This window comes from Sciurus carolinensis, chromosome 10, assembly GCF_902686445.1.
Source record: "Sciurus carolinensis chromosome 10, mSciCar1.2, whole genome shotgun sequence".
Taxonomy (NCBI): Eukaryota; Metazoa; Chordata; class Mammalia; order Rodentia; family Sciuridae; genus Sciurus; species Sciurus carolinensis.
The window spans coordinates 96534123-96606211 of record NC_062222.1 but is presented as its reverse complement, the minus strand read 5'-3'; the positions used below and the strand labels follow the sequence as shown (position 1 = coordinate 96606211).

General features: G+C 42.8%; 1 protein-coding gene and 1 non-coding gene across 4 annotated transcripts; one reads left to right on the top strand and one right to left on the bottom strand.

Moving 5' to 3' along the window:
- Nucleotides 1–19387: 19387 nt before the first annotated feature.
- Hopx (HOP homeobox) lies at nt 19388–50820 on the bottom strand. Of its 3 annotated transcripts, none has more exons than XM_047566374.1 (3): nt 50648–50820; nt 27377–27533; nt 19388–20166 (listed from the first exon to the last, which is right to left on the bottom strand). In XM_047566374.1, exons 2-3 carry the CDS (start codon nt 27518–27520, stop codon nt 20089–20091), a joined length of 222 nt encoding a protein of 73 aa, XP_047422330.1. In that variant the 5' UTR covers nt 27521–27533; nt 50648–50820; the 3' UTR covers nt 19388–20088. The 3 variants fall into 3 exon arrangements, with proteins under 3 accessions (XP_047422330.1, XP_047422328.1, XP_047422329.1); XM_047566372.1 differs by lacking the exon at nt 50648–50820 and adding an exon at nt 28055–28079; XM_047566373.1 differs by lacking the exon at nt 50648–50820 and adding an exon at nt 27745–27904.
- LOC124995175 (small nucleolar RNA U13) lies at nt 24207–24314 on the top strand. Its single transcript, XR_007110650.1, has one exon. It is a non-coding gene; the product is annotated as a small nucleolar RNA U13 (small nucleolar RNA).
- Nucleotides 50821–72089: the final 21269 nt, after the last annotated feature.

The window sequence follows — 72089 nt, the reverse complement described above, 5'->3', positions numbered from 1 at the left end:
CTCAGCTAAAATGCTGAATTCGGATGCTGAGGGAACCACTCTACCAAGAGCTTTGTTCCTCCCTGTACCCAGTGTCCAGTCCCTTGTCTGCCACCTTGGCAGTCACTCTGTCATGTTTACTGTTTGGAAAAGAAGTTGCATTCAGTCTTCATTTGTATAATTTTGGTCTATCTTACTAAACTGTAATATTCCCAAATAAGTCTTAGGCTCTGAAAAAGTCTAATTTTACTAAATGACTAATTTTACTAAATGACTAATTTTATTAAATGACTGAATGACCTTGAAGTTCCTAATGCTTTGCTGTGGCTTTCTTCTTGCTCCCCACTCCCTCAGGCGTGTAGGAGTGCATAGTGCAAAGGAATAAAGTGGAGAGAACCCTTCTATGCTTATTACCAGAGCAGATGCTCATGTGCTTTTATGGAAGAAGTATTTCCTGTCAGAACTGGACGACATAGTGGATTCCTTATGAGAGAAGATGAAAGGAATGATGGTGTTGGCTGAAGCAGGAATACCAAAGCTTTTTTCTTCCCTCTGGCCAGCTGTGTGGCTCCTTGGAGCAAAGCAACCTTTCTGCCTGCGATATGTAGACCTGCCCCTGCTGTGACTTTCCCCTAGGACAATGCAAGGCAAGTTTCCTGATTATTATCCTGGTTTAGACTCCTGGTTGAGTCCATTCACAAGGTGTCTTAGGTTACTACAGCTGTTTTGGCTTTAGACAGAGTCTATGACTTATGTAGCTAATTGCAGAGTCTCCAACTACTAATGGGGTTTTCACTCATTAACCCCACACAGCTCCCATTTGTTATTGTAAGTGCAATAAACTATGTCAAAAGACAAAATTACAAATTACGAATTTAGTTTAAGGATCTAATTGGCTGGCATTTGTTATTCAAGAAATTGGGTGATACTGAAATAGATCCCCTTTGAAATTAAAACTTCCAAATTGCTTTTTCTGGTTGTGTGTGTGTGTTTGCTTCGTTTTTGTGTTTGTGGTACGAGGGATGGAACCCAGGTCTTGCATATACTCAGCAAGTGTTCTACCATAGCTATATCCCTGATCCTTTTTCATTTTTTATTTTGAGACAGGGCTTCACTAAGCTGCTGAGACTGACCTTGAACTTGTGATCCTCCTGTCTCAGCCTCCCCAGTCGCTGTGAATACAGGTGTGTACCACCATTCAATTTGTTTTAAGTTTCCAACTTCCTCATACTGAGAATGTAGGCAGAGGAGCTGTGACTTGTTCCCAATCAATACAGCCTACCTAAGTCTACATATGTATATTTCCTGTTTTTTATCACACTCTGTCTTCTCTCTTTTAATAGAAACTTTCCTTGCCCCTGAGTCCTTGAAAATGGAAATGTGAGAAAGAAAAAGAGCTCCTCTATCTTCCTTCCTTGAATAAAATGTTTTCCCTCGCCAGTCTGACTCCTGAGTTTGAATGGAGCATAACAAGTAGTAAAGTCTTTCCTTCCTGGTTACAACATCTCATTCTGTTTGATGCCGGGCATGACAGAATGGTTGGTTTTTGTAAGATGGGAACAAGGAAATAGAACCATTAAAAAGTCAAGAAAACCCTGGCTTTCTCACAAGGATTGAGGCAGAGGGAATTTCCTTATTGTGCTGACTCAGGTAGATGGGACTCCTTCTGGCTGGTTGCTGTTCTCAGAAAAAGCCTCCTGTTTTCAGGAGGATCTGGTCTATTTGGAGATTTATCTGCTTCTCTTAGCATGAGTGCCTCCATTTTGGCTTGGTCTGGTCTCTGCAGCTAGCCTAAGAGGCTAGTCCAAAACAGTGGCATTCCATAAACTCTGCTTAACACCTAATTGAAAAGGATTTGAATTCTCTAAACCTGAAAAAGATGGCAGATGGTTTCTGTCTGACCTTGTGGTGTACACATGGCAAGTTTTTTTTTGAATCCCAAACAGGATACATTTGGGATTAGAAATCTGGGGCGTCCTGGGAATTGATCATGTGGTCACTTTATGTGTATTACATAGTATTTGGATAAATACATTGATTTCCTAATCTTATTTGGCTTGGACAGATGATTGCTTGTGTTCTTTAATTCTTACTGGTTTGAAAGTGGTGCCATCCGGTGAAGGTAAAGGGGGGAAAGCAGGAAAAAACGGGTTCTTATATTCTACCTATGTGTTTCAGAGATACGGGTGCTACTGATCTAAAATTAGTTGTATTGATGTGTTTTATTGTCCATGGAAATTCATTCGGTGAATAAAACAGGCTGTGCTGAGATGGTTCGTCACGTGGTGAAACGGCTGCATCCTGGTCACTTCAGTTTTAGAGGCAGAGAGCTTTGCTGGTGGGGGCTTTAGTTTACCTTGCTATTGCCCCTCATTTTGCCTTTGTGAGAGGTCATATGAGTTACCTATTACCATATAATAAACTAACCTAAAACAGAGTGGCTTAAAATGGAAAGTATTTATGATCTCAGTTTCTGTGGGCTGGGCATCTGGGTGCAGCTTCTGTGGTGCATGACTTCTGGCTGGCTATAAGCCAGAGACTTCCTTGGGTTCTTTGGCATGTGGGCCAGGCCACAGGGCAGCTCACACACAGCAACAGGCTCCCTCCAGTGGGTCTGAGACTGAGCAAGAGAGAGCAAGAGAGAAGTCAAAGTCTTTTTGTAACCTAATCTTGGAAGCAACGTTCCATCACTTTGACATAATGTATATGTTAGAAGTGAGTCATTGGGTCTAGCCCACAACCAAAGGGAGGAGAAGACATAGGAGCATGAGTCTGGAGATAGAGAACATTGGCGCCATCTTAGATGCTACCTACCACAGTTAAAGAGAGATAAGTAACCATCCTATTTATTATCAAAATTACTATGACCTAGCTATGACCCCAAATACGTAAGCAAGGAAGGAAAAAAGACAAATTGGACTTCTTTAATACTAAAGACTTTTATGCTTCAAAGGACAGTATCAAGAGAATGACAACCCATAGAATGAAAGGAAATATTTGAAAATCATACAAGTGATAAGGGTTACTATCCTGAATATATAAAGAACACTTACAACTCAATAAAAAGACAAATAACCCCATTTAATAATGAACAAAAGATTTAAAGAGGTATTTCTCTGAAGAAGATATAGGAATTGCCAATAAACACACAAAAATGTATTCAACATCATTAGTCATTAGAGAAATGCAAACCAAAACCACAATGAATACCACTTCAGATTCATTGGGATGATTTTAATTAAAAAAAAAAAATGGAAAATAACAAGTGTTTGCAAAGATGTGTGAAAACTGGAATTCTCATGAAATGGGGCCTGCCAAAGTTTTGGCAGACTCGAGAAGCTGCAAAGATGGTGGAGCGAGACAGGTCCTGACCATCTGGCCATCTGGTCTCTGGGCCCAGGGCAGGCAAGCCCCGGGAGATCAAGTACATCTGCAGGACCATGGAAGGATCTTTATCACACAGGAAAAACTTTTTTTTTGACTTTTAGTTGCTTTTATATTCATGTCAAAACAAAATTTAAATTTAGGATATGGCAGGTATTTTTTGGTTCTGGAGATTGAGCCCTGGGCCTTAGTACATGTGAGGCAAGCACTCTACCAACTGAGCTATATCCCAAATGTCTGGTCCTGCTTCTTTTATCCAGTCACTTTCCTTATTGAAAAGTGTATCTCTTTCTACCCATACCGCCATGGTTTGGAATGGAAAAGACTGCTTTTATTTTTGTTCCAACTTGCCTACTTGTCCAGAAAGAAAAAAGCAACTGACATGGGTCTTCTGCTGCAGTTTTCTTGATTATCAAGAAATATTTTGCAAGCTGAAGGCTGATGTTTAATTTGAAACCGGTGCTTAGGTTGTGGTATTTATGAATTCTTTGCCTTTTGTTATAAGAAGACTAAATAAATGGCAAGCATGGATGAGTTCAGGGTTTTTAAAAATGTCTTCCAGTTTCAGGCACTATATAATAAGCACAATTGAGACGGTAGCAGTAAATTCCAAATATTTGTAATTTAAAAAGACAGAAATGTTAAAGAGTTAAATATGTCTCTAAATTCTGGTTCATCTTGTGATGGATTTACTGGACAAAAGCAAAGGTCCAGTTTTGCAGTTAATCCTGTGATGTGATAAACAAGTGTATTGACAAGATGTCAAGACTAATTTCACATCTGAACAAATAATCACAATTTATGTACAAACACACATTTTTACATGTGTAAATGCACGTTTTGGGATGAAAGGAGGAATTTTTATCCTGTAGGAGGAAGTTGTTGTTGACCTTTCAAAAGCCTTGGGACATTTGCTATTTTTAAATTTTTTCATTCTTCCACGGAAGGACCAGATTGTGCAGCAGCTAACCCTGTGTATGCATGCTTACATTTAGTGGAGAGAATGGTAAAAGCAAACAGCACAGTATGCGTCCAGCGATGGAACCTTCTTCACCTCCCTAAGATAAGAGGCTGTTACTGTTGTTTTCATCTCTTTTTTGTGGAGTCATAGAGCACATAAGACTGTTTTCCATGTGGCCATGGCCGAAAGAAAAGTAACATCTTTTAGTTAAGAAGATGTAATGAAGTCTAAAATATAATCTGCCTTCAACTTTAGACATAGAGGAATGGAAGAAAAAATTGAGAAGTTTCCGTAAAACTCCTTTCTCCTAACAAAAAGCAACAAAAATATCTTACGCAGTATCATCTGATTTTTTTTGGAATTTATTATGTAATTCCATTTTTTATAAGAAACATAAATAACTCTTTTCCTTAAAAAAAAAAGTATAGACACTGTGGAAAATAGCTTGATGATTCCTCAGAAAGTTAAAAATAGAATTACTACATGACCCAGCAATCTTAATCTTAGATTATATGCCCAAGAGTTGAAGTATGCATTAAAAAAATTGTATGAAATGTTCACAGACAACACAAATCCATCAACTGATGAACAGACAAAATGTGACAAGTCATACATCAGAATACTTCTCAGCCACACAAAGAAAAGAAGTATTGATACCTGCTGCAACAAGGATGAACCTTGAAAATATTATACTTAGCTCATGGGAGATCATATAACATACTATGCTGTTTATATGAAATACCAAGAAAAGGCCAATTCACAAAGATGGAAAGTAAGATTGGTGGTGGCCAGAGGCCAAGGGGAAGAGAGAATGGAGACTGATTACCAGTAAGTACAGGCTTGCTTTGGGGGTTGTTTTAATCTAGGTCGTAACAAATTTCCACAGATTGGTGTTTAAACAAATGAACGCTGTTTCTCTGTTCTGGAAAGCCCAGGACGAAGGTGCTGACAGCTTCTGTGTCTGGTGAGGGCCCAATTCCTGGTTTGCAAATGGCTGTCTTCATTATTACTTCATATGGCGTAGAGCAGAGAATTCCTGTGTCTCTTCTTATAAGAGCACTAATCCCATGTATGAGGCTCTATCCTCATGACCTACTCACCTCCCAAAAGCACCACCTCCATACTACCACGCTAGGGGTTAGGATTTTAACATATAAATATTGGAGGAGGACAGTCTGTAACAGGGTGATGAAAATGTTCTTGAGGTCGAGAGTAGTGATGATTATGCAATATAAGAAACAGATGAGAAACCACTAAATCATACTTTTAAATGGTGAATTTATGATGTGTGAAATATATCTCAATTTAAAAATTTAAAAATTGCTATTGCCAGTACGACAAATATTTCTTGAGTGTTTAGGGTACCCTGCAGAGTCTAGAACAAGTGGTTCTCAATTTTGCACCTTAAAATCACAGATGCACACCCTAGAGCAGCAAAATCAGCTCCTGGGGGAGCTCCAGGCCGCAGTGGTTTTTAAAGCTCCCCATGTAATTCCAATGTGCAGTCATGGCGGGGAACCACTGGCTTTGAGTGTGACTTTCAGCAGGTTGGGACCACTTGGGGAGCGATGCCTCTGTGCTCCCTATTCTTTCCGTGCACAGCAGTCCAACAAAGATAGCTGCGTGTCCTCAGGGACAGACACCTCCTGGAGTCAGGATGCCGCCTTAATGCCTCCCAATTCACCCATACTTTCACTTTTATGGGTGACTCAGTAGTTCAGAAGGGCTGTATTTTATGCTTTCCTTTTTCTTTCTCATTTTGGATTAGATTGCTGTGATTCAAATGTAGGCAGAGATGTATTTGTTCCATTTTGGAACAAAAATCAGATTCCGTCCAAATGTGTTGGCACCTTGCTCTGAAAAATCTAGAGTTTATAGTTTGTGAAGTTCTGAGCAGAAAATTAAGTTACAAGGAGCTAAACATGTGAGAATTTTGACCCATGCCTGTGCTAATTATCATCCGACTGTAATACTCCAGTCTAGTTAAACATCTGAAATCCTGGCCTTGGGGAGCCTTAGCCTGTGGTGTTCCGCACCCTCTTTGCCAGAGGCTCACCAAGTTGCTTGGCCACCACAGCCACTCCATTTGGCAAACCTATCTGTGGTGGTGTCCAAAACCACAGTGGTCCTAACTGAATCCAGTAACCAAAATTTATTACCTTTTTAAAAAATTCATTCCCAGAAGATGGAGCTAACTGGTGAAAAAGATGGAAATGAAGAAAGCAATAGAACTTGAAAGATTTTAAAAAGTCATAAAGAAAGAAGTGACAATAGTAACTCTGGTGTCTAGAAGGGCCAAGCTTGTGAGGATCTAGGTAGTGACGCACCCTGGGCTCCCCTGGTCACTTGCCTTGGATGGTTAAGGGTTAGGCACAGAGCATCAGTATTGGTGCCACTCACAGCCACAGCAGTGGAAGAACACTCTAGAAGGGAGACTGAGCAGAGACTGGTGGCTGCAGGAAATGTCTGGCAAATAAGAAGACAAAAATTGTTGGGGCCTGTGGAGTGCAGGAAACCCAGACAAGGAAGGGAGGGAAGCACTGGCATGTGGAGCTGTCTTTTGATATTGGTGAGTCCAGTCACCTGCCTGGAATTAAAGTAAAATAAACAAATCTTATTGTGCACACAGCTCAATAATTGTTACACATACGCACTTGTGAAAGGTTTAGGACATTTCCATCTTCCCAGAAAATCCTCTCGTTATCCAGGTTTCTGGACCTCTCCCCCTTTCTAGAAGTATCTTCCATTCTTATGTCACTACAGATTTGTCTTGCCTTTTCTTAAACTTCTTATGAATGGAGTATAAAGCATTTATTCACTTGTGGATGGCATGTTTTTGAGGTCTCTCCATATTGTTATGACTTTTTCTTCTTATTGCTACGTGGTATTTCATGATATAAATGTCATGTTTATCCATTCTCCTGCTAATGGACAAAACCCAAATATTGGAGATTTTGTTTGTTTGTTTTGTTTTTTTTGCAGTACTGGAATTGAACCCAGAGGTGCTCTACCACTGAGATACATCCTCAGCCCTTTTTCGTATTTTATTTACACACAGCGTCTTGCTGGGTTGTTTAGGGCCTTGCTAAGTTGCTGAAGCTGGATTTGAACTTGTGATCCTCCTACCTCAGCCTCCTGAGCTGCTGGGATTTCAGGCGTGCACTCTGCCATTGACCATCCCCAGTCCTTCTTATGTCTTATTTTGAGACAGGGTCTTGCCAAGTTCCTGAAACTTGCCTTGAACTTGTTATCCTCCTGCTTTAGCTTCCTGAATCACTGGTATTACAGGTGTGCACCACCATGCCTGTATCCCAAAATATTGAGTTTGTGGCTACTACGAATGAAGCTGCTATGAGCATGGGTGTCCATGCCTTTTTGTGGATATTCACATTCATTCTCCTTGGGTATATACCTAGGAGCTGAATCACTGGGTCAAAGTAGTATATATTTAACTTCAGTAGCTACTGTCAAATAGTTTTTCAAAGTGGTTGTATAATTTCACACTTTCACCAATAATATGAATTCTAGTGGTCATTTTTGAGATGAAAAGGAAGTCAGCAACTACTTTAACCTTGACCAAGCTCCTGTCAGCATAAAATTTGCAAGTATTTGGGAGATATGGCCCAGCAGTTTATACATGACTGATGAAAGACAAACTCTAAAACAGGTCAGAGGGCTAGCATATTACTGTCCTGTGCCCATTAGTGACTGGAGGAAGGAAATCAAGAGCTATTTTTAGGTTGGTTCCTAGCATGGACATTAGGGAATGGAAAGAAAAAGGAACCTAGTAGAATAAAAGATGCCAAAATTATTTCTGATTAATGTGTTGATAAATATTAATACAAAAAATAGGCAGGGTAGGTGGTTATATGTTTCAGACTTTATCAATCAGAAGAATGTTTTGGGCAACTGGCTATAAACACAGATTCCCAAGTCCCATCTGTAGAGATTCTATTTCAACAGAATTAATTCTAATCAATAGAATGAGGATTAGTGGGATGTAGTAATATGCTTTTTTTTTTTTCTTTTTTGTACCGGGGATTGAACCCAGAGGTGCTTAACCACCGAGCCACATTTCCCAGTCCTTTTTTATTTTTTTAAATTTTGAGATAGGGTCTTGTTAAGTTGCTTAGAGCTTTGCTAAATTGCTGAGTCTGGCCTTGAACTTACAATCCTCCTGCCTCAGCCTCCTGAGCTCCCTGGGATTATAGACATGTGCCACCATGCCTGGAACAGGACTCTGCATTTTTTAAAGACAGACGCCAGGTGATTATTATGTGATATCTTGGCAAACATCTATTAAGAAACCCTGTGTAGAGATGTAGCAGTTCTTGCTGCTGGAGATAATGGCAAAGACAGTTCTATCTTAACTGATTTTACATTTTAGCACCTTGTTGACTGACGTTACTTTTTTTTTTTAAGTTTTAAACATTTTGTTGAGTGCCCAATCACAGCTGTGGATCTAACCCAGGGCTTTGAGCATACTGGGCAATACTTTTACCACTAAGCTACATCTCCAGTCCTTTTAAACTCACAAAAATTGAGGGAAAGTCTCTGCCCTTCACTTTTGTCCTCTGCAATTCTCCTTCGCGCGTATACAGGTTAAAAAGTGGGATGCAGCTCTCCTCCTCCCTTCCTTGATGACAAGGAGGACAGTCACCAGAGGCAACCCTCGTCTCCGGATTTGAAGGGATTTTCTGTTAGGCGACTGGGTAGTTTCTATGGTTAGACCTGGAAGTGATCCACATCACTTAATCCAAGTTCCATGACCACCCTCACTCAAAGTTCACCCACCTGCAAAGTGGGGCAGGAAACGTACCTATGGGCACAGAAAGAAAAGGAACAGGATTTGGTTAAACACATGAATGCCTCTACTACAAGGGTGAAGAAGAGACAGGGAGATATAAGCCAGCATGCTAAGTAACTCAGGGAGGGAAAGAGGACAAGAAAGACACTAACCAAGTTTGGGCTTGGGCAGACAGAACATCTGAAGAAACGGAGGTCTAAACTGGTGGGGTGGGGGTGGAGTTTATTTCTCCTTAGAATACAGCAACTTGTTCACTAGTGAGATTCTTTCTCCTCTGAACAATTTTTTAAACACTGAAACTTCTTCTTCTTCTTCTTTTTTTTTTAATAATATAGCCATTGGGAGACAATTATCCCTTTACTAAGCCACTGCTGTTCCCTGCTTTAAGAATAAATAGCATAATTTGGCATATACCTACTATTGGGTGACTGCCCCAAAGCCATTCCTTTCTTCTCTCTTGATAAGAAAATGCCAATTTTCTTTAGAAACAATGTTTTCTAGGAAAATGGGCACAAGGAATGGGCTGCAGTTGGTCTGAGCCAACCATGGTGATTCAATTCACCCTTTGTTCATTCAACAAGTATTTAGTAAGCTCCTGCTATGTGCCAGTCGTTTTAAGTGCTGGCTGTATTTTTTTTTGGCAGCGGGAGGGTAGCAGGGATTGAGCCCAGGGACACTTAACCACTGAGCCACATCCCCAGTCTTTTTTATTTTTTATTTTGAGATAGGGTCTTGCTAAGTTGCTTAAGGCCTTGCTAAATTGCTGAGTTTGAACTTGCCATCCTCCTGCCTCAGTCTCCTGAGCTGCTGGGATTACAGGTGAGTCCCCACACCACGGTGTGCTGGCTGTCCTTACCAGTTATCAACATGGAGTTGGGTCACAAGCCCACTCCAGACAAGTGAGAAGGAAGGGAAGACTGCTAGGAGCTTCTGGGAAGAAGCCTTTCCTCCTGATAAAATATGATGAGAAATTCCCTGAGAGAAAGCTGGGCTTTTTCTTCCTGTGGTTGGATTGTGTCATTTGGGATGTGATGCCTGAGAATGGCACAGTTATCTAGGAGGAAGAGGAAACTCACAGAAAAGATGACTGGGAACTCTGGCCTACTTAACTAACCAAACCTGGAATCACACCTTTGTCATACAGGAAAATAGAAACCTGATCATCCATTTTCAATAGAATGTTCAGTAACTTGCAACCAAAAGCTCCCTAACAAATGTATGTTATTTGGTTTTTCTTTTCTTTTTTTTTTTTTTTGGTTAAGAATGGGTAAATATTTTAATAAATGGATAAAGAATCTGACTTTTCCCATTTTCTTCCTAGCTCTGTTGTTTAATCTTGGAGGGATTTCCATCCCAGATATATGTGGACAAAAATCATGTTCTACGAACTGTGTGTACTCCTTGTGGCCTGTGAGATTTTTTGAGGCCTTCCTGAAGCTTGTTCAAACAAAAACCTGGCAAACTCCGTATTCTAATTCAGAGCTTCCTGACTTCTGATTCAGTGAAACCCCAGTTAATGAATTAAGTTGGAAAGTCAATGATATTTGAAAGAAAAACAGAAATATTTGGGAATAAGCATTAATTTTGGAATAAGTAGTTCAGATCATTTTTTACTGGAATGATTTGGCCTGAGGTCACAAATATTTCATATATCACTTGACTTTTCACTAACATAATGGTGACAAAGAAGCAAAGATCTCTCTCATGCACTCTGCAATTTTGGTGCTAAAACATGTTGTCTCTGATTATTACACAGTTGATCCAAAAGACATTCATTTCTGCCCAGTTCTCAAGTTGTTCATTGTTTTGACTAATCGCTATCATTTGAGTGAGAAGTATTGCACTGGTCTGGGTACCAACGGGAAATACATGGCAGAGGTAACCAAAGATAACTTTAATAAAGTACTTTACAAAGGTGTGGCGAACATTAAGGGAAACCAACAAGGGACAGTGAGGCACTGGGGCTAAGGACAGTTACCACTCCTAGACTTAGGATGGGTCATGGAGGGAGACATTTCTGGAAGCTGGAGAGGCCTGTGGCTGTGGACAGGGCCTCCTGCTTGCACTGTGGCCTTGGGCAGAACATAGCCACTGTTAAGCCACAACTCTGGAGGCACAAAACCAGGGGGAAAATACTTGACATTTCTCTATGCTTATCCTATGATCTGCTAGTGCCTCTCACTGGCTAAATCCAACCAGAAGTGAGAGGGCCCGGGATCCTGGCTGACACCATCTATAATGGCATCCTCCTTGGTCATAGGGTAGGAGGAAAAAGAATGGAGAGTGGACCTGAAAGGACAAATGGAGACTGTTTATGTGCCTCTGTTTTTCCTTGTCAATAATTTAGGGCCACTAAGCAAGTAGGCTGGGCCTAGACCCATTCTTTGATAGATAGATGCCTTTATTACTTAGGGTCTATAACAAGAAGCCCCTAAACACTGCAACTTAACTAAGATAAAATTTATTTCTGTATCCAGGTATTTCCTAGAGTAGAGTCCAGGACTGGTGTATTGACCTGATAATGCTGAATTCCTGGGTAGATTTTAGTTCTGCTGAAAAAGTATTTCCAGTTCTTCATTCTCCAGAAATAAGGGAGGATTGTACTTCTCTGCCCCCTTGGGGTTAGATATGGTCATGCAACTTGCTGTGGCCAATGAAATGTGTGCGCGACGTGGGTCACAGAAGTAGTTAGTTGTCAGTGCAAGACTCTCACTCTCTTTTCCCCTTGACTGAAATTTATGGGAGCACTATCAATATACAGGACGGTTGTCCTAAAACTTTCCCAGAGCTTCAGCAAATTGGTGGGAGTGAGAAATAACACCATTGCTTTTAAACCACTGAGAATGGAGGTTGTTGGTCTGTGTGAATAAACCTAGTATTTCCTGACTAATACAGAGACCCAGGCTCTTTCTCTATGATTATCCTACAGTCCTAAGGCATTGCTGTCATCCACATGATCTAAGATGACTCATCACCACCTAGAATGGTTGCATGCTAGCTCAGGATGTGGGAAGGAAGAGAAGAGAGCACACTTACTCTTTTTAGGGACATGATACACAAATGCCACCGATTACTTCCTCAGTTACATTTAGTTTTGACTTTCTATTGCTGCATAACACATTGCCCCAGAGCTTAGCAGTTTAAAACAGCAAACGTTTATTACATCAATTTCAGGAGCAGCATAGGGGCGTGGATGTGGGTAAGGGGCTGTGGTTATCTGACACAGGCCGGAGGCTGTGCTTCCAATCGCACTCGCATGGTTGTTGGCAGACAGTTCCTCACTGGCTGTCATCAGGAGGCTTCCGTTCTTTGCTATGTGGGCCTCTCTGTAGGTTGCTCGGCATGGCTTCCACCAGAGCAAAACATCTCAGAGGGAGGGAGGGTGGGGTGGGCCCAGAAGAGGCCAGAGTGTTTTTTGGGAACTAATCTCAGAAATGATGCCCATAATTTCTGCTGTATTTTATTAGTCACACAGACTGTTGTGGTCTGAATATTATTTGTCCTCTCTGAAACTCACATTGAAATATGACTGCTATTGGAGGTGGGGGTCTTTAAGAGGTGATTAGGTGATTGTTAAGAGGGCTTAATAACTTTCTTGTGGGACTGAGTTAATTCTGGTGGGATTGGATGGATTGCTATGCGAGCAGGCAGTTATAAAGTAAGGCCGCCCTCATGTTTCACTTCTGCACACGCTGGCTTGCCCCTCTGACTTCTGTCATGTTATAAAGCAGCCTTCACTAGATGTGGCTGCCCAATCTTGGACTTTCCAGTCTCCAGAATCAAGAGCCTAAATAAACTACTTTTTTTTTTTTTTTTTTTAAATAAATCACTCTAAGGCATTCTGTATAGCAACACAAAATGGATCAAGACACAGACCAAGCCTGGTGTGGTGTGGGAGGAGACTATGCAAAGTAGTGAATACTCGGAGGCAGAGATCCTTGGGGGCATCTTGGAGGCTGGCTGAAAAACCTAACCACAAGAAAAGTGAGAAAACTTAGTCTTCAGCTGGATCACCATCTCTCAGATGAAACTCAAGAAGAGAAGAAAGGATAAGGGAACAACCAGGACTCTGCCTCAGCTGTCCCTTCTGACCATTCAAATACATATACACACTCCCTTTCTCGGAAATCAATCCACGTTCTGTATCCTGAACACACTCTCTGCTTTGGGTTGGTAGTTCTTCTGCTCCTGAGGATTCTTGTTCCTAGGGTTACTATCTCCAGAAATTTACATTCGTCACTCCCAGAAGATGCCAAATTCCCATTTAGAAAGCTTTTTAAAACAGGAGTGGGAAGAAGAAGAAAGAAAATCCTTCAGCATTGCTAATCTGGAATCCTTAGGATGATTCATACGAACTGAGTCAGTTCATTATTGTATTTAAGTAGTTGGATGAGTTACCTAAGTTGAGATTCAAATCAATGTCTCTCATGTTTTTCTAAGTTTAGGGGGAAAACTCTTATAAGAAGCCACATCGATATTTGTTTACAGGAGCACATTCCTCATCCAGCAGCACTTGCGAGTCTGTGATAGTGAGCTGGGATCCTGAGGGTGAAGGTGAGGGTGAAGGTGTAGGAAGAGGTCTCTAGGAAGCTTGGCTTCATCAGTCCGATGCTTGTATAAAGAGCACAAAGGCACAGCACCAGCCTTCATAAAAAAACACAAAAAATCTCATTATCTCATTCTCCTGCTTTGCCAACATAAGCAGTGGCAGGTGTCCTACGTCCTTGCCTGACTAGTGAGTAGACACGTGACTCCCTTTCAGCGCTTCCATCATGGGAAAAGAATGCAGCTTCAAGTTATTTTTATTATGATCATTATTGTTAGTCACTTTGGTATGGAGTATAGGCAGGGATGCATCTCAACAGTTGGTATGAGGTTTTGAAATGACAGTAATATATGTGGGACAAGATTTATACGTGGAAGGCAAAGGTTGAAAAAAAGTAGCAAAATACACCCAAGAAGGTGACAGAATCACGTCTACCACACTTTTGTATTTACTTCAAAACAGAACACAACTTGGATTCTGTAAATGTTCTATTTGTTGATGATCACCTTTTACTTTAATATGGAAAAATATTGTTTTTCTCAATTTCCCATTGACTAAGAACAGTCTGGTGCTCAGCCCAATTGTTTCCAAGGTTTGTTGACCACTTCTCCTGGGTTCTGAGTTATCCTCGTGGCTGATACTCCTCCTTCCATGACTTCTCTCTCTCTCCCTTCCTTCATTCTTCCATTAGTCAGGACTCATTTTATTGTGAATGACAAATATACACCATGAAGGGAATTCACTTGTTCATGGAGATAAGAAGGCTTGGGTAGACCAAGGGAAGAATGAGAACCAGAGCCATAGGTCTCTCTCTCTCTCTCTCTCTCTCTCTCTCTCTCTCTCTCCCTCTCCCTCTCCCTCTCCCTCTTTCTCTGTCTCTCTAACTCCCGTCTCTGGCTACCTCTATCCTTTCCCATTACAGAGTGGCTGGAAGATGGCTTCCTGCAATGGGTCTATCCTCAGGACTTTCCATGTAAGAGGGCAATTAAGAACTACATCTTCAGGTCAATTGGGGAAATTCTGGTAAAGGACTTTGATCTCTTTGATTGTCTCATCTTTGATCAGGAGCCTGTGCATTGGTTCAGGGTCTGGCCAGCCTGATCACATGTCTACCTATCACGGGTTGGGTTATTTAGGACACTGGAATTAACTGCTCTACCAGGATTGTGTGAAGTGGGAGGAGTTCCTGAAATGTAAAGATACCAGAAGAGAGGCAGAAAGGAACAGTTCCCAAGCCAAGCTCACCAGCCTCTCAAAGGTCCTCTTCCTGGTCAACTGACATGTGGCTAGAGCCTGCTCCCCCTTATAGATTTTTTTCCTCAGTCTCTGCCTTGTTCAAATGCCAAAAGTTCCCAAATATTCTTCTACCTGAGTTTCCATGGGACAAAGTACTACATTTACACTTTTTTAAAAATTGAGCATAGTCACTGAATTTTTCCCCTCTAGATCTATATTCTAGACAAACATATCAAGATGTTTTCCTAAATAAAAAAAAATTTCCCCCCCTTAGGGAAAATCTTTTCATTCTCTCAGGTAATCAACTTCTAAAATATTGAGTATCTTCTTCTTGATCCCTGTGTACTTATACATAGAAAGTATTCCTCCTCTTCAATATGGTAATCTGTCAGGGACCAAGAAGAAGTTCTCATTCTGAGAACATTCTGACCTTTACGATAAGCAGCAGCTCCCCTCCCTGCTCCTGGCTGATAATTCTGACAGTATGGCGCCTATGGTGCAGTCCCTGCGTCTCTTCTGGGACTTCACCTTCCCGCTGGTGCGAACTTCACCTTCCCGCCAGCTCGAACTTGCACCCTATCAGGAGCCCAATAGAAGAACACAGCCAACCAGCCTGCACCTCATCATACCCCTCATTCCCTCAGCATAAATACCCGTGAGAACAATAAAAATTTGCAGCTTGATCAGAATTCCTGTCTTGCTGTCACTCCCTGTGTCTCTTGTCCCTTTCATTCCTTCTCTCTTAGGTTCGCCGTCCTCGTTGATGTCTTGTGGGTCCGACAGTAATCCATAATGCTAAGATTAACAAGTGGTTACCTCTGGGTGGTGTGATTCTGGGTAATTTTTATGGGTTTTGTCGGTTGTATGGTATGTTTCTTTTTTGATTATCTCTGTTTCTACATTTAACAAATGAAACTGGTTCAAGGCAAGATAGGAGAAAAGGACAGCGGCCTACTTTGTGTATACTTTTAATCAAGAAACACAAAAATGAGAACTGGAGACTATCATGCTAAGTAAATAAACCAATCTGAATGTTCTGATATGCGGCTGCTGACACACAATAAGGTTTGGGGAGGGAAGAATAGAAGTTCATTGGATTAGACAAAGGGGAATGAAGGGAAAGGAGGGGGATGAGAACAGGAAAGACAGTAGAATGAATCAGACACAACTTTCCTATGTCCATGTATGAATACATGACCGTGTAACTACACATCATGTACAACTACAGAATGGAAAGTTATACTCCCTGTGTGTATGATATGCCAAAATATACTCTACTGCCATGTATATCTAAAAAAAGCAAAAAAAAAAAAAAAAAAAAGAAAGAAAGAAAAAAAGAAATGCAAAAATGCAGCCCAGTATGCCATGGGCCCTGGGTTCAATTCCCAGCACTGCAAAAACTAAAATAAGAAGTGCAAAAATGCTCCTTCAGGGGCTGGCTATTGGCTCAGTGGTAGAGCACTTGCCTAGCATGTGTGAGGCACTGGGTTACATTCTCAGCAACACATATAAATAAATGAATAAAATAAAGGTCTATTAACATCTAAAAAATATTAAAAACAAAAAACAAAACAAAACAACGACAAAATACTCCTTCAAGCCCCACTCCCAGTCTTCAATTTAAGCCTCATTGGGTAGACAGTGTCACAGGATCACAACCCCTTCAAGAGAGAGAGGGCTCATGCAGTTTTTCTCAGTCTAGGGAGGGTATTATCATTTTGGTGTGTGACCCTGGGTGTCCAGTAGGGACTCCAGATAAACCTTGGAACTCTGGCTTCTCATGAAGACTTATGGATCAAAATAAGCCCGACTATGTTCTCCAGTACTTTGTAGCAATGGTAATTATTGCATCCTCACAAAGAGGTTCTTTTTTTAGAAAAGTGTTACAATCTTTGCTTTATAGTTTAAAAAAAAAACCAAATGCAAGGAGATTAGTATTGGTAACAAATTCGCATCTCAAAGAACACCGAATCCCCTTTTCCTCTCAGCTTGGGCCACTCAAGGACTCTAGACCTCCCTCAAGGGATGTGAGACTTCTGCCCACAGGTTAACTCTTCTTGTCCTGGATTGTTCTTGAATCATGGAGCCAATGTGCTGGAAAGACTTCTGACCTGTGTCTTAGACCTGGTTCAGCATCTCTCTCATTGCAGTATGAGCGAATCTGTGCTCTGTCACTTGCCCCTCCCAACATGTTAGCCGGTATGTGTGAGAATGCTTCAAAAAGTTAAAAAATGCTCTCTATGAGCAGGTGTTAATATATATCCATACTTCTGCCTCGTCCCCACCTTTACCCTTCTTTTTTTCAACAAAAAAGTCAGCATCCAGTCCTGTGGCTGGCAGATGCTCAGACCATCACTAATTAGGTTGAGGGAGGATGCCAAGATGAGGCTATTCTGTTCGGGCCCTGGCTCACTGTCTATTTGTTTACAGAAGAAATGTTTTAAGGTAGGGGGAGAGGAAGCTTGCCAAGGATGTTTAATCGGCTCTTGTAAACAGTTGTATTCAGAACAATCGTTAGTGTTTTTACTGCTGGGCTCTTTCTTTAAAGAACTGGAAAATTGAGCCAGCATTGTAGGTAAGAGGTCAGAAGCGTTCACCAGCATCGTTCCTGGCTAGACTGATAGACGTTGTTAGTGGCCTTTCCAATATCCATCCTTCCTTCGTGTGTGTGTGTGTGTATGTGTGTGTGTGTGTGTGTGTGTGTGTGTGTGTGTGTTTTACTAGGATTGAATACTGGGGCACTCGAATCACCAAGTACATCCATAACCTTTTAAATTTAAAAATTTTGAGACAGTCTTGTTAAGTTGCCCAGCCTGGCCTCAAATTTGTGATCTCTCTGTTTCAGCTTTCCAAATTACTAGGATTACAAACGTGCTCCACCACGCCTGGTTCTTTCCTTCTTCTTGCTCTTTTTGTTGGTTTATTTTTGCAAGTGCCAGAGATAAACCCAGGGCCTCAGGTCCAGGAGGCAAGCACCCTCCCACTAGCTACATCTCCAGCCCCTTTCCTTCTTAGCAACTGTATCCCAATTTCGCTCAAGCAGCAATAGGCCCAATTACAAATGTTCACCTTCCCAGACTCCCTTGCAGGTAGGGTTGCTGTGTGACCCACTCTGGCCAATGAGATGTAGATGAAAACTGCTAGGTGGGGACTTCCAGGCAATCTGTGTGTGTGTGTGTGTGTAAACCTTTTTAAAGGGAAAGTCTTGGCTGGCATTTGCCCTTTGCTTGAGCACTTGCACTCTCCCCCTCCCATCTCTTTGAAATGCAGATTCAGCCCCAGCATCCCTGCACACAGGAGCCAAGTGCTAAAGATAGCAAAGTGAGTACAGAAGGACCCTAAACCCTTGACAACTTTAGGGAACTACTCTAACAGCCCAGGATTACCTACCTATTGACATCTTATGTAAAAATGATCAGTTAAGCAAGTACACAAACAAAAATGCCTATTTGGTTAATCTTACCAAGTTTCTATTCCATGCAACCTGACACCATCTTGAGAGGCTATTAAGACACTGAATGTGCTACCATAGTAAATGGATGCAAATTGACAGTGGTGTCCTTTGAAACAGTGCTGCTTAAACTTTCCTGTACATACAAACCATTTGGGGAAACTTGCGGGAAGCCATCTATGTGCCATGTGTAAAATGACCTGCGTTGGAGCCATGAGGGAAGCCCTGTTATGGGAACTCTCAGGCAGAAAACCCCTGGTGTGCAAATGCCCATCTCAAGCTGGGACCCTGTTCTAGCTCACAGTTCAAGTTCTAACACAGCCCTGGGATTGGAGTAACTCAGTAAGAACCAAACGCCAAACAACCTGTTTACTGCAAGACCCTGCCACACCGAGAAGCAAGCACCAAAACAAGACTTCTCCCACTCTGAAACCTTTTACCTACTGATGATCCCCTTTGATCTGTATCACTGTAAATAAAGTGAGTGCAAGTTTCTTTTTAATATTTTTAGTTGTAGATGGACATAATACCTTTATATTATTTTGTGGATTTGCCTGTGGTGCTGAGGATCAAACACAATGCCTCATGCGTATGAGGCAAGCACTCTACCACTGAGTCACAACCCCAGCCTGCAAATTTCTTCGTTGTTAAGAGCCAGACCTTTCTGGATGGCTCAACCAGTTATGTTCATTTTTAAAATATTCTTGCCTTTTTGTCTTGATATATAAATTTCACAGCTTTTATTTTGCAGCCAGCCCATCCCTCCAACAGTACCCACTCCCTGGCCCACGCGGGCCGTGAATGAGAGAACCTCAGTAGGAATGTGGAATCTGATTGCATATCTGGATTGGGGTCTGAGATCCTGCTTATCTCACAGGCTCACCACTAATGCTGATGACTGGCCTTGGACCACACTTTGAAAAGCAAGGGCTTGGAAAATGACAACTCTCAGCTCCTGGGAGGAACTCTTCCGTTTCTCTTTGATATGTTTCTTATTAGGTTAAAAAAATCTGCAAAGGACTCTGTATTTTCAACAAAAAGTCAAGGTTTTATTTAGAATATCATTTTAAAGACAAAAAAGCAGTTCATTTTATTTAGCAAAATAAACTTAACAAATGCATTAAATAAGGTAAATTCAAGACTTTTTGAGTTTTTTGGAGTCGCATTTTGGTTGAAGTTTCTTCTAACCTAACTGGGTTCTTTTCAAATTAATACAGCTGTATGCCAAGGAACTGTTTTATAAAATTTGAACAACTCAAATACACCTCTGTCTTCTCACTCAATCATCAATGTTTAAATGAAACTTAAGGAGAAAAACTTAGGTAAGGAGATTCAGAAGGAAATGCTTTCCCCCCTCCGTCATGTTATCTTTTCAACAGAGGCCTTGCTTGTTTTGAAATGGATGGTAAAAGCAAATTGTCATTGGGAGGTAAGGGTCAAAAGCAAACTTAGATGGCGTTCACACCATCTAACATTCCAACCCGGAGGGAAATGCAAGCCACACCACGTTCCCAGCCAAGCCACTGCTTTACACGGAAGCTGTGGTTAGCTTCCGGTTGTTATTTTCTTGTTATGTACATCTAACAAAACACAACACTGTGTTAAACAGCAGGATAGCTAACAAAGGAACATACAACGTTACACTGAAAAATCAAAACGGCGTGATGCAGTGGAGAACCAGCAGCTGGACCTCATGGAGGAAGCTGCCGGTGCCTGCCACCTCCTTAGTCTGTGACAGATCTGCACTCTGAGGGCAGGCCTTCCGACTGCCGCCACTGGGCCAGGCGCTGTTTAAACCATTTCTGGAAGAAAGAAATGTGCAAAATTATCCATCACATACTGAGAAACTGAAAAGCCTGTTTAACGTCTAAAACACAGCCTTGTGGCCCAGTTGGGAAGGAGGGAAGCAAGGGATGGGCCCATGGGGATGTTTTTCACTGTGGCACCAAACTTTTCTGTCTCAGGACCTTTGCATAGTCATTCCCTATGCTTAGAATGGGCTGTATTCTTTATATGATGATCTCTTCGTGATGTACAGTTTCCAGCTTGAGTAGAACCTTCTTGATGAAGTCTTCCTGACCACTCTTATCAAAAGTAGGTTCTCCTTATGTATTTTAGTACTTTGTTACCTTCATAGAACTTTTAATATTTTATTATTATTTGCTTGTGGATTCACTTTTTTTGTTTATTATTTGTTTTTGGTTCTCAGGATTGAACCAGTGGAGTTTTCTGCCACTGAGTTACTTCCCTAGCCCTTTTTATTTTTTGTTTTGAGATAGGGTCTTACAAGTTGCTGAGGCTGACCTTAAACTTGCCATCCTCCTGCCTTGGCCTCCTGAGTCACTGGGATTATGAACGTGTGACACAGTGCCTGGATTATTCACTTTTTTTTTTTAGTCTACACACTCACCCGTATCACCACCATTACATTTTAGCCCCAACAAAGTCTCAAGAGTTAGAGATTACTCAATGTTTGTTGAATGAATAAAAGGAATTAAAGACTTTCTTTGATGCCCAGATAGATCTCTATGGCTGATCTTACTGTGGGCTTTGCTCATTGTTAGCTAACTAGTAAGAATTTTTTTGCATGTCTATTTTTTATTTTTACTTTTCTGTAGTTATTTTCATAGTTTATATATTTCAGCTGCTTCTTGTTTTAATTATTTTAAACTATACCAATTGACTATCAATTCAAAGCAAACAATGTGTTGTTCAATTACTCTACACTCAATTCAGCTCATCAATTCCCAGTCATTAAGTGACTCATTTGTTTTCTTTGGGCTGTCAGTATGACACTGAATACCAGATCTTTATTTTTATTGATTGATTCATTATCCTTAGTGTAACTGATTTCGTACCAAGTAAACTGAGTAATTAATTAGTAACAATCTGATGAATAAAATGAATGGTAACTGAGTACTAGACAACCTGGGAGCACTCAGGAATATGGGGAGTGGGTCAGCCCCATCTTTCCTGCTCCAGGGCCCCTGTGCAGTGAGAGAAGGTGGAGAAGACCTAGCAGATTACTAGAACCTTCCAGTTCTGTATGACCCACATATTCATACCTCGCAGAAGTGACCATGATCGGAGAAGCTCCCAGATGGGATGCTGCTAGACCTAGTACCATGGGAAGACATTTTTATGTGTTATAATGCATTATGTTACACTCTCAGTCAGTAGCTGCCTTTGTTATACAATGGAGTGGGTGAGAGATTAGGAGAAGCATGCTGGGGAATAAAGCTGGGGTCTGGACCAGGTTGATCAGGAGGAAGTTGGGATTTTAAGAAAACAAATGTGCCAGGAAATGGTGGTGCATGCCTGTCATTCCAGTTGCGTGGAGGCTGAGGCAGGAGGATTGCAAGTTGGAGGTCAGTCGGGCAACTTTGTGAGATCCTATCTCAAAAATGAAAAAATAAAAAGGGTTGGTAGTGTAGCTCAGTGGTAGAGCCTTTGCCTAGCAGGCATGAATCCCTGGGTTCAATCCCTAGTACTGCCAACAAACAAACAAAAAAAAAACCCTTTGAAGCAGGAGTAGCGAGGAAACAGAGCAGCAAGCTGATCCACACTGGAGAGAAGTTAGCTCGATAAGGAAGTCGGTTCCCCGTGTTCTGCTCTCCTTTGTGCTTCCCAGCCGCTCACATGTCAGGGCATATTGTGAGAATGACAGTGGTGCCTGTCACACTGGTGTAAACAGGGAGCTGCCTGGGGAGGTGGCCACCCAGGGCTCTGCAGCACTGGGCTCTGCCACCAGGAAGCTCTGTTGTAACTATTTAGTTTTGAAAACTTGAAAAAAGTCCCTAAAAATAGAGCATCAGTCAGCTCTTCTTATAAATGAAACAAGTTTAGGGGGTTCCTACTGTCTCTTCAGAGCTCTCTGGCCTTCCAGGGGCAAGCGGATGAGAGGACAGCAAAGAAACAGAAACAGCCCAGCTCTCAGACACCAGACCTGCATGTGCTAATAGAGGCGGTGCAGAGGGAAGCATCTAGAGGGGCTCATGCTTAGCGCTACCTGATGACTGCTCAGGTGCAGTTTCAACCTCAGAGCCAATGGGCCAGGCTCTCAGGCCAAACCAGAGAAGATCTCATCTCTGCAGAGATCTAGGGAACTGAAAGGGAGTTTAGTGTAAGCCCAAGATCAGAAGAGAGGGTGAAAACCCACAGAAGCAGAAGTGCTTCTAAGGAGCAAGTCCTGGAGGACAGGCTGTAGCACTAGAAAGGGTGTGAGGCCCCAGGATGGTTTAGGGCTCCGTGTCAGTGCTAAGCTGGCTGAACACCACAGGGCCACACCTCAACTCCCGTTGCACTGCCACACACAGCTGCCAAGTTCAGGTGCCTATCCTTTACACTGGAGGGTGGCTGCAGAGCAAAGGAATCTAAAGTCAGAGCAGAGGCCAGCAAGGAGGAAAGGGAAGTCTTTTCTTTGGGTATTGCTCCCTGGATGTCATATTTTGCTCCTGGGAATCACTAATCTTGAGACCAGAGAGCTCACATAACTTTGGTGCCTTCAACCCAAGTTCTGTGAAAGGTGGGCACATTTTCTTCTGGAATCCATATGTGTGTTCAGTTAACTCTGGGTTCTGGCCTGAGCACAGCGTGACAACAGCTTCATTAATGAGGCAGCCCCGTGGGGGTTTCAAGGCTACAAGTGCTGATTAAATAGGATTTCCAGTGACTAGAGCTGAATAAATGACAGCATTTTAAAGACTGACTAATTAAAACCTAGAGGATGAAAATCTCACTCTATCAGGACTCATTTAAGACAAAATGGTTGAGTTGGCCCCATTCAAAGGAATCACCCACATCTTTACACTACGGAGTGAAATAGAATATTGATGGCATTACTGAAAATTGCTTCACCCTGGACCACGTTTGTGAATTTGCTGTGAATTTGCAAATTGACATCCAAATGCTTAACCAATTGAGCCCCAGCACTGCGGGATGGAAGGATTTGCCAGAAAAGCTCAACTGATTTCTGAAGATATAGATTTTAAAATCAGATATATACAGGATAATTTAACAAACCAGGTGCTGTCCAACAAAAACCATTAAATCCTTCATTTGCTCCCCCCACCCCAGCTGAATCTTATCATGTCTGAGACACATCAATGCTGATTTTCCACCTGGCTTTGTCTTTCTCGCCTTTGTTTCTGCCATCCCCTGGGAAAGATATTCATCCCTTGCTTGCTTATAAATGCATGCCCTCATTACCCTCACCCACTGATGGAGATTTATTTACTCTGAGTGAACAGATGATAATGAGACACTGGGATGGGAGGGGTTAGGGCAAAATAACTTTGTTCCTGTCCTTTTCTCTAGCAACTAACATTTCATTCTTTTCACTGGGAGACCTTTAGAGGTCTTTATTCCACAGATAAAACATCTAACAACTAAAAACCACTGGGTTCTGGGAACAAGCCCAAAACATCAAGAGGAGATAAAGAATACTGGAAACTTCTCCAAGAACCAATGCCAACTATACTGCGCTTGAATTGTATGATTGTATGTGTGTGTGTGTGTGTGTGTGTGTGTGTGTGTGTGTAATGGAGAACACTAGATCATCCTAGACTCCCAGGGGGCTGATGAAAGAGCTTTCCCAGTTCCTTCTAACACTGACTTCAAAATAAAAAAGAGGTGTTTGGATGCTGTAAAGGTTTCAACTAACTTAAATGTAGGTGGTGTTTAGGTTATTGTCTAGAGGAGGAAAAATCATTCTAGGATCCCTGTAAATGCAACTTAAAAAATTAAAGCACCCTTCATGTTGCTCTGAATTACTGCAGGTTCCCCCCCACCCCCATAGCAGAGAATTTTGTCCTCAGTGGGACAGCTATAAAGAGAGCTGCAGATTCTTTTGTGGTTGGTTCATAAGTGTGAAGACTGGGTTTTCTCGCCATTGTGAAAGATGTGCCTCCCTCAAACCTTGTTAGGATGTCAGTACATTATTAGACTTATCCAAGAGGAGGGGGTGGAGGAAAAAAAAAAAAAAAGAAGTCCACAAAACCCCTAGTCAGAGAATGTTTCCCCCTTTCAGCTCCTCTTGCCCCTGTCAAAGCATCAGCAGTGAGTCATTACTGTCTCACAAGAGTATCTAATGCATGTTTTTATTGTTCTAAAGTATTACTTGTTCTAGGAAAATTAAGTACAGTTCTATCTCTGGAGGTCCTGGGTGCTAGGGTAGTGTGAAGATCCAGGCCTTTGTGATGAATATTATCTTGGCTTTGGACCTTGCATAGAAAAGGGCCACACTGGTGAAGAACAGAGACAGGGCTGTGGCGATACTGATCCTGTTTATATGTAGGTGTGGTGGGCCGTGGCCTCCATGGAACTATTCCAAGGTCCCTAAAAGAACTGCTACAAATAAAAATAATTTCATGAATGTCTAAAAGTTCATCCTTAGACATTGTATCTCCAAAAGATGCTTTTCTTTTTGTAGAAGACACCTTAAAAAATGTATACATTGTCTGAGGAGATTAAAGAACCATTCTCATCTACCAGTACTCATGAAGATGGTAGGGTTGGGGGGCAGAAGGATTGGGAAGATGAGACCCTATCCAGTGAGGAGTGACCAAGGACAGGTGGCCTGAGGTACCTAGGGATCTTCTTTCCTGAAACTTGCTAAACTGTCTCTCTCTGAGCTCTGTATTCCAGATGCTTCCCTGCAGGTCTAGGCAGGAAGACAGAGGCAGGCTGAGCTGTGGTAGCCGCAGGGAGGAAGAAGGTGTTGGCCCCATGGCAGGAAGAGGAAGCCAAGGGGCCCCTGCTATGGGCTGACTCATCCGCACCCACTCATGGCAGGGCTGGGTCTACCATTTGTTGATTTGAGGATGGCAGAAGAGAGGGAATGGAGAAAGGGCCGCCTAAGAGGGGCAGATGAATCTGATGTGCAGGTGTCTGCACTGCAGACCTCAACCTCAGAAAGAAGCAGGTGCTCTTGCTTCCTGTCCCTACCCAGATTTAGTTTTAATTCCCTAATATCAGGTGGCTCTGGAGAAACGGTTGAGTATGACTATGGCCTAGAGTGATTGTTTTTTAATGCATGAATTTTTTTCCAGAAAGAAATATGACTTTTCAGTCCTTCCCTCCAACTCACCCAGTTGTTTCCATCCCTCCTCTGTGGAGACATCATAGCATGGTGGTCAAGAGTCTGGATTGTGGAACCAGACTTCCAAGGTTCAAGTCCTAACTTGGCTGCCCCCTAACTGTGATCTTGGGCAAGTTCTTAACCTTTCTAAGCCTCAGTTCTCTTATCTAGACAATTGGGCTAACAGTACCTACCCTCATGGTAATGTAGAAAATAACTTAATACTTAGAGGATTCCTCCAACAACACATGGCAAGTATTATTCATTCCAAAGATCCACATATGACTTGGGGGTGTAGTTCAGTGGTAGAATAGAGTGCAAGTTTAAAATGCCTGAGGCCCTGGGTTTGATACATAGCATCCATCTCTCTCTCTCTCTCTCACTCATTCACACTCACACACACACACAATAGTGAACAACAAATATTAACAAAATTATTCTGCTTTACAGGTAAAAGGATTGATGCTAATTTGCCATGGGAGAATCAGATGCTGAGAAGGGGTTACCATCCTTGTTAGTACTGTCCCCACAGAATACTACAGCCATAAAAGATGAGTTGTCTTCATGATCATTTCTCTTTTCTAAATATAGCAAAATGCTCAAACTTCAGCAGCCTGCCTCCTCAGGGGTTCCAAGAAACATGAGTTGTTAGACTTGGGTTACAATAAATCACCCTCCACTTAGTTCTGGTTCTGGTTAGTCAGACAGCTGTTCCATTTGCTAGAAACAGATATGTCTGCCTTTCTACTTGATCTGTGAAGGAGAGGATTAACCATGGGCAAATTTTCCAAAGTGCCTCTGGCTTAATTAGCAGAAATCATTTTGGGTTTGGGGTCCAGGGTCTTGGTCCTAGGATCCCGGGAGCATCTATTATAAGGTTTAAGTTTTAAATGAGCATGGTGAAGAGAGGACAGAATCCCTGGTGCTCTAGAAAATGGGAAGAATAAGAGTGTCTTTGCTTTAGCTTTGAAATTAGAGGCGTCAAGTGCTTTGGGTTCCCACAAGTGATGCTAGCCCAGTTTCAAGTAGTTTATCATCCATAACAAATTGTCTTTTCATGACCAAAGGGAAAATAGAAGCCAGAGTGTAGACAGGGTTAAAAAAAAAAAAAAAAAAAAAAAAAAAAAGTCAGCTAAAGGCTCCAACACTGCACATTCAAGTGCTGCATTCTCTAATCAATTTGGGGGATAAGAGACTTCTTTAAAAAATCAGAGCACTTAAGGGGATATGTGCTGCCATTCCCTCCAGCTGTGATGTCAAATGTCTACATTCCTGGAAAACTGCAGAAAAAGACTCAAGACCTCAGAACCAGGGATTTTTTTTTTTTTTTTTTTTTTTTTTTAAATCTGAGCCAGATCTGCCTGGCTAGGTACAATTTGAGTTTTGCCGCTAAGGGAAAGCCGGGCGAGCTGCAGTGGAGAGAACACGCTTAACGACCCATGCCATCCTAACAACTTCCTCCTCTGGGCCTCAGTTTCCTCATTTGCCAAGTCTGAGAACCGAATTGAAAGCTGAATACTAAGGTTCCTTCCAACTGTGACGTCCCCTTTGAGAATAGATGTTCCTGAAGGTCTCGCGCAACACCCTGAAGGGGAATAGCGAACCGGGGAAATCGAAACAAGAGCAGGCGACCGATGCTGCTCCCAACCCGGAGGGAGGACAGAATTTATCCCGGGCTGTGGGAGAGAGTGGAAAAGCCAGGGGACGTAAAGGTGACCACGGTGCCTTCGCAGATCCGGGGGCAGCCACCACGGACTGAGCGTAGAGGGCAGACGGGGAACCCTTGGGAATCAGGGAGCTGCGCTTGCGGTGGTGGGAGCGATGCAGTAGCTGGGCTCTAAACCACCGGCCAGCGGGCGAGGGCGCGAGGCTGGAGGCCACCGGGACCGCTCCGCCCTGGCAGGGCCGGCGCCCCGGACACATGCGGCGCTCACCTGGGTCTCCTCCTCGGAAAGGCCGGCCTCGGCCGCGATGAGGCACAGCGTGGTGGGGTCCGGGTGCTTGTTGACCTTGTTGAAGTTGTACTCCAGGATCTCCACCTGGTCCTCGGTGGGGCCGCTGGCGGTCTCCGCTGACATGGTCCCGGCGCGGCTGCGGGGAAGGGAGAAGCGGCTGCCGTGAGCCGGGCCGCGGGCACGGAGCACCAGAGGGGCCGAGCTTTTTCGGGTCGCGGCTGGACCCCTGGCCCCGCTGTCCCCTCCCTCTGCCCGGCCGCACGAGTGCCCAGTGGCCACAGGCAGCAGCGGGAGCTCGCGGGCGCCCTCCCCGGGGCCGCCCTCCCCGGGAGCCCAAGGGGTCCTACGGCTGCGCGGCGCGTCCTCCTGCCTCCCAGGACTTCCCTCGGCGACTTCCCCGACCCTGCCGAGGCTGGTGCCGAGAAGATGACACCGCGCCCTCCCCTCCCGCCCTCTCCGAGGAAGAAGTGGAGGACGCGCAGAGGTGCTTTTGAAAAATCGTCTTAAAAGCTCTCTCCCGGGAGGGGGAGCTCCCCGGGGAACAAGGACAGACGCGGGGTGGGTGGGTTCCCCGAGTCCGCGGCGGCCACGCCTCCCCGCGCGGTCTGGGCGCACCCGCACTTCCTCCAGGAAAACTTCCCGTACCACAGGGGCTACCTCGGAAAGTGGAGATGCGCTTTTAAGATCTTTCCATTTTAGAGATGAAGACGAGTTTATAGTGGAGCGGGGATTTATGATGGGAGACTGAGCCACCTGCGGGGCTTGCCTGGGTCACTCTGCACCCTGCAACCTCCTCCTCCAACTGTCCGGCCCGCTCTAGCGCGATCCGTGAGTCCCAGGACTGCAGTCGCCAGGCCAGTACCTCACAATAAATGGTAAAGAGCTCACCTCATTTACTGCCCACCCCACCCGCCTCTGTGATGACTTCCAAGATGAAGCAGACACCCAGAAGGATCAAAGTCAACTGTCATTTAAAACCTCAGACTTCCTTTGTGGTGGTAGTATAGACTCATTATAAAGTCAGGAAAATAGGTTCACGGTAAATGACCTTACACCCTTCTTTTAAAGCCAATCATTGCCCAGGTTTGGGACAACCTTCTTTCCATACCTAAGCAGCCTTCAAATTGGGACAAAGAAAATTGGCAGATGTGCCCCCTCTTCCAATTTAAGATGTACCCAGGTGTAGAAAGTGAGCCTATAAGATATTCTTGACTTGTCAGGACTTGACGGTTGCTGACGGTAAAAGATAAACAGAAATGTGGGAATCACAGAATCACGTTGGTTTGTTGTTTTAACAAACAATTACAAAATCATCCAGCACAATCCTGAGTAGGTTTTGATGTGGTTTGTGCCTGGGGATGAGCCACACTCCACTAATCTGCCTGCATCATGTACCCAGTGCTGTTACAACCTTTTCTGTGACCTGCATCTTCTCCCTAAATAAATTCATTTTCCTCTCTTCTAGGTCACCGGAGGGACTTCAGGCAAGGCAAGAAGCTGTAACACTGTGAGCCAGTCACATTGAAATCACTTGCCTCCTCACTGAGAAATCATGAGTTTTGAGGGAACTTTGCTCCCCAACCTCAGCAATTCCTGTCTTAGTGCTGAGGCAGGAGGGAGTCGAGCCTCCTCAGAAACAGCACCTCCCATTTGCACCCATTTCTCAGTTATCTTCGACACACAACTTCAGAGCTGGAAAGAGCCTTCAAAATTACCTCCTGCAGGTCTCTCCTGTCACAGTCCAGGGGAATGAGATATAGGATGGCTAACTTGCCCAACACTGCCCAGTTAGTGACCAGTACACTAGAATGGAAAGCCTTAGCTTTGGATTTAGCCCATGTTTGGCTCACCCCTTCTCAGCAGGCCAGTCTGTCTTCAGTTCGGTGGAGAAAAAGAAAAGAAAAAAAATCAAGAGACCAATAGTCTAAATGCAGGCGGGGGCTTGTCATTGTGAATGGGCACAAACTGTCCCATTCACTGTTTCAGCGGCCCACTGAAACCACCTACACTGCTTATTTTGCCTAAAAGAGCACAGAACAGGGAGACTGCTGCCTCTAATTTTATTTCTTGCTCCAGAAAGTTTCCATCTAATTCCACTTGACACTGTCGTTGGCTTTGCCATGAGGATCTTTACTGCTTCTTTGTAGAATCCTCAGTTCAGAAATACTAGATTTCTAAACTGGATTCAGATTTAAGGGCTGTCCTGCAGATACTTCTCCCATTCTTTTTGTTCCTGGTGTTATATAACTCAAGGACTGCTCATGTTCTTACATGGGGTCAGGTGCATTTTATTTTATTAGATTTCTGTGGCTTCCTGTTAGAGGACTTTGTTTGAGGTTTCATGGGGAGGTCCTGGTTGACTTTAAAGAATGCCTTGGGTTAGTTGGCAGTAGGCCGTTGGCTTTGGTTGGCGGTTAAGAAGATCTGTGGGAGGGCCATCTGACAGCACCTACTTCTCCAAGGTACACCAAAACAAACTTGCTTAGTTTCTAGAAATGTAGGCAAAAGATCTCTACCATCAGATATATTTGTTATTTCTCTGCAAAGCTCAATCTCTGTTTTTTCAGCTCTTGGTGGTTGACAGATGTTTGCTCTTGCTTCGTTTCTTTTCTCTTTCCCTCTTACTGCATAAATCAAACTGGGTTGAATCCCCTGGTAACCTTGGCCTTATAAAGCTTCTCAACTGTTTCCAATAAGGAAACTGTTGAGAAGTTTCTCTGAAAGTAGTCTAAACAATTTCAGATAAAAAGAACTAAAAATATTTTAAAGCTATTTAAACTTTAATCTTAGCACAGGTTTTGTTTTTGTGGATTTTCACATCTTATGAAACATTCAAAGAGTAATTTGTCCTGTGATTGTATTTTTCTTTCTTGATTTGGGCAAGTCATTGCATAAATATTGTCAAGTGGTTAACGGGTACAGTAGCATACATCTTTAATCCCAGTGACTTGGGAGGCTGAGGAAGGAGGATCACAAGTTTGAGTCCAGCCCCAGTAACTTAGGCTCTATGCAACTTAGTGAAATCCTGTGACAAAATAAAAAAAAAAAAAAAGGGCTGGAAATGAGGCTCAGTGGTAAAGTACCTCTGGGTCGAATCCCCAGTGCCCGGGGGTTGGGGGGGTTGGGGGGTGGGGTGGTGGTGGGGTGGGGTTGGGTTTAAGTGAAAATTGCCAAGTTTTTCCTAATTTAATTCCAATGACAGAGTAGACAGTTGTGTCAATCTGACAACCTTATTTCTACCTTTATAAACTAGCTCACAGAAAGTGCTACCAACTGGTAATCTTTGATTACCTTTTTCGGTATCTTTTCCTTCCTCTCCCAGCTAGTCTGACCTCTTTGTCATGCCACTAATATCAAACCAAGAAACAAAGATTATCTACACCTTCAACTTCTGGTTCTAGTAGTTAAATTTTGTGTTTAAAGAGTTCTGCAGTTATATGATCATGGATGATGTAGGCCTACTGTGAATTGTCATTGTTTTTATCAACTGACATTATTTTGCATATCAGTGCCCATTTACATATTGGTTATAAACTATGGTTTGAAAATAATAAGCTTCTGTTTCTTTAAATGTAAATAAATAAATAAATAAATAAGATTATCAACAGTAGATACTCCCCCAAACAGAGGCTTATGGTGAACCAGTCCAAAGGGAAACAAACAGGTGGATGGTTCTTTAGGACCTTCTCCCAATTTTCTTTTGCCTATATTTCTTTTATGTTCACTGTGAACTCCTCGTAAGCAATGGGCTCTTGAAACATTTTGTATTTTCCTAAGTGAGAAAAATGATATGTGGCCACTTCCCCGAAGTGGTGGGTCTTTGGAAGGGAAGAGGACTTCCCACTCATCACCTACTGACCTGATCTGAAGAACTAGGAGGGGGGTCACCCAGGCTGTCAGTGTGTCTCAGAAATCGACAAAAAGAATGACTGGGGTTTGGGGCTCCGCGGCAGAGCACTCGTCTAGCTTGCGAGAGGCCCTGGGTTCCATCCTCATCACCACATAAAAAAATAAAGGTACTATGTCCACCTACAACTAAAATACATTTAAAAAGAAAAGAATGCCTGGGACTGTAGCTCAGTGATGGAACCTTACCCAGCATGCTACACCTGTGTTCTATCCCCAGCCCTGCCCAAAAAGAAAAGAAAAATTTTTTGTCACAAGGGGGTGCAACATTGATCTGTTTCCCCAGGCCAGCACAAAGGCTGCAGGTGGAGGGTGGAACTTTGTTCTTTTGAATAGAAAACTGGTGGTTCATGTCCTTAAGTTACTAAGAGCAGGAGATGGCCAGCCTGGACAGGCTTTAGAATTACCTGTGGAAAGGTGCAAGCCCACCACAGACCTCCCGAATCAGAATCACATGTTAGGAACCCAGTTTCGGAGAAATGAAAAGTATTCCAGTTCTTACAAGGTTCTGCAATTTGATCATGAAAGTCAATTATAAATGTTTAGAAATTCTTATGCCCGAAACCTGCTCTGATGATGTATATCATTAACATTTAAGCAGATGGTAAGTTGAGGTATTTTTGAAGGAAAAAAGTTTTTAAAGTGCATATCAGAATGAAAAATTTAAGCATCACAATATTGATATTTTGTATATATGGTCAGAAATGGGAAAAAGTCCTTTAAACTTATATTAGCCAGAGAGATACTGCACTTTCAAAAATTCAGAAATAATATGTAACAACAAATCCCATCATTAGGTAGAACTATAATGCACCAACAAAAAATTGTGGAAAAAAAGAATTTAAAAGAGAAAACAATTTCAGAAATAAAACTTTTTAAAACTGTTACATTGAGATCAGAGTTTTAAAAAGCAGATCATCAAAAGAAAACCCCTATCCTATCACATTTATTTATTCTAATTGAAGTAGAAGCTAAAAGTTATAGTAGAAAAGATTTGGCAACCCTGAGTTTGATTGTCCCCCTTTAATTCCTTAAAATTTCCAATGAGTAAAATGCTAAAATTTAAGTTATACTTTATGTAGATAATGTGGTTAATAGAACTTAAAACTGAACATTCAACTCAAAATGCTTTATGTACACATAAGCATCATTGCTGCCTTTAGACAAGCAAGATTCTAAATCTAAGTAGGAAATTATATTTTGAAATGTTCTATTGAAGCCAGGAGTAGTGACACTTGCCTATAATCATAGCAACTTGTGAGGCTGAGGCAGGAGGATAGCAAGTTTGAGGCCAGCCTGGGGAACTTAGCGAGACCCTGTCTCAAAATAAAATAATTAAAACGACTGGAGTTGTATCATAGTGAGAGAGTGTTAACCTAATGTGTGAGAACCTGGGTTCAGTCCCTAGTGTTGAAAAAATTTTTAAATGCTATATTGATTCCATCTTTACACCTAAAAAAAAATGGAGGAAATAAACAATATGTTAACAGTGGTTATATTGTACAGCGATGAATGGTCCAAGGAGTTTAATTCTTTATACTTTTCTGCTTTTCCAAACTTTGTACAATATGCACTTATTACTTTAAAATTAGAAAAAAAAGGATTTCTTTTTCTTAAACACTTTTTTTTAGATGCTGATAGACCTTTATTTTATTCATTTATTTATATGTGGGGCTGACAGTCAAACCCAGTGCCTCACACATGCCAGAGGAGCGCTCCACCACTGAGCCACAGCCCCAGCCCCTTAATGAAACACATTCTTGATCATACCAGAGATCCATTGTGCCCTGAGTTTTATTATTAGTACCAAATAATATATTGAGGAGGAGTATGGTAATTGTTTCTTTCTTTTTTTTTTTTTTTTTTTTACAAAATGTTTATTCCTTTAAGTCTAATGCACTCATAAGGGGTTGACACTTTAAATGTTTCATTTCCGCCAACTGCAGCCTTATCAAAATAAGCACTTTTATCATAGATGTAAACCAATGATTAGCAATACTTCTTTTTTTTTAAAAGGACCTAAACTTCCCCCAAATTTCAGCATAGTTTTATTGTATGTTTCTTTTAGAAGTTGATTTTTACAAACTATGTAAATATATTATACCAGTTATCAATCCACCAAATCAAAAACGGAATAATAAGCTACAAAGAAATAATAATCCTGGCTTGTATAGAAATGTGCAGTGTTTTCAAAGCTCTTAACAGTTGCCTGCTAATACAAATCCCCAAAGCTTAGAGTTAGAAGATGAGTGTCACAGTAATGTAATTTAAACTTCCATTTACATTCATTTTAATATATTACTAAGTGGTAATTGTTCCTCAAATCTAGTTAGAGACATAGACATTTTCATTTTCCACTCAAACATCATTAGTATAGTATCAAAGGGGCGTATCTGGAGCCTGCCTCTAATCTGAGCCTCTCAGGAGGCTGAGGAAGGAGGATCCAAGCTGCCAGCCTGGACAACTTAGAGACCCTATCTCAAAAAATAAAAAGGACTAGGGGTGTAGTTTGGTGGTAGAGCACCCCTGTACTACAGAAGAAAAGTACTACAGAAGAAAAGAATCCCTAGTACTACAGAAGAAAAGGAAAGAACATACATTATACACATACAAATTATGAAGCATAAATTAAGTAAACACTAGTTTTGTGAACCCTAGCCTAAAAATTAAAGCTACCTGTATTCTCCCTCAACTCCATCCCCTTGCTGACCTTTCCCCAGAGGTAATGACAATTCTGAATTTTGTATTATTTATTCTTTTGCTTTTAAGATTAGTTCTAGCTGAGCTCAGTGGAGCATGGCTAAAATCCCAGGGCAACTCAACCACTGAGCCACTTCCCCAGGACTTTTTAATATTTTGTTTAGAGACAGGGTCTCACTGAGTTGCTTAGGGTCTCCCTAAGTTGCTGAGGCTGACTTTGAACTTGTGATTCTCCTGCCTCAGCTTCCTGGGCCGCTGGGATTACAAGCATGCACCACTGCTCCCAGCTTCTAAAAAATTTTTTTAAAGTTTTGTTTGTTATTGAATTGTATAAAAGTGGTCTTATACCTTTTATTTCTTTCTCTTGCCCATTAATCTGTTTAAAATTTCTAGAACTATATTGAATAAGAGTGATGAGAGTGGATACCCTTGTCTTGTGCCTTTGCTTAGAGGAAACACTTTTTAGTTTTTCTTCATTTAGTATGATGTTGGCTATGGGTTTGTCATACATAGCCTTTATTATATTGAGATAGATCCTAATTTGATCAGAGCGTTTTTCATGAAAGAATGTTGAATTTTATCAAAGGATTTTTTTCATCTATTGAGGTGATATGTGATTTTTATCCTTGATTCTATTTATGTGATATGTTGTTTATTAATTTTAATATTGAACCATCCTTGCTTCCCTGGATTGAAACCAACTTGATCATGTTATATGATCTTTTTTAATGTGCTGTTAAATTCAGTTTGCAAGTATTTTGTTGAGGATTAATTTGTACAATTAATATGCATTAAGAATTATAATTACAAAAATTATTACCCTAGGTAAATATACGATTACACAAACGGTATGCCTCTACTTCATGTACAGAGAAACAAGATGTATCCCATTTGTTTGCAATAAAAATAAATTTAAAAAGAATTATAATTAAAAGTGGTATCATGCTATATATAATATTTTGGGGAATTGCTTCTTTCACTCAGCATGTTTCCAAGATCCATTCATTCATGATGTTCATTCATGTTCACTGCTAATTCCATTTTATGAATACATCATGACTGATTGACATCTTCTCATACCAATGGATACTTGGGTTGTTTCTTGTTTTGCTGTTATTAACACTGTGTCCCTGAACAACATTTTTTTTTTTTTTTTTTTTTTGAAGTGTTGGAGATCAAACCCAGAGTCTCACACATGCCAGGCAAGTGTTCTACCACGGAGCTACATCTCCAGTCCTTTTGAATTTTATTTTGAGGCAAGTTCTAAGTTGCCCAGGCTGGCCTTGAACTTGTATGGAAGGATGTTTCCAAGGTCTGTTGGGATTACAGGTGTGTGCCACTGTGCTTTGAACATTCTTGTCTCATCCTCCCTATTAGGAGTTCTCTGGGGTCTTGCTAGGTCCAAAACTGCAGGCTTATATTACAGGGGTTTGGCTATTTAACTTTACCACATATTATCACCTCATTTTCCAAGTTGAATAAAACTACGATTTCACCTGCTGCATTTCTTTTTCTCCACATCCTCATCAACACTTGTATTGTCAATCTTAGTTTTTGCCAAAGTAACTGTGTATTCTTTTTATGCATAAATAGTATCTAAGCCTTGTTGAAGCTATTTATATTTTCAGCTTGCATGACCACTTGGGGTTAAAAGGTTCCATATGTTTACTATTTACTCTGCAAAAGTATTTCCTGTTCCAGCCCAGAAGGGGATTTGAGTTGTTTGTTTTTTTTTTTTTTTTTTAGAATTCTGTCTCCAGGCTAGTTTAGTTATTTTCACTGGTCACCATGAACAATACAAAAAAAAAAAAAAAAAAAAAAAAAAAAAAAAAAAAAGGGCATGGAAAACTAATTACCAGGACCTTTCATTTGGATCACGCTAGAAGTGTTACTGGTTTTGCTAGGTGTGCTAGTGCATGCCTGTAATTGCAGCAATTCAAGAAATTGAGGCAGGAGGATCACAAGTTTGAGGCCAGCCTCAGCAATTTAGTAAGGTCCTAAGCAACCTAAAGAGACCCTGTCCCTGTCTCTAAATAAAATACAAAAAGGGCTGGGGATATGACTCATTAGTTAAGTGCCCCTCAGTTCAATCCCTAGTACCAAAAGAAAAGAAAAAAAGTGTTACCAGTTTTGCTTCCAAACAACTCTGGGAATCAGGACTTGATTTTGTACTTTAAAAATGCGTTAATCTGCCAGGCATAGTGGTGCATGCCTTAATCTCAGTGGCTTGGAAGGCTGAGGCAGGAAGATGGAGAGTTCAAAGTCAGCCTCAGTAATTTAGTGAAACCCTAAGCAACTCAGTGAGACCCTGTCTTTAGGGATGGGGATGTGGCTTAGTGGTTAAGCACCCCTGCGTTCTCTCCCTGGTATGAAAAATTAAAAAAAATGTGTTAACCTATTAGTTCCCCCCAGAGTAAATATCAAAGTCTTCAATTGAAAATCATAGAGATGGGTTTAAAATGACTGAATAAAGAGAAAGTGATGCAGAGATGAACAGAAAGTACAAAAAAGAGATAGTATTAGGCTGTGAGTTTAAAATAGGTGTATGTGTACACTCAGTTTGCTCAAATGTTTGGATGCAGAATCATTAATTACCACAGTGCATTGAGCTCCAGTCCACAAGCAGGTCGATATTAGCCATTTCAGTTTCTCTCACATTCTTCTCTTAGAAGTGAAAGTGAAATTAGTCCTCTTTTACAATCAAGAGAGGTTAAATAACTTTTCTACATGTCAGGGGAAGACAGGATTCTACCTTTTATTCTGGCTATGGTAATAAAGATAACTCGTGACTTCACGAACATCACGATTGGTTTAGGCCTCCACATACATTCTCCATATGCTGTACTGAGGTCAGAAATCCTAAGCTATAGCTGAATCCATTTGGATCTTTGAGCTCTAACATGGTCATTGTCATTTTATTATTATTACTATTATTATTGGTACCTGGGTTTAAACTCAGGGACACTTAACAATGGAGCTAACTTCCCAGTCCTTTTTATTTTTATTTTTTCCTTTTTATGTTTTATTTTGAGACAGGGTCTCACTAAATTGCTGAGGCTGGCCTTGAAATTGCAATCCTTCTGCCTCAGCCTCCAGAGTCACTGGAATTTACAGGCATGCACCACCTCCTGCAGCTTCCTCTGTCATCTTAGTGAAGAATTGGGTGCAGGTGGTACCAGTGTGGGCTGGGCAGTTGCTGGCTGGCTGTGGCCTCTCCAGCGTCTCTCTCAGCTTCTCAGCAAGTAGTCTTACCAACTTCCACACATCTCTTGGCATCAGACAACAAAGGTCACGGACTCTCCCTTTCAAGTTTTGTTCTGACTCCATTTTACAGATGAAGAAACTGAGGTAAGATAACTTGAGATTGTTCAAGTTTGTCCTGTCTGTACTCTTAACTTTAGGCTAGATAGAGGCTCAGGCAGAACCATGGTAATTCACAAGTGGAGCAGGCTGTCCTTCTGGGACCATCTGTGTTTGATCATGATGTAGGAAGACTAAAATGCCTACTATACTTAATTAATGCCACTCCAATGGGTTACCAGTGACCAGACCCTCCCCAGGACCTTATTCTTGCAAGGTCTGTCAGGCAAGGGTAGCTTCAGGTTTACTTTTGGATGTTTCAGCCTGGCTATGGATTGTATATCTTAGTTGTTAATTTGTATCTTAAAAATATGAAGTACTTACTTTTAAAAAATGTGTACGTCTGCATTTCCGATGCTTTTTGTAGGTGCCCTGCCTAATTGCTAATTCACCTTGCTGTTTTCCTGTTCTCCTCTTTAAATTTTCTCTTGCCTCAGAGACCCCCCTGTTCTAAGAAACACAGCAGAATTAAGAACAAAACAAAATGTGAGTTAAATAATGTTTTTATCTTACCTGACCTTTTGATCAAATATTTAGAAGTCCCGAGGACTAATCAATTGAATCATCATTTGCTGAGCTTCCATTTCCTCTCATGTAAAGAAGGGATATAGTAACTCATACCTTCACCCAGCTTACAACTTTGTTGCAGAGTTCACATGATGTTATTATGGGGACATTTCTCTAAACTGTAAAGTGCTTTCTGATAGAGTATTTTTTTTTTTTTTTTTTTTTTTGGGTGCTGGGGATGGAACCCAGGGCCTTGTGCTTACAAGGCAAGCACTCTACCGACTGAGCTATCTCCCCAGCCCCTAGAGTATTGTTTTTTCACCCCCTTGAGGACCAAGGACAAAACTCAGGGTCTTGCTCTTGTTAGGCAAGGACTCTGCCACTAAGCTAAATCCCCAACCCCAGGTTATTGTTCTTTAAATGCTGAGCTAAATGTCAAGTGAAGTATCTCCAGGCTGGGAAGCTGGTAAGAACAGTTTCTAAGTTTCACTTATGACCTCTTTTTAATCCTTCTGGAATGGTAAAGCACAATGTTTGAAATTAGAACGTTGTTTTTTAAAAAAAAAATCAAATGCTGTGTATATTGCTTCCTTACACAGTGCATGCCTGGAGGAAGTTCTCCGTGCTGACAGGTGGGTACGGGGGACAGGGATGTCTGTCTTCAGCATCTCTTCTCTACATGGTGCCTCGGTTATATTTCACTGTTGGGATTTTCACTAAAATAACAATTTCTTGACACATTCCTCACCACTACTCCCTAATTTCTCTATTCCTTTATCCTATTTACAAGGAGGCATTAATAAGGCAGGAGTAGTAAGGAAGACAATAGTAATAATAATCAGGAACAAATATTCTATGAATCAGTGAGTTGAGAACCTTTCTGAAGGTCTCCTGGCCTTTGAGAGTAATGATCACACTAAAATTGTTTTGAAATAACTTGTCCGTGGGTCTGTTTTTCCCACCAAGTTTTATACTCTGTCATGGAGGATGTAGGCTCTTACTCATTTGTGTCTCCTCAGCATTCATTAAGAGTATCTGGCCAGGTGTGGTGGTGCACACCTGTGATCCTAGCAGCTCAGGAGGCTGAGGCAGGAGGATCGTGAGTTCAAAGTCAACCTTAGCAACTTAGGGAGGCCCTAAGCAACATAGTGAGACCCTGTCTCTAACTAAAATACAAAAACGGGGTGGGGACATGACTCAGTGGTTAAGTGTCCCTGGATTCAATCTTTGGTACAAAAAAAAAAAAGTGTCTGGCATTTAATAGGTACTCTTTAGGTGTCTGCTGAACAGAACTTAAACAATGGCATTTTATGCAACTTGAATGGGATATAACTTAGGAAAAGACTGCTCTGCATTTTCAACAACCAGGACTAGCCAAAGCAGAAACATAGAAAGGACTAAATCTATAGCTTTTGATATCTTTCCATTCCCAGAGCCCCCAACAATGCAGAGCTGAATCCTGTTGTTGAATTATATACCAAAATCACACCCCTGTTTTTATAACATGGCAACAACAAAGTTATTAATTACTATGTGCCGGGCACTGTCCTAAGTACCTTCGCTGCATTAATTCTCTTAATCCTCAGAGGAACAGCGACTCTCTGTGACAGGCACTCCCATCTGCATTTTACACACAAGCAAATGGAAATGCAGATGGAAATTATGCACCTTATTGCAGGAGATGCATACAACTTCCTCCAAATCACAAATCCAGTAAGTGAAAGAGTAGAGATTCAAACCCAGAGAGTCTGACTTCTGCATCTACTTTTCTTAAACACTACACCGTATTTCCTTTGTACTGAGCAGCTATGTAGATGAAGAGCCTTGTTGGGTGATTGTGGTTAAAGGGACTGCAGAGCTGGGTGGTGCCATCAGGGCCAGGAGCAAGGCAGTGCCCTGGCTCCCCTGGGGTTGGGGCCAGACTGGGAGCAATACTTCCTTTCTGTGGCATATTTCTCAATTTTGGTGACCCAGCTCAATAGTTCAACCAGTAATTTCCATTGATACCACCAGCACCACTGACTTGGCTGGCTTTCTTTCCTCTCACACTCCTCTTTCATTGGTACAGACACAGTCGAAAGAGCACATTAGGGAAGAATATGATACACAAATGAGAAAAAGTTAACGGATCCTCTGGAATGGAATAGAAGGTTAATAACTTCGACCACACCAGCAGGAGCTTAGTGACTATTGCTACCACTTAATTCCTAGATGGGCAGAGTTTTATTGAATTTGATTAAGGATCCTCCTACAAATCTCCCAGTGACCTAGACTTTCTATATGCCCTTCAGAAAATAGGAGGGACTATAAAAAAATTACTGGAGGGGAGAGTGTCTGTGAATGACTTCCAATCGTGAACTCATCATTGATTAACTCTGAATCCTTTGCATACATACTGGGTTCTTCTCATGGATAGCACAACTCCTTAATCTTGTATGTGACAACATGGGAAAATGGTGACAGAGAGTAACAAAGGTTTAGTTTCTTCTTTGAGTGTGCTGTGAAATAATCTGGGCACCTAGCCTGCCTTCTTAGAAATAAATGGGTACATAAAGGAGGGCAATGCTGTTTCCGTAATCCCCTTGGAGGAGATCTCCATTTTGTAAAAACGTTGCTTTTCCCAAAGTCCATGAATTCAGAAAAGCTTTTCTTCGTAAAGAATATTATAAGTGTCGATAGAATCCCAGGCTAACACCCACAAAGCCAGGGGATGGGGATTACTACATATTTGTAACTATAAAAGAAAATAATCCTGTTAAAATATCCTAGTGAGATTTAAAAAGAAGTTATTTATTTGGAAGCAGATACTTTTGGAAAAACTGTTTTAGTTCAAACCTGGCTTAGAAAAATGCAGTTTTGATGCAGGTATTGATGGGACTTTCAGGGGATTTTTGAAGATATTAGACACTTGCAGCACAATTCTGCTGTATGTCATGTCTTCAGAACAGTCCCTCAAACATTGATTACTAAGTACTTACTGAATTCATGCTGATTAGAGCATATTTTCACTTCAAGAAGTAGGATTTTTCCTCATCTTGATATAAAAGCATAATAATTAGAGTTGTACTTGTGTCAGACAGGAAGGAAGAGAGCGAGACAGGGAACGTGAGCGAGACTGTTGCGTGTTGATGTGAGACAGAGGTTGTCTAAGATATGATTAATGATGCTCACTGTGGGTGATAAAGAAAACACCAGTTACTCTGCATTCTCCTCTGCTCTTCATCCTTCCACCCAAGACGCCTCAAAGAAGAGAGTAGGAAAGATTTTTTCTGGGTCATGTTCCCTGAACCAGACACCAAGTGGCACTGTCACACAAGGACAGTTTAGTTGCTGACCAGAGCTCAGGGCAGCTGGCAACTAGGGGCTTTTGGGTATGTGGCACTAGTCACAGAGGGCACGTCTGTGTGTCTGTAATGGATAGTGATACGCAGGGGATACATTTAAATCCTCTCTAATGAGAGCATTAAACCATGTGGAAGCAGGGGCGAGGACTCAGCTGAATTTCAATTTTAACTCCTCTACTTAGTCATCACATGATCTTGGCTGTGTCATTTAGCTTATTTAAACTTAGTTCTCCTGTCTGTAAAATATGGCTAGACACTTCCTTCCTTGCCTGTTCACTCCAGTAGTGATTCAGTGATGGATGCTAATGTAACAACTGAGAAAAGTGTAAAATGACATACACATTGCTACAAGTATTATAATTACCTTGTTTTGTACCAGGGGTTGAACCCAGAGGTGCTTAACCACTAAGCCCTTTCTATTCTGTATTTAGAGACAGGATCTCACTAAGTTGCTTAGGCTGGCTTTGAACCTGTGATCCTCCTGCTTCAGCCTCCCAAATTCCTGGTAATACAAATGTGTGCAACAGTGTCTGGCAAATTACTTAATACAGAGAAGTGATGATGTTGGGCCATGTGACAGCAGTATCATTCCTCTTCTAAAATTCTGAGGATTGGTATGGCCTGGCTTCTAAATTATCATGTTCTTCCTCATCAACAATTTACTGATGTCATTGACCCAAGAAACTGAGTAGAGAGGCCTATTCTGAGCTTTATCCTTGGTGTGCTGAACACTTTGTGCCCATTTCCTTCTTCAAAGGACAACTGAGGAGATGAAAAATTTTGAGCCTTGTGCTTTTTAATATTCAGCATGTCTATTAAATTACGATGCATATAATTTGTCATCTAACCTAGAAGACTTACAAGTAAATGGAACATTCTGAATACATGCGCCACTGTAACAGGCACACACCAGGAGCATCCCAGGCGAGCCTAGACATTGAGTCCCCTTATTATGTACAAGATGCTAAATTCCTCACCCTCAGTTTGGGATGGTAAAGATGCTCCTGTTGAACTTGGGCATCTTTGTTGCTGCTATGAATCAGCAAAATTTGAACCTGTGAGACCCTTAGAGGACAGAATAATATATACTTCACCACAGTGATGAAGAGGAGGCTGTTTTTCAGTCTTAAGGAAAGACAACTCTGCAATTCTATGGTTAAAGGTAAGAGGATACAGCATAGCTCCAAATTTCCTGACCTTTCATTTATATTGCAAGGTAGGGTAGAAATTGCCTGGCAGGATGCATGATGCTTGGACCTCTGCCTGCTGTGGGATTGTTTGTATGGTCCTGCTAATGTTTAGTAGGCGTGAATATCCATTACACCTTAAACAGAGTTCAGTCCTATGATCAAATATAAACAGGGACAAAAATGGTGTGTTCTACAGATTTCTATGGGGCCCTGCCGTGTGTACAGGGCTTTTCAAACTAGATCACACAGAAGGGATGAGATTTGGGAAGTGAATGGAATGATCAAATCTCCCCTCTGAAAATGTCTGATGACCTAATGCACCAAGAAATTAGACAACTAGGTTTCTGCCCTGGGGGAAAATTCTCAGTATTTGCTTAAGAGAACCATCAAAGCCAAAGAGAAACTTGCATGACTAAGTATGGAAGCAGATAACCAAAAGATCAACTTTTTAAATAGTTTGGGGAGAGGAAAAATAGCCCAAATAATTAAAAATGGTAGCTAATAAATATACTTTTATGTTTTGGAGGATGTTATTAACTTTTGGTTACCCTTTGACTTCCTAATCTGTTTTATTTAGGAGAGCATTCATTAGATTAATTAGACCAACAGACTGCAGGGTAGGGAGATGTATTTGTTATATACTCAGAAACAAAAATGCTAATGACAGAAATTAGCCTGGCATTTCAAAAGCATCTAATAAGGATAAGTCACAGCCAGGCAGATAATAGAGAATAAATAGATAAACTTGTCTCATTGCTCTGTTGCCATCCAATCAGTCACCTTAGAATGTTAAAATTCAGAGCTTTTTTCCCCAAAATGTTCTCATTCCCACTGCCTGACTTTGTAATTCTGGGAATGTGAAATCATGATTCATTTGTTTGAGAATCTGTGCTGGGTTCTCCAGCATTTTTGCACGAGCCCAAATAACATGGTAAGAAAGTTAGGGACATGTGTGATATTGCACATGCATCCACAGTAGGCTGTAAGGCTATCAGGGTGTGCACTTCCTTAGGCCGTTGTACTCTGCCCGCAGTAAGCAGGCATAGCTTCCTCGGATGCTTTGTGCATTTTGAGAAGTCCAGAAGAGTCTCTGAAAGTATGGAATGGTAGCTTTGCACAAAAACTCTTTAATCATTTTTTATGATCCAACTACCATTCTTATTTTATGACTACAATTAAGTAACGGATAAAGTGACACACAGCGGTACCCGATAGAACTCCAAATTGTGCCAAAGTCCAAACACCCATCCTACTTGTTACAATACTCAGCTATATAAACCTGATTTCTTCCTCCTAATTGAGCTATTTTTACAAGCAAGGTAAACAAATAGAGGGTGCATAGCTTTAGCCTACTCATTAACATCACAAAATAACTGAAGAGGATAGACACACTAGAAGTCCTGCTCAGAGCACAGTTCTGAACTCAACAGCTCAATCTCTAAGTATTAGACATGTTGCAGAAATAGACTAGATGGAGCTTCAGAAAACTGGAAACCTCCTTCCAGCTCTATTGCTTTCTAAGTGACTTTGGACAACTCACAGTTGCTTTGGAACTTCATTTCTTCACCTACCATTGTTATCATCCTATCCCACCTACTTCACTGCATTACTGTAGGATTCAATGAGGCGGATTAAGTTTATGAGTGGAAGCATCAATTATAAACACTATATAAATACAACATACTAATCCAACTTTCCCATTGACCTAGGACATAATACTGGGCAGGATGTAATATTAGGCAACTTGGACAACATCAAATTTGCAATCATTAAAAGGGCAAAACATCTTAGAAACTGCTCAACCTCAGAAATAATACGATTTCTTAGAATATTTCATTTGATTTGTTCAAATGAAATAGGACTTGTGATGTCACATCAGTACTTCATTGCTAAAGGACACACAGGCCATTTATCCCACGCTTTTCCGTCCGAGTCTCCCAACAGCCAGATCTGAAGGGCGGTGAGCATGTTTGAGGATGTGCATCATTTGTGGGAATCAGGGGCAGGAGAGATGGCCAACCCCAGAGGATAAGCTCTTCCTATTCCATAAATGACAGACTAATAATAAGTGGTGAAAAATAATTCATTAGAAATGTCAGTAACATGCATGAATCTCAAAAAATAGCACTGAGCTCAAGAGAGAGATGAAGGAGAACGAGGGAGGAGGAAACAAGAATGAGATGCAAAACCTTGCAAATAATATGAATTAAGAAATGTGTTAATGTAAGCCTGGAGGTCAAAGCAAACAAAGAGTAAACAAAGGAACACAAAAAACACTTAACAATTAAAAGAGGAATGGATTGCCCCACCTTGCCGAGCTGGCCTGTATAATTCTTTCAACATGTTTTTTGTACAACGAGGGGATGCTTCCCGGTTGCCTCAATGTCACTGTGCTGCAGCACACACCCATCTCTGGGCTTGGTTTTTTCCTTAAAGGACAAGGTGAAGAGAGCTGGCCATTGACCTCCATGTTTTTCAGCATCACCATTACATGGCCCTTTAGCTGTCTCTTGTCTATGCTGAGTCACACCAGGGCCTTGTGCCGCTCCTTCTAGATGTGTTTTATTGCTGTGTAGTCATGGAGGAACTCTTTTGAACTAGTTCCAAGGACTCTCCTCCCTTTTCAGTTGTGGAACCCTGAACCAGGTGGATGAGCTGATCCAAGGGGGAGTGACTTCCTGCTGTCTTGCTGCTTCTTTATAAACCCTGGTTCTAGGCAGCTCCAAAGGGTGAAGAGTGAGAAGACTCGATAAGGTTACCATACTTCCAGCATTAGTTATTGAAATTTACTATAAAACATATTTCTCCTAGGCACTAGTAGACTAGAAATTTGGAAAGGGCTGAGGAGATATAAGCACTAAGGAAGGTGGTTTATGTAAATTTCCTTAGGGAGAAGCCACACAGGAAGGAAAGGGAAATACATCAACAGAGACTACACTATGTAAGCAGAACTGTCGCGACCTTAAGAATTCCAGGAAATTTCCATCTTGATCCCTCTAAATCCAATGGCTAGAATGACTGTCATTAGCTTCCTGCCCAGTATATACTAAGATCAGAATGGATCAACACCTGCCTCAGGTTTTTTCTTTCTTTCCTTTTAACATACAAGGGCAGAATAGTTATTTGTAAATGATCTGGCAGTGTTTTCATGTTGGGTCACATTTTATCAAAACCACCAAAAGTATATTATAAGAAATTATGAGGGATAGATAAAAACTGACTTCCCTATCTTTAATAGAGCATCTAGTGCTACCCAAACATGTCTATGAGCTAATAAGAGCCTAAAGCAAACAGAGTAACTTGACCTTGTGATGAATAATTCCGTGAGCCCCCACATTTACTCTGAACTTCTTGCTGATGAGCCAACATAAATAACCAGTTCTAGTTTGGGCTGTACAGGTACAAGGCTTCCCACAGGGAACCCGAGCCACAGGGGGAGTCAACAACTTGACACAGAGGCCAGATTGAGGTGTGGGAGCCTGGGTCCCAAAGCCAGCTCAACTGAATCCTACAATTCCAGGCAAGTCAGTGTGTTCTCTTGTACCTTCATGGATTGTATTCATGGGAGACCAGATTGTTTATTGGTCAGGCCAGGCGTTTTTGAGAGTGAAAGGAGGTACTATTAATAATCCCACTTGATCTTTTGGACTTCCTCCTACTTTACACTTCTATTGCAGATGAGAAAATAGCGCCCAGGCTCCTGAGCACCAGGCCAGTCCTCTGCTCCCTGAGCTGGTCTACCATCTGCCAGGATAGCCTAAGCTAGAGACGTGGATTGTGACCTGCAATGCTGAAAGACAGCACTTGCAAAGCACGGCCTGTCCTGCACGTGCTTGGTCGCATACTCACACCCCCCCGCCAATCCCATGTGTGTTCAAAATCCACAGCACTGGAATGCCAATCCACACCAGGGTCACTGAAAGCCAGGGCAGCCTGGTGAGCAGGGTCAGGAGGCAGCATATGCACCCCATTCCTTAGGACACAGCCTCCTTCCACCTGTAGTGGGGGACTCAGCAGCATCCCCACCTACATGCCTCAGGTAAGCAGGAGGGGTGAATGTAACCCAGGAGGACAGGCACTGCCTGGGGACCCTCAGGGGTCAATTTTTCACTGGGCAGGTTCTCGCTTTATCTATCCCTCCAGGTCACAGGCCACTTTTCTGTTGTCCACTCCCACCCCATTCACTTGGTATTTTAGATGCCCGAGGAAACCTCAACAACATTCACAACTTCATCCAGGTTAGGTCATAACACAGCCTGTTAAAAAAAGGTCCAAGTGACCCTTTGAACTAAGCCATTCCACCCGGAGAGAATCTAAAAATAAAGAAGAAGGGGAAATGTTGAAAGAAAAGCCATCCAAGGAGGAAATTCTCCTTGGATACAAACCTATTTTATCAGCAGTATAAACCTATCGCTTGTTCTAAAAATTAATATTTTTTTTTGTGTGAAACTCTGAATGATAGGAAGTAGCATTTGACTTTTCCAACAGTAGCAGTAAACCAGGGTTGGCTACCACCCCAATGCCAACGGCTAGTCCTTTCACGAGAGTGGAGTCTCCAGTCCACAGGGCTCAGGATGGAACTCACCTTCACTTTCCCCTCCCCAGGCCTGCTCTCCCTGTGGCATCTCTGGTTCCACCACATTCCTCTTCAAGGGCAGAACATTCCAAATGCAGCTGCCACTTGCTGTCCAGAGCTGAAGTAATCTGTTTCCCAATGGGATAGAAAGGGCTGTCGTGGGTGGAGAGCCACATGGAGTGGGGTGGGTGGGAGGCAGACGTTGACTGGCCTATAGCTCCCCAAGGAAGAAAGCTCCTGGTCACTACAAGTGGTCAAGCTGCTCTGCTGGTGCCTGCCTTCTGTTCCAGAGAAGGAACAGGAAATATTTTTAAAACCCTATGCTGGACCCAGTGGTGCATACCTGTAATCCCAGTGGCTCTGGTGGTTGAGGCAGGAGAATTTCAAGTTCAAAGTCAGCCTCAGCAACTTAGCAAGTCCCCGAGCAACTTAGTGAGATCTTGTCTCAAAATAAAAAATAAAAAGGGCTAGGGATGTGTGGTTCAGTGATTAAGTACCCCTGGGTTTAATCCCTAGTATAAAAACAAACAAACAAACAGAATTTCTTGACATTTTGTCTGTACTCTGGAGACCTTAGGATGACTCTTCATTTTTCAGAAATATACATTTAACAAAGAGTGGTCTAATTCATAAAAAGAAATCTATCCACCGTCTAGAGATGGTTGCATACAGGATGTTATCTGAAGAATTCTACTGAAAACCCCACTATCTGGGCATACTTTCTACCAGCAAGTTTTTGAAATTCTGACCTGTAGGGTTTATATATTTTACCTAAAACCGATTATCCCAATGGCCCCATTTTAGAATTCAAATGGCAATCATGTTTACATAACATTCCAAAGAACTCCCAGATATGTTATCTGGATGGAACCTACTTAATATCCCAGGGAGGGGCACAGCTCGTTAAGCAATTATTGTCTATTAACATTATGACTTTAATTAGTTTCCCAAAGATGGGTAGGTAAGGCCTGAGAGAATAAGACCTGAGAAATGGCACATTGGGATGAAGGGGGGAGATGGGAAACCTCCAAAGCATGGCCAGCTGGCCAGGCAGGGCAGAGAGATGCTGTGTCCCCACATCCCAGCCCTGCCATCACCTGCTCCCACACAAGTGCTGAGAAGCAGGCGAGGATCAGACAGGAAGGGTGCAGGTCACAAAGACAAACGTCGCCCACTCAGGCTTTTGCCCAGGGCTGCTCTGGAAATCCCAGTGGAAAGACCCTGTGCCAGACAGGCTCATCCCAATGCCGAGAACTCATGCCATTCCCTGAACCAGCAACTTGGCTATGCCCCAGAGCAGAGAGCCCCACGCTTCTGCAGAGATTCCTTTCAATAATTATCATCCCCTTGCTTAGACCAGATATTATGCAGGGAACAAAAAGAGGCTTTAGTTTTGAAACATCCCTTCTCACCCTCCCTTTTGACTCATTAGCACAATCCTTAAATAATGCACCTTTGAGGCTCAGAGTGGTTCCTGCAGCTTGCTGCCTGGAGCACTTCTGAGTTCCAAGAATTCTCTTGGAAGGAGCTGGGTACCCTAGCTAGAGCTGGAAGCGTGACTTTGAGGACCCAGAGCAGCCTCGTCCTCATCCTGTAAGCTCCCATTACTGTGCTCCCTGGGCCTCCCAGCCCCCCTACCCTGGGACATAGTGGTCGTGAGACTGGGGGGCATCCCTACCCTCTCAAGGTACAATAAAAGAACTGGTGATGTGGCTGAGTGGTGAAGCGCTTGTCTAGCACATGTGAAGCCCTGGGTTTCACCCCTGCTACCCAAACAAAAACCAAGAAAATAACCAAGGTCAGAGTTGTGACCAGAGAACTGCTGATTTAATTGCACTGGGGTGGAGCTGAGTCCTGATGTTTTTAAAAAGGTTCTCCAGATCCAATAATCTTTGGGATAGATGATCTCTAGAGACCTTTCTAGTCCTAAAAGGTCTATGATCCTGTCTTATCCCTGTACTTAATTTCTTTATTTTTTTCCAAAATTACTCCTTTTATTTTCATGTCGCATAGGCTAATATAATTATAAAAAGAACTATGTTGTTACAGTACTGCCACAGTATTGTTGAGCTATAATTGACATATAATTATGCATGTGTTCATAGTATACAATGTGGTAAGTTTTCACAATAAGAAATGGTTACCATAGTCACAATGGTGAACATATCCATCACCCCGCAAAAATTCCTCTGCCTTTGGCAATACCCATCTATCTTCCTGTACTACAGATGAGTGTGTATCCTCTACAAATGGAATCATGCAGTAAATACTGTTGCTTCTTAATATTATGTCCTTGGACTTTACATGTGAAAACCAGGAACTGGAGGTATGGCTCAGTTGGTAGAGTACATGCTGTGCATACCCAAGGCCCTGGGTTCAATCCCTGGCACTATAAAAACAAAATATATTAAGACCAGGGTCATTTTATTTCTTCTTTCCCTCCTCCCAGCCCCTGACTGATCTTTGCTCAGAGAAATGCCTTAATCATTATTTGTTGGATTGAAAAAAAGGCCTTTGTAAACTTATAATAGCTTTGGTTTGGTGACCAAGAAGTGCCCCTCTAGTTAAGAGTCTTAACTTCCCGCTACTTCTCTGCAGGCTCCTCAGTCAGCAGCTTTAACCCAGCTAAAAAATAAAGCATGATCTTACACCAGTGCGTCTTAATTTAGGGTCTGTGAACTTCCAGAGGTCTAGAAAGTGAGCTTCAAGATGTGGGTTGAGGACAGGAAAATGGCTGGGGGTGAATACATGGAAAAGATTCCTGACTTTCGCCCGTCCCTTAATCACTAGATTCTGGACCCAATCCACTGTCTTTCTTTAATGTCTATATACATTTTATAAATATGATGTCTAGTTACAAATCCTCTGCAATCTGCTCCCTCTTTCTCCCTCCCCACCTCCCCAGTACCTGTATTTCTCTGCCTGCCCCGGTTATGCCAGGGTTAACCTCAGGGTGTGATAAACACTCCAGGTGCTGTCTACTGCCCGGGAACTATTGGCACGCTTCTTCTCTTCAACAGCTTCTCATCTAAGCACTGTGGCATGTTGAGTCCTTTTATTGAAGGACTCTCCTTACACCTGAATACCCGAGTTAAAAAAATCACAAACCTCCATTTCCTCAAAACCCCAGATTCAGGATTTCTTTTCATCTTAAACAAGATTAATGCTCTCATTGCTATTTAGAGAATGATAACAAGAAGTACAATAATTAACACTGCAAACTCATAATCAAGCCACCTCTACTCATTCCAGAGATGTCCCCTCTCCTTTACGTCCAACACAAAAAAATATTTTTAAACAATCTTATGTCTGGTCTTAGAAAAGGCTGAAATGTATAGTAACAATTATCAGCTTCTAAACCACAAACTGTATTCATTTGGCACAGTTACACAATGCTAGTTTCAAAGTGTCTTAATAGGAAGAGAGCAAAAAGAAAATACCTCGCCTGCTGGCCAAAAGTCAACAAGGACTCCCCCTTGCTTCCCCCAAATTCGGCTGGGTCTGGCGTCCTATGCCCAGCAGCCTTCTCTGGCTCCCTGTTGTTACATTTTTATTCTCCCTTTCTGTTTTCCAACAGAAAAGCAATCGTCGTAACTATAGCATTTTGGTCTAGTTTCTATGCAAGTTCATTCTCTGCATTAAAGGCAGACCTTTGAGAGTTACTTACGTGCAAGTGGCCAAGGGGAGCCCGGAGCTGTGGGTTTGGAAGCTGCGTTTGCTGATGCCAGCCTGCTTAAATAGCTTGGCTGGCTGACGCAGGCTGCTGATAGCACTTTTGTTTACGCCCGCCCGTGAATGCACACTCAAGCAAGGACCTGAAAAACCTGCGGCGTGGGCAGGAGGGAAACAGAGAGTCTGCAGAGGGAGGTTACGTCTCTCCTGGTTATTCAGGTTTGATACCCAGGCGGTGACTTCTGAGAGTCCCGTGGAACTTCCCCTCCCACCCTTCTCATCCCTGTCCTCTTAGCCAAATAAGACTCTTCACCAAGATTGGATGGAAGATGCAGCTGCAGGAAGAAGGGGAAAAGAAATAGGACCCTGGACCCTTCCCCAGCTTCTCTATTAGGAACAAGTTTCCACTTAGATGCTGCTTCATTTCAAAGTTTAGGTCTGGTGTTGACTTCACAGCTCTGCAGGCGGGATGCCCGGCTCAGTGCTTGGACAATTGCCCAATTAATGAAAAGTGGTTTCCCCTCTGGACACAGCATGTACAAATAAGGAACAATTAAAGGAGAGGGCGGCCAGTATGAGACAACTCTAGGTTCCCTTCAAACAGTGTTTTCACCTGTCCCTGTCTGCACCTGTGCTTTGCTCCTCCCTCCGGACCTCTTCCTTTGCTAATGATTAAAATTCCTATCTAAGAGTTAAAAGATTCCCCACGGGAACGCCAATCAAAAGGCAGTGTGTGAGCAAGGCTGTGGGAAGATGCACAGCAAGGGGGAGCAAGTGAGCTCAGGGTCTCCTGTGACCATCCCTGCAACTGTTTCTAAAGGTGAGGGTGTGTGGGGGTGTGAGGGCCCAGGTGGATGGTTGTTTATCTTTTTTATTAGCTAGATAGACAGTTAATAGTCAATTACAGCACACTGAACACATGAAGCAGGCATGATTTGGAGGAGCTGAGGAAAGGCGACAGGCTTGGGTGACATCATTTGTGGGGGTATCTGGGTGTATGTGCTGGTATGAAGCACAAACCTGTAACTGCCAACCCCAACAGACACACCCTACATTTTTCACTTCATGGGAGAAAGAAAAAGCCCACTTGATTCTCTTGGGAAAGTAGCCTATGTGAAAGAAGAGCAGCAACCATTCAGAATATTTCTTTCCCTCTTGCAAAAGAGCATAGGTAATGGTCATAACGTGAATGGAGGGAAGCACCCCACCTGGTCACCAGGAGATTCTTTGGTTCTGCCTGTTGGTTGTGTGTCAACTATTCTATGGCCAGATCTGAATTCTTGCCCCCAGACTTCCTTCTTTCCTTATGGTGCTGGGGATTGTGCATGAAAGGCAAGCACTCTACCAACTGAGCTATATCCCCAGCCCTTGTGCCCAGATTTCTTGAGCAAGGGTCTATGCCTCACTCGACACCCACAGTGCCTGGATAAGTTGTTATGATCATGATGATGATGATGACAGTCTAGAATCTAGAAGGACCATGTGCCAGGTTCTACCTGGAGCACTTCACAGAGAGTCTTTGCTTACCGACTCCTCACAAGTCTGTGAATTGCTGTCTTGGTTATCAACATCTTGCCAACAAGAAACTGATACCCAGAAAGATTAAATAACATTCCCAAGGTCAGAGTAAATGGTGGAGGTGGAATCTGAATACAGAGCTATCTAATCAGAGTCTGGGTTTACACTTAGACTATTTTAAGACAGTATTTAGAAAGTTGGCTAAGAACATTTCTACTCATCCTTATTTATTTATTTATTTTTGTGTATCAGCTGTCTTCTAGAATATGACTTCCAGGATCACAATGACTCTGTCGGCTTTGTCCACTCTTGTAACCCCAGCATCCAGCACAGTACCTGGCATGTGGCAGATGCTCATTGAATACACGCTATTTGCTCAGCTTCTAAATTCCTCTGGAGGCTGTGGAACTCAATAGAGGATGTGGCAACAACAGAGTTTCAGCTTTGTTCAGTCAGGCACATTTCTTTTACTCCTGTATGATGTGATGCCTTCAAGCTATTTTCCTTTATCCAGCATATTACTGAGATGAAACCAAGAAACAGTTTGTACATGACCACGATTTTTCTCTTTCATTTTGTAGCAGCCCTCCATGCAGCGGCATTGTCTTCCCTCATGGTGACAAGGTGGCTGCAATAGATATGAGCATCACATCCTTAAGCAAAAACATCCACAGGCAAGTAGGAAAGGGCATGGGCTTTCTCCTAAGTAACTTCTTTTGTCTGTTAAAGTTGAAAATCTTTTCAGAAACCATGTGCAGACTTCCACTTACATCTCGTTGCTGAGATATGGGTCAATGGTCACCACATTGACTAACTCCATCATTTGCAAAGAGGAAAGGAATCAGGCTGATGATGCAGTTCCTCCCCTGGAAACAAGGGGAGGATTTACCTTTCCCAGACAAATAGCTCTGATATCTGAACAAAATCAGGATGCAGTCAACAGGGAAGATGTAAAAAAAAAAAAAGTGCTACCGAAAGTTCTGCCAATCCACAAAGTCATTTAAATGAGAACCAAAACTACTTTAGTGCCTGTTCAGGGCACAATAATTTGGTTTCACTATATCAGTTTGGGCTTTTGCTTGTTTGTTTTTGTTTTTAACAAGAAAAGCTTGCCTTGCCTTTCAGCAAAATTAAACGATTTCGACGACTCACAAATGAGGGAAGTAACTGGCTTCAGAGGCATTTTTGTTGTTGCTTTGGTTTTTCCTTATAGGTTTAGCCTCTAAACCTATATGTCACTACTGATTTCCAGAGACCAGCACAGACTCCATCAGTCTCTTGCCTCTGTACCAGATGGGATCAGTAATGTTGCTGGTTTCTTAGAAACATTGGTTCCATGTTCCAATTGGTTCCAATACTGCATATACTTACAGATAGCAACACAATCTTTAAGAATTCAGCACTCATTTGCCCTACTCCTCTTTCCTATTTTATTTCAGTGGAATTTCCTAATCCACATGTTTGCATCTGCCGCTGCCTGAGAGCTCCAGCCACTGCCTGAAATATGCCAACTGGCAACATCTTTCTCACAGTTCCTCTCCTGGTGGCCGACAAACTTCACATGGACACCTGCAAATAGTTCATGCTTTCCCTCCCATTTACTGGTCTAGATTTTTCCTGGGAATTCTAGAACAGGCCTTGGGCATTCTTTTCTCCATGGTCAAAGATCAAAAGAAACAGGAGAAAGGATGAGATAAGCGAGTTGTCAGGCTGCACAGGGGAGGAGCAGTTCCTGGGAAATGGCAGATGCCTGGCACATGTTTGCTGAGCGCCTGGAAGAATGGTAGCAAGGAGACAGTGTGGGCTTTCAAAACACACAGGTTTGCATTCAGGTGCCCCACCTATGGGATCCAGGGCAACTTCTCTCAGTCTCAGTTTCCTCATATGTAAAATGAGAGTAATGATATTTTTCTCAGAGGGATGTTGTAAAGATTAATGATAATATATAGAGTACTTAACATTAATGCCTCAAACATAATATATGTGCAATAAAATGGTAACTACTGCTAAAGGTTACAAACAGAAGCCCATGCCTAGTCTTCTTTGTGGAACCCACAAAAAAATTGGTAAAATCTAAAATCCTTTGTTGCTACAGCAAACAGCGGCATTGGTAGAGCCACATAGAAAGCATAACCAGCATACTAACCAACCACATCGCTGGTTAGTAGGAGCATCTAATCTCTTCCTATCAAAATAGAGATCACTGAGGTGCAGGAAGCTAATTTATAATAGGTGACACGTGGAAATAACAATGTGGGAAGACAGAAGCCATTCCTTGAGGGACAGAAAACTATTGACATTTAAGCAACTTTGCAGTAAAGTATATAATCTCCCAAGGTCAAAATCTGAGCTGCAGGAAAGCAAATGAGGGAGAGGTGCAGCCAGAGGACAGTTGCATCCCTACTCCAAATCTTGCCCTAGGATATGAACTTGCAGACCCAGAGGCTGAGAACTCTGCAGCCTGTGGAAGCTCTGACTCACTTAGGGTCCTTCCTGGCCTAACCTGGCTGGGACTGGAGGAGAGTAGGAAGCAGAAGGAGTGGCAGGTGACCGAGAACCTGGACAAAGAAGAGAATGCCAACCCACTGATGGAGGTTCCCTCAGCTCCTCCTGGTAGAGGCGTTCTCATGATCCCTGGTGATCAGGGAGTGAAAGTTAGAACGCAATTACAGGCCTATTCTTGGTAGTTTGTGGTAGACCTCGTAATGATGAAGTCATCCTTTCGGTGAACTGTGCCCGCTTTATTGGAAGCACGGATTCCATCATCTCAGCTATACCACTTTGTGCTAATGGAGCCCCAGTCAGTCAAGGCCTGGTGGATAGACCGGGTGGCCCATGAGCAGTGCCCTTACAGAGGGGTGCCTGGGCAGGGTTGTTCCATCGGGGGTGACCCTAGTTGTGTTCACCTTTTTGTCTAAGAACCAAAATTTCTTCGAATTCCTCATCCAGGGTCTAATGAATGAGCGGGTTCCAGGCCCCCCGGGTTTCCTTGGTCATCCCATTCACGTGACTGGCAGGAGGCAGAGCAGTCCTGGATAACCGGGAAGGGGCATCATCCGGTCGGAGGATTGAGGGAGGGACGAGGCCTCTTTCTTCGCCCACGAATCCTGGCTCCCTTCCTCAACACCACGGCTTCCCTGCGGCGGGCAGGGCGACCTTCTCCAGGAGGCCGTGGCGCTGCCTCACCTAAAAGGCTGCCCCTCGGAAGGTGCTGCGGTTTGGGGCCACCCAGCCGGTAATCCCCTAAAGCTCTGAGGAGGAGAGTCCCCGACACCCGCTACTGAAATTTCAGTGATGGGCCTTGTGCTTTGAGAAAGCAGCAGGTAGGGAGCCGGGGGAAGAACAGCAGAATCCTTTGGAAAAAGGCTCGCTCGGCGGGGCAGCAGACCTGGCCCCTCTGGTCCCTCGGGGTCCTGGTTCGCACTCCCAACCTCTGTGCCGCACAGCCTTTGCAGCCACTGCCAACGTGTCTCACCGAGCCCCAGGTGGCGATGAAGAACAGGAGTCGCCTCTGTCACATCGGGTGCCCAGACCCCAAGTTCCATCTAAGACACTTGAATTCTACTAATGCTTTTACTTGGCCACAGAGAGGACAGGGAAAGGAAGACTGAGCTGACAAGCATATGAAGTTGAGAGACAAAGACAAGGCAAAAACTAAATAGTGTTTGGCACAGTAGAGAAAGAAAGGGTTGAAAAGTAGGCTAGGCAGGCCTGGTGCCACACGCCTGTAATCCCAGCCTGTAATCCCAGGAACTAGCAGGGGGCTCAGGCAGGAGGATTCCAAGTTCAAGGCTAGCCTCCGCAATTTGGTGAGACCCTCAGCAACTTAGCAAGACCTGGACTCAAAATAAAAAATAAGTACTTTGGAGATAGCTCAACATCCCTCGGTTTAATCCCCAGTACCAAACTTTAATTTCTCTCTTTCTTTCTCTCTTTCTCTTTTTCTCTCTCTTTCTTTCTTTCTCTTTCTCTTTCTTTCTCTTCTTTTTCTCTCTTTCTCTTTTTCTCCCTCTCTCTTTCTCTCTCTCTCTCTCTCTTTTTCTCTCTCTCTTTCTTTCTCTTTCTCTCTTTCTTTTCTCTCTTTCTCTCTCTCTCTTTTTCTCTCTCTCTTTCTTTCTTCTTTTTTAATATTCAAGTTTAAATCATGGAGCAGCAGGCTGGAGAAGAGAGGATTTAAAAAATTTTATGTATATATGTATGTATGTATATATACTGGGAATTGAACCCAGGGGCACTCTACCACTGACCTACATCTCCAATTTCTTTTTATTTTTATTTTGGAACATGGTCTCAAACTTGGGAGCCTCCAGCTTTGGACTCTGAAGTCGCTGGCATTAAAGGTGTGTACCACCAGCAAAGGAGAGCTTTAACTAGAAGCCATGGGCCCTTTGCTTCCTCCCTCCTTCTCTACCCCAGAGGCACCAAGGTGGAGAGGTAGATGTCACTTTGAGAAGCTCACATCTGCTCTATACCCCTCATCCCCTCCTCTGTATAAAGGAGGAAGCAAACTAGATGTGCTCTCTGAGGTCCTTTCTGTTTTAACCTCCTGTCCTCCAAGAGAAGTATGCCTGGGGCAGGTGAATAAGGAGGAGGCCCCAGAGCTGTCACCAGGGGAGGGCAGCCCCCAGACTCAGGGCTGAGGGAGAGAAGGTCACAGAGCCCAGTCTCAGCTCTACCACCAGCTCTCTGCTCCCCTTCCATACCATGGGAGAAATAGCCTATCCCAAGCCTCCCTCTTGTCTCCCCAGTAGCCTGGAGCTCCCCTGCAACTCCCCAAGCCTCCCAGACCCAGCATTAGAGGGTTAACAACTGGCATCGTGTATGCTCGTGTAGGGGATGACCAGCCAGGACTCTGCTCCAGATACATCCCTCATCCTGGGTTTGGTCAGTGCCTGGCTTTCCACTCAAGTCCATGGAGACATACGGAAAGAGAAACCCCTGGGTGGGAAAGAGGGGAAGGGAGGGAGGAAGGGAGGAGGAAGAAAGGAGAGAAGTTATATATGTCATCCTTGGAAAAGGTCTAAAGGTTCTGATTTCTGCTTTTGGAAAAAAATATGCTGTGGTCAGATTTTATTAACTAATTAGGTACAATGCTGGGCTGCGCATTTTAGTAAAAATCTGCCTCCTCCGTGGCTGTCTCTGAGGTTTCTGCAACCAGGTCCTGGCAGGGCTGCTGGTGATGATTTATGGCCATCTTCTGATGTGGCATATTACATAAATAATGGCGCACACTCATGCATCTAGCTTTCACCTCTCTAGAGCGTCAGCTCCCCAACTAGACTTTCCAGTGGGTTCTGAGTAACCTGCACGAGGACCTGGTGTCCCAGTTTGACACACCTGACTTTGCCCTCTGACTCTTCCTTCTTCATGGGACTGCCAGTAGATGCCCTGACCCAAAGCTCAGGCTGAGAACAATTGAGGGTGATGTCAGGTTTCAGAGGAGAGGCTTTGGAGACAGTTTGGACTTGGTTCCCACGTGTGGTGTCCACCTTTCTGGTTTTCCAGAATTGTCCTCATTTTAGAACTGCCAAGTCCTATATCCCAGAAAAACCCTCAGTCCCAGGCAAACCAGCATGGTTGGCCAGTCTCTTCCTAGACCTCTCACTCCCAAGTCCTTAATTTAACTTCTTTGAGCCTTAGTTTCATTCAATGTGAAATGAGGATGGAGCTAGCAATCTTATATGGTGTTTGAGGACTGGAGTTGATATGCATCCAAAGATTATTCAGGAAGGAAGTAGAGGCCTGGGTGACAAGAATCCAATCTTTCTGTCCCTGTTTGAAGAAGTAAATGTCTCCTTCCCCTTTTCCAAGTGTAGGTATGAGGGCAACACTTAAGGATTCTAAGACAGGTTTCTCTCTTCAGAAAGCCTGCAGGCCCTAGGTAACGCAGAAGGGTGAATTAAGCGCTCTCGCAGCCCTGTGATTATCTGATAAAGAGTAAATGGCTGCCTGCTTGCAGAAGTCACTTTTAGCAGCTACCATTTGGGAGTCACAAATAAGGGATTATGAAGCTTTTTCTTTTCAGCTGCTTTGTTGCCCCTCAGCTATTGTCTACAGAGATTCTAACCAAACAACCATGTTCTCAATGACTGTTTTCCAGTAACTACTGTTTCATGGCTCAAAAAGGAAAAGAAGTCAATGTTTTCTAAGGACTCCCTTGCAAGGCATTTGCAGTGCAAGGGTGAATTTCACAGGCATCTTAATTCCTGGCAGTAAATGCTGGAAGCTGTCTTGGAGACCATAAGCAGCCGGCAAGAACTCCATTAACAAAAGAGGGGCAAGCGGATTATTAATTCAAATGCCCTGATAGAAGGAGGCCTAATCAAAGACACCATAGAAAACAAGCCACAGGAAGAGAGGGAGGATTTGGAACATGAGAGCGTCAAAGGGACCAGGCTTCTCTGACCGGAAGGAAATGACTGGGGAATGATCTTTCATAATTGAGCAGAGTTGGGTCAGAACTATATGCCCAGGGCTGGGATTATTTGATGTGTAAAGACCTCTACCATCCTGGCCCTCCCACCCCATCACAAATGAAGCAAGGATCATTTGAATTGGTGCCAAATTCTGATTGAATTAGGGATCTGCAAAAACTGGAAAATTCAACATGCAATACTTCTGGCACCAGCGATAATGAACTTGTTCGAGCCCATGGCAGTTGGGGACACAATTTTGCATAACTAGAATGTCTTTGGAAATAGAAAAAAGGGACTCTGCAATCTATGTAAATTTACTGATTTACATAATCATTAGTGTGGTTAGTGGTTTCAACTCCTAAGGTAACTCCTTGACATTTACATTCTAAATTAAGGAAGGGGCAGAATGCTAAAACGCCAAAGAGCAACACTGACTGCTTTTAGTGGCTCACTAAACTACCCCCAGACTCTGAGAATTATACAAAGGATGGTATTTCTAGGTTGCCACATTGTTTTTTTTCTTTTGCTTCCTATCCTTTCCCAAAGAAAATGAAATTTTGAAACACTTGATTTAAAAGTCAAGAAACTTGATTATCAGAGTAATGCATTCAGGCATGTCCATTATCCATTGCTACATAATCGATCAGTCCCAAAACCCAGTGACTTAATTGAGCAACAGTCATTTTGTGACCTCTCCTGGTTTCTGTGGATCAGGAACTCAGAGAGGGCTCTGTAGGGAAATTTGACTTGGGGTCAGACAAAGCTGGAGCCACAGTAGAAGAGGGCCTGGAGTTCCTGCAGTCTCCCTGGGCATCTGTCTTCAGAGTCTCAGCAGTTTCATTCCATGTGATTTCTCCATTAGAGTCAAGTTGAGCTTCCTCACAATATGGTGACCTCAAGGCAGCTAAATGCTCCAGTGCAAGCACCCCACTCCCAAGACAAGAGACTGCATCAACTTTTATGGCTGACCTTAGAAATGTAGCGTCCTTTCTACAACATTCTGTTGATTACAAGTGAGTCATAGCCCATCTACATTTAGAAGGAGGGAAATCAGGACATTACCGCCTAATAGAGAAACAGCAAGTTTCTAGAAGAGCAATCAATGTAGGTGAGAGCTAGTGTGGCCATCTCTGGAAAAGACAACGTAACATCTGTCATAAATAAACTTAATGACCATAGACTTTTAGGAAAATATTTGTATTTTAAGAAAATAACATACTAACCAAAATAAATTTTTAATAAATAGAAAAAGTATTGAAGAACTTGTGTCAGTTGATTTCAAACCCTTATTCTCTGAGTTTCCCTCTGATTCTTCACAATAGAGCAGTTGAGTGTGATGTGTTCTGTTAGTTTCCTGAGCTGCCATAGCAAAGTACCACCCACTGGGGGGGCTTAGCATTAGGATGTAGTGTCTCAGATCTGGGAGCTAGAAGTCTGAGATTGTGGCATCGGAGGTGGATTCTTTCTGAAGACTGTGAGAGAGGATATGTCCCACACCTCTCCCCTGTATCTATCTGGTGCTTTGCTGGGGGTCACCAGTGTTCCCTGATTGTAGATGCATAACCAGGTTGCTGCCTTCACCTGCACCTGGCCAATGGCCAGTATGTCTGTGTCCAGAGTTCCCCCAAATCCAGTAGTAGCAGATTTGGGGCCCAGCCTACTCCAATGTGACCTCCTCTTGACGAATTGCCATCTGCATAGATTCTATTTCCAAATAAGGTCACATTCTGAGTTACTGAGACTTACAACTTCAACATATGAATTTGCCCAATTAGACCCATAATGTGTCTCTCATTTTCTGATACGGTCTCTGCAAGTATGACTAGAGATGTTTCCATATTCTCATATGGATATTCTCCTAATAGTATTCATTATATAGCTTCAAGGTGCTTAGGATTTGTCAAGAATTTATTGCCTTTTTAACCTAAGGCTCACCTATGCAAAAATTTTGTTGTAGGCTTAAGAGCATTTTATTGATTTGGTGGATTTAAGATTGTTCTCTCTCTCTCTCTCTCTCTCTCTCTCTCTCTCTCTCTATATATATATATATATATTATATATATATATATATATATACTAGGCAGACATTTAAAAATTTATTTCCTTTTGATGTTTAAAGTGAAAAGAAAAAAAAGGCAGCCATATCCAATGGCCTTATCAGGGAAGCCACAAATCTCTGGTTTTCTTGTCTGGGCACTTATCTTATACTTGATGCTTTCAAAATACCATCCGATCATTAAATAGCCCGTTCCCACTACATCTTTGTGAGATGTGAGAATTCTTGCCATTTTTAAGTAAAGGCATTTTAAGTAAACAAAAAGCACCAAGGTGACCTGTGCAAGGTGATATAACCAATACCAGACCCAGGTGATTGCCAGTTCGTGAACCGAAACGGTCCTATGCAAGCCCAGGGCGAGAATCTCATGACCTGGTTCTTTTCTCTTCTTCCCAGACGCTAAATGTCCCCTTTCCCCTTTGTTCCACAGTCATGGGGGAAAACCGTGTAGGGGGTTTGCAGATGCCAGAGCACCAGGGCACAGCCCAGCAGACACCCACTGGGAGCAAGCTTATTAGTATTGTAAAACACCCACAAGAGTCCCTGGAATCTTAAGGGGACCCTCTAGGATGTGAAACTCCAAGTCTTCAGGTGTGCACGATGGTGCAGTACCTTTTGTACCTCCAGAGTGTGGACATCTGGTAAATTTAGATGGCAAGGACAGCAATGAAAATGATGTTGAAGTTATGCCTTCTAGTCCTAAGACACTGTAAGCTTTTTGAGAATTTTTTTTTTCACTAGGAATTCAACCCAGGGGCATTTAACCCCTGAGTTACATTCCCAGTCCTTTTTATTTTGTTATTTTGAGACAGGGTCTCACTAAGTTGCTTAAGACCTCAGTAAGTTGTTGAGGCTGGCTTTGAACTCATGATCCTCCTGTCTCAGCCTCCTGAGTCACTGGGATTACAGCCATGCACCATCATGCCCTTTGAACATGAGTTCTTAATAAATATCGTAGCAAACTTTATGGACTTTTCTTCATTCTAGAAATGTGCTGCAGGAAAGAATCAGAGACAAGTTATATGGTCTGGGAGACAACACAACACCTCTAGAACGTATGAAATTCTCTAATCAGCTCCTCCTGCCTATGCCTGCGTGGAGAGAAATCAAATTATCTTACTTAAAGTGTCCATGTGGACCAGCATTTTACTCTTAGGTCATTGAAGCAAAAGGCATGCTGGAAATCACATTCTCCTCTCCTGATGCCCAGCTTTTCTTTCTGTTTTTCTCCTTAGTCATTCACTTCAAAGCTGATTGACTTTTCACTGGCAGAAGTCTGGTTGCAGAAGTGGGTTTGCCTCTGATTGTGTGGTACTCCTGTGGAGTAGCATGTGAAGTGGGCCTTTTCCTGAATAAGAATGTTGATTTTCACATCAAAATGCCATCTTGATCCTCACACTTAAATTCTAAGCATAGGGTTCTAAGAATTTAGGTCTGTTTTCATAATCCATAGGAAACTCACCCTATTTATCATTTTATCTTAGCCACTAGAAATCTCAAAGTCAAATTTAGAGCTCTTTTTCACTATGCATTCTCAAGTTATGTTTTTAAGTGTAAAACTGCCTTAGTCAGTTCATGTTTTCATAGTTGAATTCTAGACTGGGTGGCTCAAATAACAAAAACTTATTTTTCTCACTAATTTTTTGGTCCAGGGACCAGACTATGCAGTATCTAGGGAAGGCTACTTCCTGATCATAAATAGCTGTCTTCTATTGTGTTCTCACATATCAAGAAGAGGGTTTGAGAGCTCACTGGGATCTCTTTTAGAAGGACACTAATCCCCTTCATGAGATGGCTCCCCTTTACCTTCCTAAGGCCCCATCCCCTGATACCGTCATTTTAGAGAAAATTCATTTCAACATAGGAAGTTTGAATGGACACATTCAGTCCATAACAAAACATCTTTACACACATAGCTTATTTTTATTTCCATACCTTAATGATGTCATTTTTAAAGGATTTTTTACTACAAGCTACCTCAGATCTTTTTTAAGAAATAACTTAAGCATAGTATTTACAATAAAACATGTATATCCATATAATATTCAACCCTGAGAATACCCTGAGAACACTGATAAATGACAACTACTGCTGGTATTTAGCTGGGACACACCCATACTGCCACACTAAAGTGAGTAATTCTTTCTGTATGAATTGTTGAAAGCAATGGTCCTGAGCCTCCAGAGTCTCTTCTACAACCCTCTAATGCCACTGTCCCTGGGACCACTCCCTCCTGCATCCTCCCCAGGATCTAGCAACCAAAAGAGACCTAAAGGACCAGCTCCTGTGATCAGTAGCCAATCTCACAGACTGGTGTTTTCGCCACTCTGGTTGTTAATTATTTTAATATTTCCCTCACAGGGAACATTTTTGTTCTTTTGCTTCCTGCTGATGCGACACCAGCTTTGCCTTTTTTGTTTGATTGTTTTTCTTTTTGGTACTGGGGATTGAACTCAGGGGCGCTCAACCCCTGAGCCACATCCCCAACACTATTTTGTATTTTATTTAGAGACAGGGACTCACTGATTCGCTAAGCACCTCACTGTCGTTGCGGCTGACTTTGGACTTGGGATCCTCTTGTCTCAGCCTCCCGAGCCCCAGCCTTGGGATTACAGGTACCTGGTGAGCTTTGCCTTTTGATATAAGTTCTGGGTAGTAGTAAAGAATGCAGACTCAAGCTGGACAGCCCTGGTTCAGCCTCACCTAGTCCCTATGACCTCAGCAATTTCTGTGCCTTCCGTGCGCGTCATTCCTTCATCTGCAGGTAAGAGTGGCATCTGCTGCTTGGGATTGTCATGTGAAATAAACAGCATACAGTTGGCCTTCCATATCCACAGGTTCTGCTTGTGCAGATTCAACCAACCACAGATGAAAGTATTTTTAAAGTTGCTTCTGTGCTGAACATGAACAGACTGTTTTCTTACTATTCCCTAAACAACATAGTATAACAACTATGTACATAGTATTTAAATTGCATTAGGCATTATATATCATCCAAAGGTGTTTTAAATTGTACAGGAGGGTGCGCTTATAGGTTCCATGTACCGTTTTATACAAGGGACTTGATCATCCATGGTTTTTGGTACCTATGAGAGTCCTGGAACCATGCCCCAATGACGCTGAGGAGTGACTGTGTATGTAAGCAGTTAGACAAGTGCATGTGGCAAACACATGGTTATTGGCCATTATTATTGAGTGTCTTCTGTGTGCAGACATAGTACTAAATGTTTTGTGTTTGTGCCTCATCAAGTAGGTATTATCATTCTTGAAGAGAAATGTGGAAATGGAGAAATGTGGAAATGAAGAAATGTGCCCACAGCTACAGAACCAGTCACAGGCAGAGCCGATTTCTGTTGCTCCTCTTTGATCCAAAGCGCGTGCTTTCCCCTCCGCCTCTGATTCTTTGGTGGAAGCAGCAAAAAGGAAAGAGAAGATGGCCAGGGGAACCATCGCGGGCACCTGTGGTGACAGCTGAGCGGGTGAAGATGCTCAGTGGGTCCAGAGACTTTGAGGAGGATGGGGCAGAGAGGGTTCCCAGGGCGTGGGATATTCTCACGTCACGCAGGCGTGAGCCCTGGCCTCATCCCCAGCCCAGTCACTCAGTTCTGCTCCAGTGGTGTCTCTCACGTCCCTCCCATTCCATCTGCGCCTTGTGCTAACACTCCATTCCAAGTTCTCATTACCTCATGTCTAAATCATGTCGCAAGTCTCTCACCTACTCTCCTGGCCTCACACTGTCATCCTTCCTGCGATGTTATTCCTAAAGAAACTGCCTCCATCTTGCGATCTCACTCAACACCCTCCAGTGGCCACCCAGTGTCAACCAGATTATAGGTCAGCGTCTCAGACCGACATTCAAATGCCTTCATTTAATTCCAATCTTCATTTCTCAATTGCTCTCTCCTGTGAGAATCCTATGATTTAACCAGCAAGGTGACTTGCTATTTGTTTCTTTTTTTTTTTTTTTTTGGTACTCAGGGTTGAACCCAGGAGTGCTTAACCACTGAGCCACATCTCCAGCCCCTTTTCATATTTTATTTAGAGACAGGGTCTCCTTGAGTTACTTAGGGACTCACTAACTTGCCAAGGCTGGTTTTGAACTTGCGACCCTCCCTTCTCAGATGCCCGAGCTGTTGGGATTACAGGCATGCGCCACTGCGCTGGGCAACTTGCTAGTTCTTAAACACACTCATTCTTTTCCTGCCTCCAAGCCTTGACCCGCTCCCCATGCCTGGCACATTGTCCTCCAGCCTTCTAAACCCTGCATACTCATCACCACCCAGCTCAGCCCCATCCCTGCTATGACACCTTCCCTGTCCACTCTAGGCCAGGGGAACCTGTGTGTGTCCAGGTGACACCACAAGCTTTGTGTTACCTTTTAGCCTTTTATTTATGGATGCTCTGCTTTTCCAGTTACACTCAGAATGTCCTGTAGTCAGAGGAGCAAAGGGACAGATGGCTGGAGGGTGCTGACATGAGGAGGTAGTGGGACAGCCTGCTGGTTAGGCTCCTGGGCTAGGACATCAGACAGGCTGGGGTTGAACCACACCTCCACACTAACTCATGAGGTAATCTTTGCCAAGATACTTAATCTCTCTCTGTCTTTATCCGAAAATGGAGATAATGACCATGCCTACCTTATAGGGTGACAGCGAGGATTCAGTGAATTAGAGCTCACACACAGAGAGCCCTTACCCAGGGCCTAGCACATGGATCAGGTTCAATTAATAGTTGTCATTAGGAATGAGGATGTAGCTCAGTGGTAGAGCATTTGCCTAGCATGCACATGGCCCTGGGCTCAATTCCCAACACTGCAAAACAACAAAAACCAATGAAGTAATAAGATCTTGCTCATTACAGAGGTGTTTTTGTTTTGTTTTGTTTTGTTTTTTCCAGTCTTGGGGATTCGACCCAAGGCCACAGGTGAGCTACATTCCTTGCCGCATGCTCATTTTAGAGATGAGAAAACTGATTCTCTGAAAAGTTTGGTCCCATGGCTGATGAATCAGCCTCAATTCAGCTCTCAAGTCCAGAAACCATTTCTTTCCACTAAACTTAATCCAGTAAGTTCCTGAGAGCAGAGAAAGTGACTTGTACTCCTTATAATTCTGTCAGTACATCACAGATTGTTTAATGACCACTTTGTTGCTGGACAACTGGGAGATTTCTTAGAATACCTTGACAGCCAGTTCTGTGTGCTGCTGTGTGCTGAGATTGCTATTTGCCCACCACTATTTCCCCTGCCTAACTTCACCTTCAGACTCCAAGTGTTTAACTGGACATAAGGTCACCTAAAACAGAAGTCAGCCAACGTTTCTTGCAAAGACTCGAATGTAGTATCTATTTTAGGTTTTACATATGACCTCATTACAGTTACTCAGGCCTGCCTTGGTACTACAGCAGCAGGCATCGACAATGTGTGCAGGATGGAGTGTGGCTGTGTTCCTGAAGCCTTTGTTTACCAACACAGGAGGCAGGCCAGATTTGTCCTGTGGACTACAGTGACCTAAAGTGAAGATGCCACTGAATACCTAGGATAGAGGTACCTCTGGTGGTTAATTTTGTGTGTTAACTTGGTAGGTCCACAGTGGGCTCAGGTATTTGGTCAAATATCATTCTGGGTTTTTCTGTGATGGTAATTTGTAAGATTAACATTTAAGTCAGTAGACAATGAAATAAATTGCCCTCCATCCCATGAGTGGGCCTCATCGAATCAGTTGAAAGCTTGATGGACCAAAAAGACCGGCCAGAGGAAACCACTGAACAAGAGGGAACTCTCCAGCAGACTGCTTTGAACTTCATCTGCAACCTTGACTCCTCCTGGTTTGCCAGGAGACTGACTTAGGACTAGACCTGGAATATCTGCTGTCCTGGGTCTCCAGTCTGCCTATCCACCCTAAGGTTTTGGACTTACCAGCTTCTGTAATCACATGAGCCAATGTCTATATATACACCTCCATGGGTTCTATTTCTCTAGAGAACCCTGACTAATAATACAATGCCATTTCTCAGCTTCCCTTATGGCAAGAGATCTCCACGTGACTAAGTTCTCACCAATGGACTATAAACAGCAGTGCTGTGCAGTGGCTTCTGGGAAATGTCCTTGAATGGCAGGTGGCCCATGCCCTTTGGCCTGCCATTCCTCCTTTGCCTGTCCTGCTGGGGGAAGGCAGATAGGATGGCTGAAGGGGCTCCATGGACTGATAAGGCAGCAAAGCAGAAAGCAGGAGCAGCCAGGTCCCATGACCACGGGGCACTCCAACCAGACCTGAATTGCTCATGTCAGGACTTCTCCATGAGAGAAAAATAGAGCCCAGTCTCGTTTAAGCCACATTTAATGACCCTGTTTGGCTGACATTAATCCTGTCATTCTGGTGCTGACAATGGCAGCACTTCTCTTTGGTGGCCTTAAGGAAATTTATTTCTGGTAATTTGCGAAAATTCTACTAAGAGAGTATGACCCAATTTAAATCTTTCCTACATTAGGAAGTTTCTGTCTTTGAGGGAGCAAGAAGGAACGAGATTGAAGAAGAGAGGAAAACAGAAATAGATTCTTTCTAACTGGGTGTGGGGGCGGGCAGAGCAGAACCAGACTTGGGGAGTTGAGCTGATACCACTGATAACACCCTGTGGGCGCTGGGCAGGGCACCCTGCAGCCAGCTTCAGGAACGGATGTGTCCAGCTACGGAGATCTTAAACCCAGCCTCAGGGCAGAAGCAATCTGGAGCTGGCTGTGGATTTTGGGGTTATGGTTCAACAGTTTGTGCTAAATTGTGTCCTTGTTTTATTCTCTGAGTGTGTCTTCACCTTAGAGATAAAGAAAAAGAAAAAAAGGAAGAAAAGAAACCAGTGAGTAGATAATCAGATTAATGGCACAACAACCCTCCTGGTAGCTCCTTCTGATTTGCTAAAGGAGCTTGTCCTTTTGCAGAGCTGAGAATTCCAGCTATTCACGTTTGAGAGTCCCTTAAGGCTAGGGCATAAATATGATACCTGATTTGTCCAATTACTTGCAAAATCTGCTGAGTCTGTTAAAAGAAATACCTTAAATTGATACAATCTTGTTAACATGGGATGCCTGGAGCTGATGCTAGTATGAGGGAGACGTGGTAGATACACTGAGGAAGGCAGAGCCAAAAAAGCAAAAAACAAAAACAACTAGATGCTTGCTAACATCACTGGCACAGATTTTTAAAGTTGAACCATATCCAGATTTATTCCTATAGAAATAATAGGTGTTTATTATTTAACTACTTTTGGTGAGATATGCTGTTATTTATAAACCCAAGGCATTCTTACTGATACAGTGGCCAAAAGCATTTTAGCATTCTAAGTTCTAGTGTTCTAACTTTATCAGCTACCTTAGTCCAAACAAATACACCTCATCTTTGCTAGCATGTTACTGCCCCATCGTCTCATGGGAGACAGGTAGGGAAGGTTAACTATAACCACTTCATGGAAAATAATGCAGTTAGGCAATCTATTTGAGATCCGGCAACTTACTTAACTCTTCTGTGCCTCAGTTTCTTTCATCCATTGAGTGCAAAAATAATTGTCCTACCTAACTATAACCACTTCATGGAAAATAATGCAGTTCAGCAGTCTATTGAGTCTATTCTGTGCCTCAGTTTCTTCATCCACTGAATGCAAAAATAATTGTCCTATCTCATAGGATGATACGGAGGTTTAAATGAACTAATACATATAAGATGCATAGGGCAGTGCCTGCCCAAGCTATAATAACCAATAAATACACCCTCGCTTTATACCATCCTCCTCACCAGCCCACCCTTCTCCAAGTTTCCAGGGCAATCTGCTGTGACACTCCCACCCACATTTTCCTTTGCCAAGTTCTTGTGGGTATAGTTGAAATATGGGAAGGATATGCCCAGTGCAGGCCTCTTGCTAGTGTGCAGGCCACGAGATCATCGGAAAAGAAGTTTGACTCTCAGAATGTAACAAATATTTCTCCTGGACACACAGTCCCCTGGTCCCCTCCTACCCATGAGAGATGTGTTCCAGATCCCCATTGGATGGCAGAAACCACAGAAAGTACTGAACCTACATACTCTGTTTTTTCCTTTCCACACATACCTAAGATAAAGTTAAATTAGGCACGATAGGAGACTAACAACCATACAACCTAGATCTAGCAACCTTATGATTTTTTTTTTTTCCTTTTTCATTTTAAAGAATGCTCTTTTTTTTTTTTTTTTCACTTAAAAGAAGTACTTTACTGGATGTCTTTCACCCGGTGCTGGAAGACAGAAGACAGCAAGCATCCCTCTGGGTCGGTTTTCCCAGAGGCCTCTGGCATGAGCCCTCTGATAAGACCTCAACCCTGAGGGGTCCCTCATTCTTTAACAGGCCTAGTGAACTGCAGGGAACCCCACAGACCCTCTGGCACCACTATCACTTTCAACTTTGCTACCTGGCATTTCTCCACCTCTTCAGCTTTTTCTCTGGGCCACGAATGTCTTGTCTTCTTCTCTCGGAGACCCCTCTTCCCGTCACCCCATATGGCACCCTCCTGGTCTGGTTCCCACCCCCAGGGACTGCAGAGCTGTTTCAGCTTTTACACCTGCCATACGCCTGTCAATCTGGACGGCTTGCAGCCAATATTTCTGTCCATCTTGGCTGTAGAAGCTGTTGGCAGTTTCCAAAATACTTTGGCCCAAGTTATTTAATCCTCACCCAAAATCTTGTGTGGTGGTGCATGTTTTTATTCCACACCAGAATTCTCAGGGCTTTTTCTTTTCCAGTGGAGGTTAAGGGCAGAAGGAGGTGGGACCAACCAACCAACCAACAAAACAAAACAAAACAAAACCCCCAAACTAACAAAAACAAAACAAAACAAAATTCATATTCCTTGCAGTTCTGATCTGAGGCATTAAGGGTCTTCTCTTCTCTCACCTCAGCAGTGAATATTCTGGTGGGGAGAAAGTAAAGATCCTGTAGAAATCACCTAAAACTTGAGGACTTGACTTTTGAAGAAAGATCCACCATCTGATTTGTCTCTGGACAAAACAGTCTGGTTCTGTCTTCTGACTGACAGTCTGATCTAGAATCGAGGGAGGAAGAGAAAGAAGTTTCTAGAAATTAGGCTTAAAGAGATACTTCCGGGGCTGGGTTGTGGCTTAGTGGTAGAGTGCTTGCCTGGCATGTGTGAGGCACTGGGTAGGATCCTCAGTACCATGTGGAAATGAATAAATAAAATAAAGGTATTGTATCCATCTACAACCAGGAAAATATTTTTTTTAAAAAAGAAATACTTCCTGGGCTGGGGACCTAAATCAGTGGTAGAACACATGCCTGGAATGTGTGAGGCCCTGGGTTCAATCCCCAGCACTGCAAAAATTAAAAATTAAAAAAAACAACAACAAAGGAGTACTTTTTGGTATGAAATTAAATATTTCTCAAATTTTAATACTTTTTAAAATTTATTTTTAACAGATACATGAAAACACAAAATTTGTGCCTACTAATGGGATAACACACCATGTTTCGATTCACGTGTATTTGCACAATATTTAAATAGACTTAAACGTATCTAATCTCTTCAAACATTTACCATTTCTATATGGTGGAAAGTTTCAAAATCCCATCAGCTAGGTTTTTGAAATGAACATTACTGTTACCAGTAGCAAGAGCCCACTGTGACTTCTCGCTCCCAACTCTAACTCTGTACCCATTGATCCACATTTCCCCATCCCTCTTCTTTCTGATGTGGAAGTTTTGCCATTTCATAGTGAGCAGATATTGGCTCTCTTCCGATCACAGATGCCCTATTGATTTGCTCATAGTCATCCTCAATGTTGATGTTGGCAACAACCAGGCTAAAAACGAAGGGGGTGCCCTGTCCTCTGCAGGAGTAGAGGAGTCACATTCTCTGTGAGGAGCCGACTTTTGGCTGTTTCTCTGCAGGCTGGAAGAGCTCTGCTGGCCGAGGTCTGAAAGGGAGGAGGTGGGACTGGTACCAGACAGCTCTGCCACCTGGGTGTCTGTCGTCGCTGCCAGACTCCTGGAAAATTTCCTTCTGATTCTTACATATTCAGTGCCAGGTTGGGAGGTTCAGAGAGGGGTCAGAGGCCTAACTACCTTTCTAACCAGAACAGTATAAGTGGCAGTTGCTATTTTTTCCTTTTCTTTTCCACCTTCCAGGAAGACTTAAACAAGGACAACAGAAAATCAAACCCCTCACTTTCTCCTTTCAAGGACAGCCTGTTTTGTCGCCAGTCAGCGGCAGCCCACAGAACAACATTTATTCATAAAGTCTCTATTCAGCTCTTCTGGCTTGCTCTTGGCTCAGAGTTCGGCTAACGGGTTCCCACAGAGCACAGACCAGCAGGGGAGGTGGAACTTAGAGCAGAGCAAAGATCTGCTCTAGCTTTCCTGTGAATTCCAGAATGCAATGGAAAACCACAATGTTTCCGATGACCAGTATGGAGCACAGGGGTGGCTTTATTCCCTACTTTCTGACTTGGGTTGGGCTCACCTACTCCAGGCCGGCCAGGCTCAGCCTCCCTCTAAGAGGGTCTTGTTGGGGGAAAAGGGGCATCTTCCTTTACCGTCACTCCAAGGGCTCTTTCAGGCACCTCAGAAGGCCAATGAGCCATCCTGCTGGCTGCTCAGGGCAAGGGCAGAATCATCCTTGACTCCTCCCTTACCCATATCCCACTTCTGACCCACTAGCTTATCCTGTAGGCTCCATGTTCAAAACCTACTCAGGGTCTGTGTCAGTCAGGGTTCAACCAGAGAAACAGAACTGGTCAGAGATATTTGTTAAGAGATTTATTGCAAGGAACTGGCTCATGCAATGGCAGGGGCTGATTGGGTGAGTGTACAATCCATAGGGCAGGCTACCAGGAAGGGCAGGCTGGAACTCTTGGGCGTGAGCGGAAGTTGCTGTCCATGGGCAGAATTTCTTTTCATCAGAGTACTGGTTCTGCTCTTAAGGCCTTTCAAGTGATTGAATCAGGCTCACCCTGCATCTACGATAATCAACTGATTAGGGACTTTTCCCCCGCAGGACCGGGAATTGAACCCATTGGTGCTCTACACTGAGCTACATCTCCAGCCCATTTTAAAACTTTTTTATTTATTTAGAGACAGGGTCTCATTTAATTGCCCAGGCTCAGCCTCCCAAGTAGCTGAGATTACAGGCATGCAACACTGTGCCTGGCTGGTTAGTGGTTTTAATCACATACGTAAAATATCTTCACCACAACACCCAGATTGGGGTTTGATTGAACAACTGGGGGCTGTAGATAGTTAGTTTGATTACACAAAGCTCACTGCCACATTATCCAACCTCAACTTTGTCCTCCAGAGTCACTTTCCTCCCTCAGTCCAAATCTCCATCATTTCCCCTGAGTTTTCGCCTTAGCCTCTTAACCTGTTCCCTGCTTCTTCTTGTGTCCTCCCTCCTCCCACCGACTTCCCTGAGG

Bases quoted from the DNA above. Each gene is read 5' to 3' on its own strand.
- Hopx (XM_047566374.1), bottom strand. From the start codon at position 27,520: ATGTCAGCGGAGACCGCCAGCGGCCCCACCGAGGACCAGGTGGAGATC. The intron at 20,167-27,376 runs GTGAGCGCCGCA...TCTTTCTTCCAG, and splicing joins TTTCCGAGGAGGAGACCCAG to AAATGGTTTAAACAGCGCCT.